Source organism: Nicotiana tomentosiformis, chromosome 12 (genome assembly GCF_000390325.3).
Source record: "Nicotiana tomentosiformis chromosome 12, ASM39032v3, whole genome shotgun sequence".
Lineage (NCBI taxonomy): Eukaryota > Viridiplantae > Streptophyta > Magnoliopsida > Solanales > Solanaceae > Nicotiana > Nicotiana tomentosiformis.
The window spans coordinates 96,648,105-96,720,193 of record NC_090823.1 but is presented as its reverse complement, the minus strand read 5'-3'; the positions used below and the strand labels follow the sequence as shown (position 1 = coordinate 96,720,193).

The 72,089-nt window shown below is 37.5% G+C and overlaps 1 protein-coding gene across 1 annotated transcript; it reads left to right on the top strand.

The window, feature by feature from the left end:
• The first annotated feature begins 40,585 nt into the window (after positions 1-40,585).
• Positions 40,586-69,308, top strand: LOC104110654 (MADS-box transcription factor 27-like). Its single transcript, XM_070191944.1, has 7 exons — positions 40,586-41,102; positions 57,014-57,089; positions 57,570-57,631; positions 68,415-68,657; positions 68,750-68,833; positions 68,901-68,976; positions 69,069-69,308. Exons 1-4 carry the CDS (start codon positions 40,921-40,923, stop codon positions 68,560-68,562), a joined length of 468 nt encoding a protein of 155 aa, XP_070048045.1. The 5' UTR covers positions 40,586-40,920; the 3' UTR covers positions 68,563-68,657; positions 68,750-68,833; positions 68,901-68,976; positions 69,069-69,308.
• The last annotated feature ends 2,781 nt before the right edge of the window (positions 69,309-72,089 follow it).

Genomic DNA, 72,089 nt, shown 5'->3' with positions numbered 1-72,089 from the left:
TTCTTTACAGTCATCGTCTGATACATCTTCATCAGTCCAGCAGCCAGAGTATTTGTTCAAATTATTTTCCAATATGGTCATAAAGTATAAATTTGCTATTTCTTTATGCTCTGAGCTGTCTTCATCACACCAACTTTCGAAGGATTTGTTCTTGGTAAATCCCCTGGACTTTCCTTTTTAGCTCTGGGCATTTCAGCTTGAATATGGCCATATCTTCCATATTCAAAGCATTTTCCATCATTTTTGTATTGTTCATTGAATAGTCTGGTACTTCTAGATGGTGTTCTTCCCTTTTTCATATTTTTGTATCTCCTCATTAGTCCATTCATATCTCTTGAAACCATGGCAATTGCGTCTCCCAGTGCCTCTGGATCATCATCATTGTCATTTTCGGATCCTTTAGTCGTGGTTTTGAAAGCAACAATTTTTTTCCTGACCACGTTTGTTGAGATGTGTCTTCTTAAAAGCTATAAGGTCTCCACACATTTAATTATAATATAGTTTGTCCAAATCTTGAGATTCAAGTGCAACTACCTTTGTCTGCCACATAGTGGGCACGCTTCTTAGGATTTTTTTGAATTTGTTCACCACTGGAACGTGGTCTACCAAAATCTTTCATATCTCCAATGATTTTACTGAATCGTGCGAACATTTCTTTGATGTATTCATCTTCTTTCATCTCAAAGAGCTCATATTCATGAACAAGCAAATTTATTCTTGTTTCTTTCACTTTGCTCGTTCCTTCATAGGTAACTTCTAGTTTGTCCCACAATTCCTTAGCTATATCACAACTTGAAATATTCTTGTATTTTTCTCCACTGATGGCATTATATAGTAGATTTCGTGCCTTAGAATTGACTTGAATTACAACCATTTGTTCATCAGAATAATCATCTATATCTTCTGGACCAGTGGATGTTTGTCATTCAGCTTTGTTGTCAGACTTTGCTGCTGGAGGGGGATAGTTTTCATTCTTGATCACGTGCCATATTTTGACATTGTAGGACTTTGCGTAAATTTTCGTACACACTTTTCAGTGGGAGAAGTGATGTCCATTAAAATATGGTGGCCTTACTTGATACGTCCCTTCTTGAAATAGTCCACCAACAGTTACTTGAGTTGACATGATCTTTTCTCACTTGCTGTTAAGCAAATATGTGAGACATGTTGTGATACCAATTGAAAGTGCAAGGGGGAGGGGCGAATTATAATTTTTCTTTTCTTTTGCAAGGTAGTTGACTAATTTTCTTTCTAATTTATGTCTAGTCTCCTTGGGTTGCAATGGTGTTCTCTTTCAAGTATTTGAAATCTATTGATACAGGTATGTCGGTGTTGTTATACACCAACAACTTCGTCACGATAATAGAACTTTTCTTGCTTCTTGATACAATGCCTCATCAGTGATTTTTCTCTCTTTCTTCTCCCTAGTTGCACAGTAAATCTAGAATAGACTACAATGCTTATTTAGAGTAGAACAAAAAGATTGATAGTGATTCGATCAAAGTATGTTATTACTTTGCATCTCTTGTTGTATATATATGATTTAAATGTCAATCTTTTAGGCGTGACAGATCCATAGATAGTGGGCAACCCAAGGGAATTGATCCTCAGAATCAATCAAGATTAATTTCTTCCAAGAATAAGATAGAACTTCCTTAACTTGGCATGTTGCTTTCGTGATTCACTTTCCTCTACAAGTCGTTTCTTCCTTGATAATGTGATTGATTATTCTCAATAAATATTCCATACATATTGATTGATAAGCCTTCCATAAATAGATGAAGTTAAATATTTTTTTTCAATGAAGCTCGCAATCACAACATAATTGATTCCTTGATTCTTGCTTCTAGATCTTCAGTAGAATCTTGACTTCTTCGTTATTGTCACCCTTCCATTTTTCCTTCTGGCTTCCTTCTTTGGAATTGTTCTCCTGCAAATAGAAGTGAGTTATTTTCTATCATTAAAATATATATCAAATAGTTTTGAGTATTTGCATTCAGTTTGGTGATTTGTGGTCATGAGTAGCTTCATACGGTATATTATGACTTACGTATATGGTCGGTTTTGGTTTTCGAGTTGTTCAGAATTGATTTGGAAGAATGGTTCTTATTTTAGAAGTTATAAGTTGGAAGAGTTGATCAAAATTAACTTTAGTGTATTTGACCTTAGATTGGAGTTTTGATGGTTCCGTTAGGTCCATATGATTATTTTGGATATGGACGTATGCCTTGATTTGCATTTGGATGTTTCTAGAACGTTTTAGCACTATTTGGCAAAAGTTGGCAACTTAAAGGTTTGGAATGTTCATGAGTTTGACCGGGAGTTGACTTTGAGGATATTGAGTTCGGTTTGTTGATCGGGGAGTTGTAAAAGGTTCATTATGTCATTTGGAATTTTGAGGTGATTCCGAGTTGTTTAGACGTGTTCGACGCAAGTTTGGAAGTTGGAAATTCAAAATTGTTTAATAAGCTTGATTTGGGGTGCGATTCGTGATTTTAATGTTATTATGTGTGATTTGAGGCCTCGAGTAGGTCCGTGTTATGTTTTAGGAATTGTTGGTATGTTCAGACGGGATCTCGAGAGGCTCGGGTGAGTTTTAGACGTGTTTCAGATTATTTTGGAACATGTTGGTTAATACTGATTTTTGGCAGGATCTGGTTTGGTCGCACCTGCAGAACTATTGGTGCAGGTATGGTGTCCACAGATGCGTACAAGTGGGCGCAGAGGTGAAATAAGTCTGGAAAAGGGTAGACCGCATAAGAGAAATGTTAGGCGCATCTGCGGGTCTGCGGGAGCAGATCTTGGATCGCAGAATCGGAATGGCAGATTGGAATGGAGTTTGTGCAGAAGCAAAGTTGCTCGCACCTGCGATGTCGTCGAAGCATAAAGGTGTTTGCAGTTACGGGAGGTCGAGGCTTCAGTGAATTTTGCATAAGCGGAGATCGTGTCGCATAAGCGGCTGATGGTACGCATATGCGAAAATGCTTGGGCAGAACATGATATATTTCAAGGGTTTTTTTATTTTATCACATTTGAAGATTTGGAGAGGATTTTTTCATCACATGGATTGGGGTAAGTATGTTTGATTCGGTTTTGATTATATTTCATGATTCTATCTTCGATTTTGGCATTTGATTGATGATTCCAAAAGAAAAATTGAGGGGTTTTGTCTAAAATCTTCTAAAGTGATTAATTGAGTTATGAACATCGATTCAGAGTCAGATTTGAGTGAAATTAGTATAGTTGGACTCGTATTCGAATGGATTGTCGGGATTTGTGATTTTTGTCGGGTTTTGTGGTGCGCCTGGGTTAATATTTTGGTTGACTTTGAGCATTTGATGTTTTTGAGTTGCTTTTGGGTCGTTCAAAGGTTGATTCGCTCGAGATGGAATTTCTACAGTATTCTTTGGCTTGCTTGGTATTTGATTTGGTTTGTTCGATGTAAGTAACATATCTAAACTTGAATATGTTGGTAGATACCCCTAAGAACTATGATATTTAAGATAGGTTGGAGGTGTTGCACGTGCTAGGTAACGGGTGCATGTGCATGTGCCGAGTTACAATCATGCTTATTTGATATCATGTTTTCTCCACTTGTATGACTACGTGAGTTATTATTCATGCTAGAAATCAAGCCTAGGCTATATGCTTCTTTGTTTGGGACATGATAGGGCTGTGTCGCCATGTTGAGCTATGCCTTAGCCATACTATACAGTCATGATAGTTATATATGCATGTTATATATCTGTCTCTGTGAACTTTTGATATGATCTCTCACTTGTTATTGGTGTTCTTGTACTTGATATAAGTTTGAGCTAAATTTGTGGCACATTGTGAAATGTTGTATAATTGGATTATGTTTCTGTGAGATGTGAGCCATTGAGACTTGAGTTGATTGATGACTGATGTAAACCATAGAGTTGTGTTGTGAGTTATATTGGATCGGGTTGCACACGCAACAGATTGATATTTGGATCGGGTTGCACGCCACAACATGCCATATTGGCTTTTGATTAGCACTTGGGTAAGATCCTCCCCTCCGAAGTCTGACATGCCAGTAGTAGGCAAAGGCACAGTGATTTATACTCATGCTTTGGTGAGGGGATTTTGATCCAGGCATCCATACAGTGCTGAGTGATTGTGTGTGTGATGAAGTGGGGCATTTGAGCCAGGCACCTTAAGTGTGCTGAGAGTGAGTGTACTTAATGATATTACGTGAAATTATTGACTTGACATGTATATTTGATATGTAGGCATAGAGATGTATTTTCCTCATGCTAGATGATAATATGACATTTGATGACTTGACATGTATATTTGACAAGTAGGCATAGCGATGTATTTTCCTCATGCTAGATGGTATATGGCATTTGATGACGTGATATGTGCATTGACATGTAGGCATATAGGTGTACTTTCCTCATGCTAATTGTTAAACGTAAAGTGTTATCTCATGTTGGAAATTGAAAAAATACAGTTCTTTTGATAAACTCATGTTTAATTAATTTTAGTGGTAAGTTTTGGACATGGACTATTATACTTGAAAAGCAATGTCTACTTTTCCGTAAATGTGAACGAGCTGAGCATAATATCTCTTAATTTATTTAATTTTACTATCTCTATTATGTTATTATGAATTGGTATTGGCTATTAGTGTTGGACTCTGACCATCTTCTAAGCTCATAACTACTTTCAATCTGATGTTAGGTTTGTTACTTATTGAGTACATGGGGTCGGTTGAATTCGCACTACACTTCTGCACCTTGAATGCAAATCGTGGAGCTAATACTGATGTGCATGGAGGGAGTTGGTATTGAAGATGTACCTTCTTTTCGGATATAACTGCCACTTTTCCTTGGTAGATTTAGATGTGAATTCTGTTTATGTACCAAACAAATATTGTACTTATGTTTCTTACTAGACTTGTAAATCTTGTCTTAGTAGCTCATGACTTGTACTACTAATCCTTGGATTTTGTATAGAAGTTGAGTTATTTTACTCATTGGCTCTTATTATTCTCATTTGAATTGTGTTGAATGCTATTTGGCTTACCTAGCGGGTTGGGTTAGGTGCCATCACGACTAGATGAATTTTGGGTCGGGACATGACACCAGTTTCTAGGTTATACTGGACAACGTGTATGAAGCTTATTATATATTTTTAAGATCTTCAGTGTTACCTTTATATTAATCTTCTCTTAAAATCTTTAAAATAAATATCTGAGTAGTTAATGTTGACATGCCAAGCAAACGGATGTTAGGCGCGATAATGGCCCCGTGGTTCAGATTTTGGGTCGTGACAGAGCCTTTATTCTCTTGTCTTTCTTTCCTCATTTATTTATTGAGAGTATTTTATGAGAAAGTTGAGTGTTGGGAAACACTTGTGTTAACCCTTTCTTTGGAGTGATCTTGTGAGCTTATTCTCTCGGGGGTATTTGGGATTGATTAGGGTATTTACTCTAGTTGTAAACTCTCTTTTGTACTCTTGTTGATATAGTGTCACGACCCAATTTTCACCATTGGCCATGATGGCGCCTAATGTTGCTGTTAGGCAAGTCAATAATTTAATCAACACGTTAATCAGCTGTTCCGAAATTGTTTTTAAATTAATAGTGAAATAATTAAGAGAAGCAAAATTGCTCTATTTTTATAAAAAAGACCAATATTTTCCTCAAAATCAGAATATGACAAATTTAATACCGAATGTCGTAGCAAAAATACATCCAAGATTAATAGTCAAAGTTCCCAAAACCCAGTGTCACAAGTACATGAGTGTGATGACCCAATATGTCATCTTTAATTTTAAACATTCATTTCTGTGTTCTAAGACCTCGAATAGCACCTTTCAGCATTCATGCACTTGCATGCGCAGTCCGTATATTTTTTCGGAAAGCTTTTATGTGAAAAATTGATAAAATGAGAAATAGTGCCTTAAAACTCACTTAAGTTGATTTCGGTCAACATTTTGAGCAAACGGACCCGGATCAGTATTTTGAGGTCCCAGTGGAACCCTAACGTAATTTAGGACCTCGGAGTATGCCCATAATTTAATTTGGAGGTCCCTAACTAGAGTTATCGCCAATTATAAAAAATTAGAAATTTGAAAGCTTAAAGATTCCAAACTTGACCGTAAATTTGACTTAATCGATAGCAGAGCCGTATTGAGATTTCAAGAGTTGGAATAGCTCCGTTATGTCATTTATGACTTGTGCGCCAAATTTAAAATCATTCCGGATTCATTTAATACGTTTCGGCACGGGTTTTATAAAGTAAAATGTTTGAAACTTATAAGAGTGAATCGATATGTAAATTGTAATTTTCACATTATTTGACGTGATTTGAGACCCCGAGTAAGTACGTATTATATTACGGGACTTGTTGGAATATTTGGACGAGGTCCCGAGAGGCTCGGCTGAGTTTCAGATCATTTTTGTTCAAGAACACGGGTTTGGTTCTGGTGTGTCGCGCCTGCGCAATTTTGGCCGCAGGTGCGTGATCGCTTCTGCGACTTTGAGACCAGGGAACGCAGGTGCGATGCCCGTTTCTGTGGTGCCATGATCAGATATGCAATCTTTCGCGCTTCTGCGGTTCCCTTCGCTCATCTGCTCAGTCGCTTCTGCGACGTGAAGGTTCGCAGATGCGGTCCTCTGCTTGGCTGCCATGTTTCGCAAATGCGAGCTTTGTCTCGCAAATGCGAGTCTATAGATGCGACACTTGTGTCTGCAGATGCAAAAATGCTGGACAGAATACATAAAATCGGGTGCTAGCCATTTTTTCTCATTTTTTAGTTTTAACTCTCGGATTTGGGCGATTTCCAAGGGATTTTTCACAAGTTCAAACTAGGTAAGTGTTCATTATCCTATATTCATTATATTTCATAAATCCATGTCTATATTCATCATTTATTTCGGATTTAAATGGAAGAAAATGGATTTTTTGTAAAACTTTCCAAAAACGAAACTTTAGGATTTGAAAGACAATTCGATGTCGGAATTCGATAATTTTAGTATGGTTGAACTCATATCGGAACGGGTGTCTAGATTACGTAATTTTTCATCGGGTTCCAAAATGTGGGTCCCATGCTAACTTTTGGTTGACATTTCCGAAAATGACTTAAATTAAGTCTCTTTTGAATTGTGAATAATTTCTAAAGCTCAAATTGAATTGTTGGTAAATAAATTGCTAGGTTTGGTTGGTTTCGAGTATAATTCGAAAGGAAAAGTTGTGGTCGAGTGATCACTTGAAATTTGCAAAACAAGGTAAATGTCGTGGTTAACCTTGACTTGAGGGAATAAAACCTTTGAATTATTTGTTACGTGAATTTCATGTGTAGCAACGTATAGGCGAGGTGACGAGTGCCTATATGTCGCCAAATTTATTGTTTGCATATTTATCTGAAAATCATAAATTATTTTATATCATGAATTAATTATTGTATTAATTATTTCTCTGATATTCCTTGCCCAATATTATGTCTTGAATTTATGCCATAATTACTACATGCTTATTTGACTTATGTGTCTTAATTGCTACTTGACATTTGGCATATTAAATATTAAATTGTCTATTTCTTCCTGATTTCTACAATTAATTGTTACTTGTCATTACTTGTCTCCTAAGTAAATCATAATTATTATATGCTTTGTTGCCACATGTTTACGTATTAATTGCTTAATTTATTGAAGTAATTTTACATGAGCGTTGTTAAATTATATTGGGTGAACGAGTTGCACGCCGCAACATAAATCATTTAAGTTTATATTGTTGGATTGGATTGTACGCCGCAATTGAATTTAATTGAAAGATTATATTGTTGGAGAGGGTTGCACGCCTCAACGAAAATTAATTAAAGTATTATATTGGGGGAACGGGTTGCACGCCGCAACAGAATGATTAAAGAAATAATTGGTTATGACTACTGAATTGACTTCAGTTATTGATATGACTTAACTGTCTTACCTCTATTCTTGTTATTATTATTATTATTATTATTATTATTATTATTATTATTATTATTATTATTATTATTATTATTATTATTATTATTATTATTATTATTAGTATTAGTATTATTATTAGTATTATTATTATTATTATTATTATTATTATTATTATTATTATTATTATTATTATTATTATTATTATTATTGCGTACAGGTTAATGTAAGTGACCTACCTTAGCCTCGTCACTATTTCATCGAGGTTAGGCTCGACACTTACAGAGTGCATGAGGTCGGTTGTACTCGTACTACACTCTGCACTTCTTGTGCAGATACCGGAGTTGGTTCCAGCGGTGTACTGTAGATTTGCTCTGATTCAGCTATCAGAGGAGACTTGAGGTATAGTTGCACGATATTCGCAGCTCTGAAGTCCCCTTCTACTTTATCTTAGATGTGTGCTTCCATTCAGACAACTTTATTTTTTATTCAGACCCTTGTTTGTATTATTCTAGAAGCTCGTGCACTTGTGACTCCAGTTCTGGGATGGTATTTAGACATCGTTATTATTTTGGTTTGTGCACTTTAATTCAGACATTATTCCAGTTTCTTGATTTCTTTACTATTTAATTAAAATTAATTATTAAATATGGTTTAAATTATTCTAACGTTGGCTTTCCTAGAAAGTGAAATGTTAGGCGCCATCACGGTCCCGAAGGTGGGAATTTCGGGTTGTGACAAGTTGGTATCGGAGCACTAGGTTACTTAGGTCTGACGAGTCATGATCAAGCTTAGTAGAGTTTGAAGGATCGGTACGGAGACATCTGTACTTATCTTCCATAGTCTATGAAGTTTAGGAACAATATCACTTCTTCTTATTTTGTCGTGCGAATTTTATTCAATCATTGATGATTGAACCATTCTGTTCTTGTTCTCTCGCAGATGGAGAGAACATGTACTGCATCTACCACCGGACAGAAGCCAGAGCCCCCAGTGGAAACTATGACCAGGGGTAGAGGCCGAGGTCGTGCCAGAGGCCGAGGTAGGGGCAGAGGTAGAGCTCAATCTAGAGCTCAAGTAGCAACACCTGTTGTAGAACCTCATGTGGATTTGGAAGCGGAGATTCCAGCTCAGACAGTACCTGTTGGACCAGTCCAGGTCCCGGAAGGATTCATAGCTACTCCAGTACTTCAGGATGCTCTAGTCCATTTAGTGAACCTAATGGAGGGTGTGGCCCAGAATGGTACATTTCCAATGGAACCAGCCATCTCACAGGATGGGGGAGGAGCACAAATTCCCACTACTCCTGCTCCGGAGGAGATAGCTCCCCAGTATCAGGTTCCAGCAGTCTCGACAGTTAGGGTAGTTCAGCCAGTTGTTGCGACACAGGCCGGTGATAGGCCCACCATGTCTTCTGAGGCCTTGTTGATATTGGACAAGTTTACTAAGCTCTTTCCTGTTCACTTCAGTAGTACACCTTCTGACGACCCACAAGATTATCTTGCCCGCTGCCATGAGGTGCTCCGGAATATGGGAATAGTTGAAAGCAACGGGGTCGATTTTGCCGTGTTTCAAATGACTGGTTCTGCCAATGGGTGGTAGAGAGATTATGTACTTGCTAGACCAGCGAATTCACCTGCACTTACCTGGGAGCAGTTCTCACAGCTATTTCTGGAGAAGTTTGTTCCTATTATACTGAGAGAGGAATACCGCAGGCAGTTTAAGCATCTCCAGTAGGGTAGTATGACTGGTACCCAGTATGAGACCCAATTTGTGGACTTAGCACGTGATGCCATCGTCTTACTTCATACTGAAAAGGTGAGAGTGAGGAGATTCATTGATGGACTCACTTATACTATAACGCTTCAGATGGCCAAGAAGAAGAGGAGTGATATTTCCTTCCAGACAGCTGTGAATATTTCTAGGTGAATCGAGTTAGTTCGTGCTTAGGAGAGAGGGCCAGTGTCATATTAGCGGCCCCGTCATTCTGGTAATTTCAGAGGCGCCTCATCTGGAGACATGTTACTTATGGTAGGGGTCATCTTCCTAGGCCATTTTTTCAGCACTTCAGGTATCTCATGGAGCTTCAGGGAGTCACAGTCCTATTATGTCGTACTCTGGGCAGCGAGCATTTAGTGCATATTCAGCTCCTATCAATGGACCACCACTCCAGAGTCACAACAACGGCTATCCGGCCCCTTCGGGTCGGCTTTATGATTCAGCAGGCACAACATCAGAATGGGTGTTATGAGTGTGGGAACATTGGTCACATCAGGAGGTATTGTCCTAGGTTGTCGAGCAACAGATTTCAACAGGACTCTCGTGCCATCATACTGGTACCGGTTACTCCACCGCCTGCGCAGCCAACTAGGGGCAGGGGTCAGACAGCTGGAGGTGGAGGTCAGGTTGTTAGAGGTGGAGGCTAGCCACCTAGGGGCCATCCTACAGATATATCACCGAGTGGTGGGGCCCAGCCCCAATTTTATGATTTTCCATCTAAGCGTGAGGCCGAGTCGTCCGATGCCGTGATCACATGTATTATTCTAGTTTTCCATAGAGATGCTTCAGTTCTATTTGAATGCTTCTATGCACATGTCCACGTTGGTGGGGGATTCTATCGATGTAGATCATGTCTATTGTTCGTGTGTGGTTACTATTGGGGGTCTTGAGACTAGCGTGGATCTTCTATTTCTTGATATGGTAGATTTTATTGTTATCTTTGGAATGGATTGACTGTCACTTTATCATGATGTATTAGACTGTCACGTAAAAACGGTGACCTTAGCCATGTCGGGGTTACCTTGAGTAGAGTGTAAAGGGACTCCTGGCCATTCTACCAGCAAGGTTATATCTTACATGAAAGCTCGACGTATGGTCGAGAAGGGGTGTTTATCTTATTTGGCTTATATCTGCGATCCCAGTGCGGATGTTCCTTCTATGGATTTAGTCCTAGTTGTCCGTGAGTTTCCAGATGTATTTCCTGCAGATTTGTCAGGGATGCCACTCGACATAGATATTAGTTTCTGTATTGATTTGGCTTTGGGCACCTAGCCAATTTCTGTTCCACCATACCATATGGCCCCGCCGGAGCTAAAGGAATTGAAGGAGCAGTTACAAAATTTGCTTGATCAAGGATTTATTAGACCTAGCGTCTCACCCTGGGGTGCACCAGTGTTATTTGTAAAGAAGAAAGATGGTTCAATGCGGATGTGTATAGATTATCGATAGTTGAACAAGGCCACTATCAAGAACAAGTATTCGTTTCCAAGAATCGATGACTTATTCGATAAGATTCAGGGTACTAAGGTGTTTTCAAAGATTGATTTGAGGTTTGGTTACCATCAATTGAAGATTAGGGCATCCGATGTACCTAAAACAGCTTTGCGGACTCGGTGTGGGCATTAAGATTTCCTAGTGATGTCATTTGGTCTGACAAATACCCCAACAACATTTATGAATTTGATGAACAAGGTATTCAAGACCTTTTTTTATTTTTTTAAAGAAAATATACTACTAGGTTATTCCCCTTGTAGCCGTTACATATAATAAATCCCAATTTGGGTAAAACTTACAAAATGTTTAAGTAACCTACAAACAAACAATACAATAAAGAATTGCAATGGCTATTGCTACCAAATACAATGTAGCAGTAGCGATTCAAGACCTATTTGAATTTTTTTGTGGTTGTATTTATTGATGATATCTTGATTTACTCCAGCAGTCGGGGAGCATGAGAAACATATTCAAATTATGCTTCAGACTTTGAAGAATAATCAGTTATATGCTAAATTTTCAAAATGCGAATTTTGGTTAGACTCAGTTGCCTTTTTTGGGGCATGTTGTATTGGCATAAGGCATAAAAATGGATCCTAAGAAGATTGAGGCAGTTTAGAATTGTCCTAGATCTACTTCAGCTACGGAGATCCGGAGTTTCCTGGGTTTGGAAGGTTATTATCGCCGATTCGTGGAGGGGTTTTCATCCATAGCAGCCCCACTGACCAAATTTACCCAGAAGGGTGCCCCATTCAGATGGTCAGACGAGTGTGAGTTGAGCTTTCAGAAGCTCAAGACTGATTTGACTACTACGCAGTGTTGGTATTGCCCATAGGTTCAAGATCTTATACGGTGTATTGTGATGCATCTCACATTAGGTTTGGTGTAATATTAATGCAAGATGGCTGAGTGATTGCATATGCGTCGCGACAGTTGAAGGTTCATAAAAAGAATTACTATGTTCATGGCTTAGAATTGGTAGGCATTGTTCATGTGCTAAAGATTTGGAGGCAGTGTCTCATGTGAGGTATTCACTGATCATTGTAATCTACAGTATCTGTTCAAACAAAAAAATCTCAATTTGAGGCAGAGAAGATGGTTGGAGTTGTTGAAAGACTATGATATCACCATTTTCTATCACCCCGGAAAGGCCAATGTGATGGCCGATGCTTTGAGTAGAAATGTTATGAGTGTGGGCAGCCTTGCGTATATTCCAGTTGGTGAGAGGCCATTATCTGTAGATGTTCAGACTTTGGCCAATAAGTTTGTGAAGTTAGATGTTTCAGAGTCTAGTCGAATTCTATCTTGCACAATCGCTCGGTCTTCCTTGTATGAGCATATCAGAGAGCGATAGTATGATGATCCTCATTTGCTTGTCCTTAAGGACACGGTGGTGCCAAGAAGGTTGTTTTGAGGGAGGATGGAGTTCTGCGAATGCATGGTCGTATTTGTGTGCCTAATATGGATGGGCTTCGGGAATTAATTCTTGAGAAGGCCCACAGTTCTCGGTATTCTATTCATCCGGGTACTGCCAAAATATATCAAGATTTGCGGCAACATTATTGGTGGAGAAGAATGAAAAAGGATATAGTTGCATATGTAGCTCGGTGTATAAATTGTCAACAAGTCAAGTACGAGCATCAAAGACCTGGTGGTTTGCTTCAGAAGTTAGAAATTCCTGAGTGGATGTGGGAGCGTATCACTATGGATTTTGTTGTTGGGTTTCCACGAACTCAGAGAAGGTTTGACGCAGTATGGGTCATTATGGACAGGTTGACCAAGTCAACACATTTCATTCCAGTAGCAGTTACCTATTCTTCAGAGCGGTTAGCGGAGGTTTGCATCCGCGAGATTGTCCGCCTTTACGGTGTGCCTGTGTCTATTATTTCAGATCGAGATACGCAGTTCACCTCGCACTTCTGGAAGGTTGTACAGTGTGAGTTAGGCACGTGGGTTGTGTTGAGTACAACATTTTATCCACAGACAGATGGATAGTTAGAGCGCACTATTCATATATTGAAAGATATGCTTCGCGCTTGTGTTATAGACTTTGGAGATTCTTGGGATTAGTTCTTGCCACTTGAGGAGTTTGCCTATAATAACAACTACCAGTCGAGCATTCAGATGTCTCCGTAGAAGCATTATACGGGAGGCGATGTCGTTCACCAGTTGGCTAGTTTGAACCAAGAGATGCTCGGTTGTTGTGTACCGATTTGGTACAGGATTCCTTGGATAAGGTCAAGATTATTCAAGATCGACTTCGCACAGATCAGTCTAGGAAAAAGAGTTATGCCAACCGCAAAGTTCGTGATGCTGCATTCATGGCAGGAGAAAGAGTATTGCTCCGGGTTTCACCTATGAAAGGTGTAATGATATTCGGAAAGAAGGACAAGTTAAGCCCTAGGTATATCGGGCCCTTTGAAATTCTTGAAAGGGTGGGTGAAGTAGCCTACAGGCTTGTACTACCACCTAGTTTATAAGAAGTTCATCCGGTGTTCCATGTGTCTATGCTCTGGAAATATCATGGTGATCCGTCCCATGTATTAGATTTCAACTCAGTGCAATTGGACAAAGATTTGACTTATGAAGAGGAGTCGGTAGCTATTCTAGCACAACAGGTCCGACAATTGAGGTCTAAGAGTTATCCTTCAGTTCGGGTGAAATGGAGAGTTCAGTCGATTGAAACAGCTACCTGGGAGTCAGAATCGGACATGCGAAATAGATATCCACACCTTTTTACCAGCTCGGGTATTTTTCTAATTCCGTTCGAGGACGAACATTTATTTTAGAGGTGGAGAATGTGATGACCCAATATGTCATATTTAATTTTAAACATTCATTTCTATGTTCTGAGACCTCTAATAGCACCTTTCAACATTCCTCGACTTGCGTGCACAGTCCGTATATGTTTTCAGAAATCTTTTATGAGAAAATTGATAAAAATGAGAAATAGTGCCTTAAAACTCACTTAAGTTGACTTCGGTCGACATTTTGAGCAAATGGACCCAAATTAGTATTTCGATGTCTCAATGGGTCCGTATCTTAATTTGGGACCTGGGCGTATGCCGTGAATATAATTTGGAGGTCCCTAGCTTGAGTTATCGCCAAATATTAAAAATTAGAAGTTTGAAAGCTTAAAAATTCCAAAGTTTGACCGTGAATTTGACTTTATCGATATCAGACCCGGATTGGGATTCCGAGAGATGAAATAGCTCTGTTATGTCATTTATGACTTGTGCGCCAAATTTCAAATCATTCCGGATTCATTTAATACGTTTCGACACAGGTTTTGTAAAGTGAAAAGTTTGAAACTCATAAGTTTAAATCGGTGTATAAATTTTAATTTCCACGTTATTTGGCATGATTTGAGACTCCGAGTAAGTCCGTATTATGTTATGGGACTCGTTGGAATATTCGGACGAGGTCCCGAGAGGCTCGGCTGAGTTTCAAACGAGTTTTGAACCATTTTTATTCAAGAACACAGGTCTGGTTCTGGTGTGTCGCACCTGCGCAATTTTGGACGCATGTGCGTGATCACTTCTGCGGAGGCAGTGTCGCTTCTGTGACTTTGTGTCCAGGGGAGAATCTTCACTTTTGCTAAGCTTGAGACGCAGGTGCGATGCCCGCTTCTGCGGTGCCATGATCGCAGATGCGATCTTTTGCGCTTCTTTGGTTCCCTTCGCGCATCTGCGCAGTAGCTTCAGTGACGTGAAGGTTCGCAGATGCGGTCCTCTGCTTGGCTGCCCTGTTCTGCAAATGCGAGCTTTGTCTCGGAAATGCGAGTCCGTAAATGCAGAACTTGTGTTCGCAGATGCGAAAATGCTAGACAGAATACATAAAATCTGGTGTTAGCCATATTTACTTATTTTTGAGTTTTAAGTCTTGGATTTGGGCGATTACAAAGGGAATTTTCACAAGTTCGAACTAGGTAAGTGTTCCTTATCCTATATTGATTATATTTCATAAATCCATGTCTATATTCATTGTTTATTTCGTATTTATATGGAAGAAATTGGATTTTTTGTAAAACTTTCCAAAAATGGAAATTTAGGATTTCAAAGACAATCTGATGTCGGAATTCGATAATATTAGTATGGTTGAACTCGTATCGGAACGGGTGTCCGGATTCCGTGATTTTTCATCGGGTTCCGAAAAGTGGGCCCCATGTTGACTTTTGGTTGACTTTTCCGAAAATGACTTAAATTAAGTCTCTTTGAATTGTGAATAATTTCTAAAGCTCAAATTGAATTGTTGGTAAATAAATTTCTAACTTTGGTTGGTTTGGAGAATAATTCGAAAGGAAAAGTTGCGGTTGAGTGATCACTTGAAATTTGCAAAACAAGGTAAGTGTCGTGGTTAATCTTGACTTAAGGGAATATAACCCTTGATTTATTTCTCACATGAATTTCATGTGTAGCGATATATAGGCGAGGTGACGAGTGCCTATACGTCGTCAAATTTATTATTTGCATATTTATCTGAAAATTATGAATTATTTTAAATCATGAACTAATTATTGTATTAATTATTTCTCTCGTATTCCTTGCCCAATATTATGTCTTGAATTTATGCCATAATTACTACATGCTAATTTGACTTATGTGTCTTAATAGCTACTTGACATTTAACATATTAAATATTAAATTGCCTATTTCTCCCTGATTTCTATAATTAATTGTTACCTATCATTACTTGTCTCCTAAATAAATCATAATTATTGTACGCTTTGTTGCCACATATTTACGTATTAATTGCTGAATTTATTGAAGAAATTTTACATGAGTGTTGTTAAATTATATTGGGGGAATGGGTTGCACGCCGCAACGAAAATCATTTAAGTTTATATTGTTGGAGCGAGTTGCACGCCGCAACGGAATTTAATTGAAAGATTATATTGTTGGAGCGGGTTACACGCCGCAACGAAAATTAATTGAAGGATTATATTGGGGGAACGGGTTGCACGCCGCGACAGAATGATAAAAGAAATAATTGGTTATGACTGCCGAATTGACTTCAGTTATTGATATGATTTAACTGTCATACCTATATTCCTGTTATTATTATTATTATTGCGTATAAGTTAATGTAAGCGACCTGCCTTAGCCTCGTCACTACTTCATCGAGGTTAGGCTCGACACTTACATAGTACATGGGGTCGATTGTACTCATACTACACTCTACACTTCTTGTGCAGATACCGGAGTTGGTCCCAACGGCGTACTATAGATTTGCTCAGATTCAGCTATCAGAGGAGACTTGAGGTATAGTTGCACGACGTTCGCAACTCTGAAATCCCCTTCTACTTTATCTTAGTTGTGTGCTTCCTTTCAGACAACTTTCTTTTTTATTCAGACTCTTGTTTGTATTATTCTAGAAGCTCGTGCACTTGTAACTCCAGTTTTGGGATGGTATTTAGACATCATTATTATTTTGGTTTGTTCACTTTAATTCAAACATTATTCCAGTTGCTTGGTTTCTTTACTATTTAATTAAAATGAATTATTAAAAATGGTTTAAATTATTCTAACGTTGGCATGCCTAGCAAGTGAAATGTTAGGCGCCATCACGGTCCCAGAGGTGGGAATTTCGGGTCGTGACAATGAGCCTCTACTAGAATATACAATACTACTGCAATAACTGTCCAGAAAAGAAGTTAGACAGAATGCAATAATGAATAAGAAGGGGACTCTGTGTGTAGATTGTAATATGGAATGCAGCTCACCACAAAGTCTCCTCAACAGTTGCGCCTACGCGCCTGTGTGACCACCAAATGTACCCATCTCAGCACCTGCACAATTAGGGCAGAAGTATAGTATGAGTACGTAAATCAACGCGTACCCAGTAAATATCTAGCCTAACCCCGAAGAAGTAGTGACGAGAGATCAGCATCGACACTTACTAGTGGTCCAATAATCAAGTATAATGAAAGTAGACAGGTATGAAGCATAGCAAGTAAAAACAACAAAGCAGATGTATGTGTATAACACGATCCTCACAGAAGAGTAAATACTAAGTCCTTAAATACTAGATACTACCTTGCATGTCTTACATAACAATGAATACCAAATAAAGTGTCACGTCCCAAGTCAGAAAGACTCATAAGTACGCTGACTCCTTATCAAATATTATGCACGATTCTGTCGAGGTTGTACGACCGGTCCCAAGTATAGTGTACACTGTGGAGGTCATATGCCCCATCCGTGGATGCATCGCATAATACTGTCGAGGTCGTACGACCCGATTCATAATAGTACTGCTGAGGCATTCAGTCTGATCCTATAGGAATAGTGAAAACTTTAACGGGTCACTGGCCCCACTCACGAATATATGTATGAGTTATGAAATTTAAAAAACTTTCGGAAAAATACGTACAATGTGGGAGAAATCCGTAAAAGTATAATTTCCACGACTAATCAAGTAGTGCGTCAAGTATCAAAAATAGAAGAGTTTGATATTCTACGGACACTCGTCACCTCATATATGCATACCTCCCATAACAAATATCATGTAACAAATATAACACATACGAGGTATTCCCTCTTACAAGGTTAGACATGAGACTTATATCACTCTGAAATTCGATAACCGGCTCCAACACCTCTCTAAAACCTCAGACCAATGCCAAAGATCTAAAATTAGTCAAAGAACGTGCAAACTAATCAAAATATACTCAAAGATAATTTAACAATTAGAAACAATTCCTAACTCCACACGAAGAGCTAACAAAGTCAATTCCCAGGCCCACTTGTCCAGATTCCAAAAATTCTCGAAGATAAATATTACAAATAGCACCACGAACTATAATATATAATTTATTCCCAATTCCATGTCCAATTTCGTGCTCAAAACTCAAAAATAACATTTTTAGGTTTTGTTCCAAAATTCCACAAATTTCACTAATTTTCACGTTTAAATCCATATTGTCACGACCTAAAATTCCACCTTAAGGATGATGGCACATAGTCTCAAAGACTAGGTAAGCCTAACACATGCTGAGAATTTAGCAGAATAACGACTAAGCTATTTTTTCAAACTGATAAATAACATTAGAAAGCCAAAATGGAACAATTGTTATACAAATCCCAAAAACTGGTAGTACATAGTCATAAGCTCTACTCAGTCACAAGCGCTACTGAGAGTAACTAATTAAAGTAAGCAGTAATGAAGTAAAGCTCCAGAAGGTGACTCCGAGGCTTACGAGCATAATGGCAGGTATACCTTGGAGTCTCCGTAGCAAACCTCCAACAGCTAGCTAACGGATGACATGTTCAGAGGTACCTGGATCTGCACAAAAATTTGCAGAAGCATTACTCAGTACGTATCAAGACTAACCTCAGTGGAGTAGTGACGAAGTTCAAGTTCAAGCATATAAATATAAAGCTAACAGTAGAAAGAACATCAATATAAGACTAATAACAGAAGGAATATTAATATAAAACTAACAACGGGATAACAGAAACAACAAGCGGCCACAAGAAGTAAACAGGTGATAAAGCAGCAAAATAATCACAACACGGTTAAAACATGAATGAAACCAATTAAGGAAAACAAATGACAATTCAATTAATCAGGTCGTTCCACCACATGATTTACAACAAGAAACTTTCCCGAGGCACCACACCTCATAATCACAAATCATAGCCACAATCATGTTTCTTACACACATGGCACCTCGTGCCCACATTACCATTCACCCTCGCACGGCAAAGTCCACGTGCCACCATGTACACCGAATCTGTGTCTATTACATATAAAATGTTTCAGAGATTTATTTAAATAAAATAAGGCATATTAATAATTTTGAATAAAGTGAAGCGTCAAATGAAATAATGAGTTTATATTAGGAATCAAAATAAAGTAAAATAGAATACAATTTATACAAAGTAGAGTATCAAACGGGAAAATGAGTTTAATTTAGAAATCAAATAAGGTAAGGTAAAATAATATTTTTAAATAAAGTAAAATATCGAATAAGTTAACGAATTAAATGTAGAATCATTTAAAGTAAAGCGTGATAACAATTTAAATATAGTAAAGCACCGAGTGAGATGACGAGTTTTATCTTAAGAATCACATAAAGTAAAGCATATTAACAATTTCTTTATTTAAAACCATTATACTACCAACAATTCAACAGAATATGAGATGATGACTTCACGCAAGTAAATTCCTCTTGACAATCAATTCACCCAGTAACAACAGAGGCACAAATTGACACATTAAAGTAACACAGTAAATCACGTAGAATGCATGACTCACACAAGAAGTCACAATCGTTCCAACACAAAGATAACAACAAATAACAAAATACAATCAAATACAAGTGAAATGATTTAAGGGAAAAACAATAACCATTCAAATCAACAAGCCGTTCCAACATAGAATGTACAACAAGAATCACACTGAGGTATCGCATCTCATATCACATTTCACAAGTCACGATCACAATCTTCCTTTTATCGCCGCGTGAGCCTTGCACTTATTTTTAAAAATATTTTTTTCGAAATAGATTCACGCGCTTTAGCCCATTTATCTTACCGCGTGGCTTCAAGTAATTCCCTTACTAGCAACACGCGTTTAAATCCTATCTCGTCGCATGCACATCAATATCACAATATAATAATCAACTCGCACCACATTTGCCCATATGCCACAATATTACCAAAATTAATAATACCAATGTCATCACAACACATAGCACATGGCTCAACCACAGTGTGTACAAGAATCACAATAACAACAAATGAATGATAAATAACTCAACAAGGAAAGGTATTCCAATAACCAACAATTTCAACCACAAACGTGTTAATAGATCTCAAAAACTACAATGTCAGTAACTCAACGATGAAGGTATTTCCATGAAATGGAAACTTCAAATTCTAATGCATAGCATAAGCCTAACAATGAAAGAGATAGCATGAAATAACAACTATGACTAAATGCATGAGAATAACTCAATAATAGAACATGTAACATCAACTACTAATAAATGCATAAAAGAGTGACCACGACAATAGGAACTAGAACATGTACTAACAACTTCAATTAAAGGATGTAAGAATAAACCTGACAAGGAACTATAGAAAAATTAGTAACAACTTCAATGAAATGCTTATAAGTAAACTAAGAGTCTAAACCAGTCAACTTTCATATATAAGCTCGTGTACACACTCATCACCTTATGTATACGTCTTCCCCATAGTTCAAATAGTACAATCAACCCAAATCCTAAGGGGTAGTTCTTCCACACAAAGTTAGGCTAGATACTTACCTCAATTAAGCCAAATCAACACTCAAAAAATAGCTTTTCTTTTTAATTCACCTTCGCACGGTCCAAATCTAACCAAAAATGACTTAATAATATTAAATAATGCAAGAGGAAACAATTTCAATAAATAAAGTCATGATCTTTAACTACAATAAAAAAGTTAACCCAAAAGTCAACCCCGGGCCTGCACCTCGGAATAAAAAAGTCATCCAATTCTGACCTCAAACCAGTGTTCAAATCATCATTTTATGTTTTAGGAAAGTTTTTACTAAAATCCCCAATTTCTCCAATTCAAATCATTAATCAAACATTAAAATCGAAGTTGGAATCATGAAATATAAAGAAATCCGAGTGAAAAATACTTACCCCAATCCATGTGGTAAAAATCCTCTCCAAAATCGCCCAAAACCGAGCTCTAGATCCCAAAATGTGATGAAATAATCAAACATTCGATATATATAAAATATGCCCAGGAAATCCGCATCTGGGGACAAATAGTCGCACTTGCAACATCGCACTTGCGTTCCCATTTCGTACCTGCGCACAAGCTGACTCATACCATATATCGCATCTGCGAATCCTTAGCCATATTTGTGGCACCGCAGGTGCGATCCACATCTCGCAGAAGCGCGCCCGCATCTACACCAATACCTCCGCAAAAGTGAAAATCCCTTGGACACCTCCTCTTCGCAGAATTGATCACTCCATTGCATAAGCGAGTCCGCACCTGCGGCCAAAACTGCACAGGTGCGAAGAACCAATACCAGAACTGCCCAACATGATAAAAATTATCCGAAACTCATTAGAAACACACCCCAGCCCCTCGGAACCCCGTACGAACATACCAACAAACCCTAAAACATAACACAAACCTACTCAAGGACTTAAATCACACATAACAACATCAAAACCACGAATCGTACCTCAAATCAAACGTAATGAAATTTTAAACTTTGACTTCCAAAACTCTTGCCGAACCACATCAAATCAACTCGGAATGACCTCGAATTTTGTACACAGGTTCAAAATGGAATAACGAACTTATTCCAACTCCCGGAACAATAATCCAAACTCGATATCATCAAATTCAACTCCAGGTCAGACTTATGAACCTTCCAAACCTTCAAATTTTTAACTTTCACCAATTATGGCCAAAACCTTCTAGAAGCATCCAAATAAAAATCCGGGCATACTCCCAAGTCCAAAATCATCATCCAGACCTAACATAACTATAAAGACACTGATCCGAGGTCAAATACATAAAAGTCAAACTTAGTCAACTCTTTCAACTTTAAGCTTCCAAAATTGGAATCATTCTTCCAAATAAATTCCGAACCAATTGAAAACCAAAACCAACGATAAGCCATAATATACCATATGAATCTACTAAAGACCTAAAACCACCGAACGAAGTGCTAATGTCCAAAACCGTTGGTTGGATTGTTATACATATATAATCTGTGTATTTAGCTCACGATGAGTAGAGATCACTTACATTGCAATAGATGATAAAAATGCCCTTCAAACTTTCCCCAAATCACCTCAACAAGAGAGAAATTGAATAAAATGAGATCAACCCCCGAGCTCACTATTATAAGATTCTGTATGCCCTTCATCGCGTTCGCAGGCCACTGGTCGCATTTGCGAAGGCCTACCTGCCCAACGCTTCACATTCGCGAGCTACCCCTGCGTTCGCGATGACCAAATTCCCTCATCCATGCCCTCCTTCGCGTTTGCGGTCGCCCTACCGTGTTCGTGAAAGGCAATTTGCCAGCCCCTATTCCTCGGGTTTACGTCTCCCATGTCATGTTCGCGTAGGGAAAAATCCCATGGCCCCGGTTCCTTCTCCCTATTCGTGGCTCCTCTATTGTGTTCGCTTAGCACAAACATCCAGTATCCAAATCATTCATCGCGAACGAGTGGTCCCTAGTGCGTTCGCGAAGAACAACATAAGAACCAACAACTAGCAGTATCAAAACACACCATCATGATCTGAAACCACCCCGAAACATACCCGAGGCCCGCGGGACCCCGTCCAATGATTCAAACCAGTCAAAATACCTTATCCAAACATATCCAAAGGCTCAAAAATCCACGAATAACATCAAAAGCAAGAATCGACGATCAAAATGCATCTCTTAACTTTTAAACTTTCAAACTTTACCGAACACGTTTGAATCACACTTAGACATTCCGGATTACAACCAAGCTTCACACACAATTTCCAATTAACTAAATAAACCTATCCAATGTCCTGGAACACAGCTGGGGTCTGATAACACAAAAGTCCACTCTAAGTCAAACTTAGCTAATTCCAAACCTTCAAAATGCAAGCTTCCAAAAATAAGTGTCGAATCACTCTTGGACCAACCGATGCTCAACCCGAATATACTCCCTAGTATGAAATCACCTTACGAACCTATAGGAAACTTCAAATCGCGATTCCAAGGTTGCTTACTCAAAAGTTAAACTTTGATCAACTCATTCAACTTAAGGGTTCCGAATTGAGAATTATTTTTCCAAATCAACTCTGAACTTCTCAAAAGTCAAGACCCACTAAACGTGCAACTCATAATAAATATAGTAAAGCTACTCAGGGTCTCAAACCGCCGAACGACATGATAGAGCTCGAAATGACCGATCAGGTCATTATATTCTCCCCACCTTAAATATATGTTTGTCCTCGAACGTGCCAAGAACCGTTCCAAAGTTGCCAAGATCACTGTATAACTCCTCGTGCACCTACCCGTGCCACTACAATCCATATGAGCATATTAGCTCAACTCACACTGAAGATCCTTCTTGCTACCTTAGCCCACAAGCCTTAGGACCAAATTCCAGCATCCCGAAATTTCCTATTAGGTCTGATTCTTGCATACATACAATGTATCAATCTCCATAAGATGTACCAAACATACATATACACCCAAGTCATAACCGCACGATGTACCACATCGCTCATATGCCCATAGTAATATCATCTAACCGCAATAGCTGTAAGTTTTTCCGATCCTGGTACCTGTAATATACCTCATGACACACAAAATTCTTTACCAAACCCCGCAATACTGAAATGATAAAAGAGATGTATAGAAACTCATAACCACTCATCAAACCAACAAATCATGGAGTTTCTCCGCTCGACAAGAACCATTGATGCATTCTAAACTGATTAGCAACATTCCCCCTCCAAACATACATTATATAATCCCAATAGCACTAATTCCAGGTTAAAAATCTCTTCTCACCCAGTACAACATGCTTGGTCGATAAGCCATATCACACACCATCTAAAATATCATATGACGCCATCCATGTGCCAACAAACCACAACTCAAATATGATCAATATGGAATGGAATCCCAAGTACTATAACTTCGCAGCACACGTAAAAGATAGAACAACCAAACAAATACAACAAATTTATCCCTCAGAGAAGAAAAAAAACACATAAAATAAGTGTAAGGAATCGTACTCATCATCTCGCCATTGCGGCGTGCAACCCAATCCACACATGATACCATTACGGCGTATAACTCTATCCAAACATAACAATTTGAATGAGAATACCCATCGAGCCAAAATGCTCATACTCACTATACACACGTATATCAACCACAAGCACGCCAATTGCATAAACATAACCTTGTGGAGATGGATAGAACTATGTGCTACAAGGGTCAAGCACGACTAAGATGCAATAAAATACCAGCATCTCGAGAGCCATCTCGCTCATATAACACCACTAACTTATGTAGGACCATAACACAAATGTGAATAATTAAGTCGCCTCACAACCCATATAGCATAAAAAGGTAACACATGGAATAGACAATGATAGTAATAGCATCCACCACGCCTGAAGACTCATCCATAGACAAATATTGTGCTAGTAAACTGTCACGACCCAAAACTAACCCCTGTTGTGATGGCGCCAATCGTGGAACTAGGCAAGCCGGCTCATTTCCAAAACAAACCGATATTTTCATTTTAAATATAATTTCAAGGTTATTTAACATAAAACCTCCATTAAAAGAGTTCAAATCAAAGAAAAACAGAAGTGCGAAAAAGAAAAGGCCGACATTGGGGTGTCACTAGTCATGAGCATCTACTACAATCTGTCTAACAATATCAAGGCTAACTCAGCCCGGAAAATAGCTAAATACAACTAGAGGAAGATAAGAGGGAGAAGAGCAGGGCTGCGATCGCCAAACATCTACCTTGCTATCTCCAAGAAAATCTGCAACCAGAACACTCAATAACCGCTACCGTGTCCAGCTACACCTGAATTTGCACACAAGGTGCAGGGAGTAACGTGAGTACGCCAACTCAGTAAGTAACAACAATAAATAAAGACTGAGCAGTAGTGACGAGAAATAAAGCATATAACGTTCATATCAGAAAATCTCAGTAAAATACCACATGCTCTTAAAATCAAGATTTGAATCAAACATCTCGTTTAAACCCAGTTCTAGTAAAAATCATTTAAAGACATTTTTCCAACAGTTTTTCAAACAAAGGCTCAATGCAAAGGTGAGCTAAAATGATGAAATAATAAACAACCCCTCGGGTAAAACATCACTCATATACAGCCCCTCGGGCAAACCTCACAGTCACTCGTGCCACTCGGGTATACCTCACAATCACTCTTGCCACTCGGGAATACCTCACAATCACTCATGCCTCCCAGTCACTCAACACTCGACACTCGGTACTCGGTACTCGCACTCAGTAGGTACCTGCGCTCACTAGGGGTGTGTACAGACTCCGGAGGGGCTCCTTCAGCCCAAGCGCTATAATCTGCACGGACAACTCACGTGCTATAATAATAAAGTATGCTGCAGGCGGGCAGCCCCGATCCACACTCATCCTCACAAATCAGGCCCTCGGCTCACTCAGTCATAAATATGCTACAGACGGGCAACCCCAATCCACACTCATCCTCACAAATCAGGCCCTCGGCCTCACTCAGTCATAAACCTCTCAAGCCACTTGCGCATTTCAGTAAAATAGGGCAATCGGCCCAAAACATTTATATGCATCAAAATCGAGTCATAAAACTGAGTTATGTGGTAACAAGTATTAACATGAATGAGTATAGATTTTCAATCAAAAACAATGAGAGGATGGTAAGAAACAGCCCCTAAGGGTCCAAACAACTTTGGCGCAAGGCCCAAACATGGCATTCAGCCCAATTTAAAGAAATTCTTTCTAGAACATATAAGTATCAAATGGTTTCAACAAAGTATGCAACTTTATAGTTGCTACGGGACGGACCAATTCACAAATCCCCAACAATGCACGCCCACACGCCCGTCACCTAGCATGTGCGTCACTTCAAAATAGTAGAATGATACGAAATCCAGGGTTTTATACCTTCAGGACTAGATTTACAATCGTTACTTACCTCAAACCGGTCAAATTTCTAACCCGCAATGCTCTTGCCTCTGGACTCGACTTCCAAATGCTCTGAATCTATTCGCAATCAGTACAATACCATCAATACGTGATAATGGAATGAATTCCACAAGAAAACTACAAAATTAGACCAAAACCCGAAATTGGCTCAAACCCGGCCCCCGGGCCCATGTCTCGAAATCCGACAAAATTTACAAAACTAGAAAGATCGCTCACTCACGAGTCTAACCATACCAAATTCATCAAAATCCGACATCGTTTGATCCTTCAAATCCTTAAATTACTCTCCAAATATTTCAAGCCCTAACCCCTCATTTTCACTAATTACCATGATTAAAACAACGAAAAATCACCATATATACAAGTATTAGGGATCAAGTAACTTACCTCAATGAAATCCCATTGATTCCCTCTTCAAATCTCTCCCAAAAGCTCCAAAAACCGAGTTGAAATTGTGAAGAATGACCAAAATTCGCGAAAGGTTCTATTTATGGTTTCTTCCCAGGTTTTTCGCACCTGCGGCCATTTTCTCACACCCACGCGACTCACTTAATCACCCAGATTCCGCACCTGCGGACCCCTTCCTCGCAGTGGACTCGCATCTGCGGTCCCAGGTGCGCATCTGCGAAACCAGTCCAAACTTCTCATCTCCGCATCTACGCTCAAGGCCTCGCACCTGCGAGCTCGCAGATGTGGCAAATTCTTTGCACCTGCGTTCCCAGCCTTGGCCCAGCATCTCCCGTACCTACGCATTCCCCATGCGCACCAGCGGCCTCGCACCTGCGACCCTTTTTTCCGCAGGTGCGGAAATAGCAGAAGCAGCAGCTCCAGCTACAATTTCCAACTTCAACAAATCCGTTAACCACCCGGAATCACCCCGAGGCCCTCGGGACCTCAACCAATAATACCAACAAGTCATATATCAACATACAAACTTAGTCGAACCTTCAAATCACTCAAAATAATATCAAAATACCAAATTACCCTCGGATTCAAGCCTAAGAACTTCTAAATTTCCAAGATGCCAAAACCAACCAAACTACGTCCGAATAACCTCAAATTTTGCACACACGTCACAAATGACACTACGAACCTACTCCAACTTCCAGAATTCCATTCCGACCCCGATATCAAATTTTTCACTGCCGACCGAAATCGCCAAATTTCCAATTTCGCCAATTCAAGCCTAATTCTACCACGGACCTCTAAATCACATTCTGGACGCACTCCTAAGTCCAAAATCACCTAATGGAGATAACGGAACCATAAGAATTCAAATCCGAGATCGTTTACACATAGGTCAACATCTGGTTGACTTTTCCAACTTAAGTTTCTACTTAAGAGACTAAATGTCTCAATTCACTCTGAAACCACTCCGGTCCCGAACTACTAACCCGATATAACATAATATAGCTGAATAACACAAAAAGAAGTAGAAATGGGGAAAACGGGGCTATAACTCTCGAAATGACCGTCCGGGTCGTTACATCCTCCCACTCTTAAACATATGTTTGTCCTCGAACAGGTCTAGAAACATACCTGGAGTATCGAATATGCGTGGATATCTGCTCCGCATCTCCCGCTCGGTCTCCCAGGTAGCCTTCTCTACAGGCTGACCTCTCTATTGCACCTTCACTGAAACTATATCCTTTGACCTCAACCTTCGAACCTGCCGATCCAAAATAGCCACCGGCTCCACATCATAAGTCATATCACCCTCCAACTGAACCGTGCTGAAGTACAAAATATGGGACGGATCTCCAATATACTTCCGGAGTATGCAAACATGAAATACTGGATGCACACTCGACAAGCTGGGTGGCCAGGCAAGCTTATAAGCCACCTCTTTTATCCTCTGAAGCACCTCAAAATGCCCAATGAACCGGGGACTCAACTTGCCCCTCTTCCCAAACCTCATAACACCCTTCATGGGTGATACCTTCAACAAAACCTTCTCCCCAACCATAAAATACACATCACAGACCTTCCTATCCGTGTAGCTCTTCTGCCTAGACTACGCCTTGTGAAGCCACTCCTAAATCAATTTCACCTTATCTAATGCATCCTGGACCAAGTCTGTACCTAAGAGCCTAGCCTCACCCGAATCAAACCATCTAACCGGAGATCTACATCTCTTCCCATAAAAAGCCTCGTACGGAACCATCTGAATGCTCAACTGATAACTGTTGTTATATGCAAACTCCGCGAGTGGAAGAAACTGGTCCCATGAACCCCCAAAGTCAATGATACAAGCACGCAACATGTCCTCTAATATCTAAATAGTGCACTCGGACTGCCCGTCTGTCTGAGGGTGAAAAGTTATGCTCAACTCAACCTGAGTACCAAACTCTCGCTGCACGGCCCTCCAAAACTGCGATGTGAACTGAGTACCCCTATCTGAAATGATGGAAATTGGGACACCATGCAGGCGAACGATCTCTTGGATGTAAATTTCAGCCAACCGCTCTGAAGAGTAAGTAGTACCAACTGGAATGAAGTATGCGGACTTGGTCAGTCGATCCACAATAACCCAAATAGCATTAACCCAACTACAAAGTCCATAGTGATCCGCTCCCACTTCCACTCTGGGATCTCCAATGTCTGAAGCAAGCCACCCGGTCTCTGATGCTCATACTTAACCTGCTGATAGTTTAGACATCGAGCCACAAACCCAACTATATCCTTCTTCATCCACCTCCACCAATAGTGCTGCCTCAAATCCTAGTACATCTTCGCGGCACCCGGATGGATGGAATACCGCGAGTTATGGCCCTCCTCGAGAATCAACTCTCAAAGCCCATCTACATTAGGCACACATATCCAGCCCTGTATTCTCAGCACACCGTCATCACCAATAGTCACATCCCTAGCATCACCTCTCCGAACCCTATCCTAAAGAACGAGCAAGTGGGGGTCATCATACTGACGCTCCCTGATACGGTCATAAAGAGAGGACCTGGAGATCACACAAGCCAATACCTGACTATGCTCCGAAATATCCAATCTGACAAGCTGGCCTGCTAAGGTTTGAACATCTAATGCCAAAGGTCTCTCTGCTGCTGGAAGATATGCTAAACTCCCCAAACTCTCTGCCCGGCAACTCAAAGCATTGGCCACCACATTGGCCTTCCTCGGATGGTACAAAATAGTGATATCATAGTCCTTAAGAAGCTCCAACCATCTCCGCTGACGCAAATTAAGATCCTTCTGCTTTAACAAATACTGCAGACTCCGGTGATCACTATAGATCTCACAATGAACCCCATACAAATAATGACGCCAAATCATCAAGGCGTGAACAATGGCTGCTAACTTAAGATCATGGACAGGATAGTTCTTCTCATGGGTCTTCAACTGGCGCGAGGCATAGGCAATCACCCTACCCTCCTGCATCAAAACACAACCAATGCCTATCCTCGAGGCATCACAATACACAGTGTAAGAACCTGAAGCTCATGGCAGAACCAACACTGGAGTTGTGGTCAAAGCAGTCTTGAGCTTCTGAAAGCTCTCCTCACATTCATCTGACCACCTGAATGGAGCTAATCATCCTCAGGCATGGCAGGAACCACATAATCCTGAGCAACAGCAACCGGCTAGGCTGGTGGTGCCTCCGGTGTCTGAAGTCCCTGAATAACCTGCTCGGGTGTGCGAGCGACGGGAGTCTGAGTGCCTCTCCTGGCCTGAGAAGTAGTTGCGGCCGTCGAAATAGAGACCGCCTGAGCAAGGCTAGTACACGCTGACAGAATCTAAGCTAGGGCCTCCTGAAGGCCTGGAATCACAATAGGCACAGGTGGTGCCTGAGCTGGTGCATCAACAACTGGAACTTGGTCCTGATTTGGGACAACCGGTGGATCTGTAGGTACTGCCCCAACTGTAGTACGGTCTGCACCTCTGCCCCTATCACGGCCTCTACCGCGGCCTCGGCCTCTCGCGGCCCTGGCTGGTGGTACTGGTGGCTGGCCTTCCTGACCGGTAGTACGAGTCCTCACCATCTGTGAGAGAAAGAAACAACAGATGTTTAGTTAATAGAATCAATAGATTCGCACGACAGGAATTCAAGAATGTGGAGTTTCCTAAAAGTTCTGCAGCCTCTTGAAGATATGTACAGACGTCTCCATACCGATCCGCAAGACTCTACTAAACCCGCTCATGACTCGTCAGACCTATGTAACCTAGGCTCTGATACCAATCTGTCACGACCCAAAACTAAACCCTGTCGTGATGGCGCCTATCGTGGAACTAGGCAAGCCGACTCATTTCCAAAACAAACCGATATTTTCATTTTAATGATAATTTCAAGGTTATTTAACATAAAACCTCCATTAAAAAGAGTTCAAATCAAAGAAAAGCAGAAGTGTGGAAAAGAAAAGCCCGACATCGGGGTGTCACTAGTCATGAGCATCTACTACAATCTGTCTAACAATATCAAGGCTAACTCAGCCCGAAAAATAGCTAAATACAACTAGAGGAAGATAAGAGGGAGAAGATCAGGGCTGCGATCGCCAAACAGCTACCTTGCTATCTCCAAGAAAATCTGCAACCAGAACACTCAATAACTACTACCGTGTCCAGCTACACCTGAATCTATACACAAGGTGCAGGGAGTAACATGAGTACGCCAACTCAGTAAGTAATAATAATAAATAAAGACTGAGCAGTAGTGAAGAGCAATAAAGCATATAACATTCATATCAGGAAATCTTAGTAAAATACCACATGCTCTTAAAAATCAGGATTTGAATCAAACTTCTCGTTTAAACCCAGTTCCAATAAAAATCATTTAAAGACATTTTTCCAACAATTTTTCAAACAAAGGCTCAATGCAAAGGTGAGCAAAAATGATGAAATCATAAACAGCCCCTCGGGCAAAACATCACTCATATACAGCCCCTCGGGTAAACCTCACAGTCACTCATGCCACTCGGGCATACCTCACAATCACTCTTACCACTCGAGCATACCTCACAATCACTCATGCCTCCCAGTCACTCAGCACTCGGCACTCGCACTCAGTAGGTTCCTACGCTCACTGGGGGTGTGTACAGACTCCGGAGGGGCTCCTTCAGCCCAAGCGCTATAATCTGCACGGACAACTCACGTGCTATAATAATAAAGTATGCTACAGGCGGGGCAGCCCCGATCCACACTCATCCTTACAAATCAGGCCCTCGGCCTCACTCAGTCATAAATATGCTGCAGACGGGCAACCCCGATCCACACTCATCCTCACAAATCAGGCCCTCGGCCTCACTCAGTCATAAACCTCTCAAGCCACTCGGACATTTCAGTAAAACAGGGTATTCGGCCCAAAATATTTATATGCATCAAAATCGAGTCATAAAACTGAGTTATGCGGTAACAAGTATAAACATGACTGAGTATAGATTTTCAATCGAAAACAATGAGAGGATGGTAAGAAACAGCCCCTAAGGGTCCAAACAGCTTTGGCGCAAGGTCCAAACATGGCATTCAACCCAATTTATAGAAATTCTTTCTAGAACATATAAGTATCAAATGGTTTCAACAAAGTATGCAACTTTACAGTTGCTACGGGACGGACCAAGTCATAAATCCCCAACAATGCACGCCCACACGCCCGTCACCTAGCATGTGCGTCACTTCAAAATAGTAGAATGATACGAAATCCAGGGTTTTATACCTTCAGGACTAGATTTACAATCGTTACTTACCTCAAACTGGTCAAATTTCTAACCCGCAATGCTCTTGCCTCTGGACTCGACGACCAAATGCTCCGAATCTATTCACAATCAGTACAATACCATCAATACGTGCTAATGGAATGAATTCCACAAGAAAACTACAAAATTAGACCAAAACCCGAAATTGGCTCAAACCCGGCCCCCGGGCCCACGTCTCAAAATTCGACAAAATTTACAAAACTAGAAACATAGTTCACTCACGAATCTAACCATACCAAATTCATCAAAATCCAACATCGTTTGGTCCTTCAAATCCTTAAATTACTCTCCAAATATTTCAAGCCCTAACCCCTCATTTTCACTAATTACCATGATTAAAACAACGGAAAATTACCATATATACAAGTATTAGGGATCAAGTAACTTACCTCAACGAAATCCCATTGATTCCCTCTTCAAATCTCTCCCAAAAGCTCCAAAAACCGAGTTGAAATTGGGAAGAATGACCAAAATTCGCGAAGGGTTCTATTTATGGTTTCTTCCCAGGTTTTTCGCACCTGCAGCCATTTTCTCGCACCCGCGCGACTCACTTTATCACCCAAATTCTGCACCTGCGGTCCCCTTCCTCGCACCTACGGACTCGCATCTGCGGTCCCAGGTGTGCATCTGCGAAACCAATCCAAACTTCTCATCTCCGCATCTGCGCTCAAGGCCTCGCACCTGCGAGCTCGCAGATGCGGCTAATTCTTTGCACCTGCGTTCCCAGCCTTGGCCCAGCGTCTCCCGTACCTGCGCATTCCCCACGCGCACCAGCGGCCTCGCACCTGCGACCCTTTTTTCCTCAGGTGCGGAAATAGCAGAAGCAGCAGCTCCAGCTACAATTTCCAACTTCAACAAATCCGTTAACCACCCGGAATCACCCCGAGGCCCTCGGGACCTCAACCAATAATACCAACAAGTCATATATCAACATAAAAACTTAGTCGAACCTTCGAATCACTCAAAACAACATCAAAATACCAAATTACCCTCGGATTCAAGCCTAAGAACTTCTAAATTTCTAAATTCGGCAACCGATGCCAAAACTAACCAAACCACGTCCGAATAACCTCAAATTTTGCGCACACATCACAAATGACACTACGAACCTACTCCAACTTACAGAATTCCATTTCGACCCCGATATCAAATTTTTCACTGCCGACTAAAATCGCCAAATTTCCAATTTCGCCAATTCAAGCCTAATTCTACCACGGACCTCTAAATCATATTCCAGACGCACTCCTAAGTCCAAAATCACCTAACGAAGCTAACAGAACCGTCAGAATTCAAATCCGAGATCGTTTACACATAGGTCAACATCCGATTGACTTTTCCAACTTAAGTTTCTACTTAAGAGACTAAGTATCTCAATTCACTCTGAAACCACTCCGGTCCCGAACCAACTAACCCGATATAACATAATATAGCTGAATAACTCAAAAAGAAGTAGAAATGGGGAAAATGGGGCTATAACTCTCGAAACGACCGTCTGGGTCGTTACATAAACATATTCGATCTGGTGTAAAATATACTTCACTGTTAAGCCCGCCAATGGACCTCTAAATTGGTTCTGAACATCTCCAAATAGGTAAGTATCCTTTCAAGATCCACAATGACCCTATTCATGACACATACAAATAATTGTCAAATCCTGAACAGACTCCCATTGTCCGCAACCATAGTAATAGTACATCTCTCAGACATAAACCCTCCAATCTGCGACAGTACCAGAATCTCCATACTTGACCTCAATCTCTACTACTTAAATGACTGACATGCCACACCTACATAATCATACTCACACAACCTTCCGTGCTACATAATAAAATCTAAACATCAAGCATCTGCAAATCAATACACAACGCCTCTTCCACAAGATACACCATTCCTAGGTGACACTAATGTAGTTCCAGTATACTTTGAACATCTGAAATCTCCCTCGCTCCTTTGAGATTGTGGCATTCCTATCAAAACTAAATAGCAACATTGACCCCTTTAATTCTAATTCTACACCACTCACTGCACATGCTATTACGCGAGAGTATAAGAATTTCATCATAACTCCTGAACCACCAGTAGAATTTCACTTCGTTGATTAGAAACATTTCACTTAACTCATTTTAGAAGAAAAATCACAACATGCAACCAAATTCCCAAAACCACAGAAGACATACACCTCAAGTCAAGGCCAAAACCGTCATAACTCTTGGGGACCCATTTGTAAATGACTGAACAATTAAAACTAAATCTTCTAAATCAAACGAATCACGTAGACTGCCAAGCCGACAAGTTCTTGCCACAACACCTACATAGCCTCAACATATCAAAGGAACCGATCAATTCATTTACCATGTTGATCCAAGCCACTACTAAACTGACCCAACTTCTTCAGATTTCCTCTTGACTTACCTTCAAAGTAACACCTCTATTTACTAGCACACTATGGATCCCAATTAACACTCATCCCGAGTGACCCTAAATCATAAGACCACATTGCCTCAATACCCATAAGTCATTTTATACTCTCCTCATGAACTCAATAGTATCTCCAACTGATACACCCGTTCTAAAGTATAAAATCTAAGTCATCCTATAAATTACACATGAATCGATAAGGCAAAATGTAGCCTACATCCATCAAATTCCTTACTCGAATTACCCATGTTGTTTTCTTCCTCAGTCATCACTAAGCAACTAATGTAACAAAATCCAGAAACTGCAAAGATATATGACCATGTGACCCAATCACCGACGGTAGGCTCCCCCACTTGACTTTTAGCCACAATCACATAAACTAAAAACCCACAATGACTTCTCCTTCTCAGTTACCACAGTCTCGAACTGTTACCCAGTTGAATTTCTCGTAAGCTCATATTGCACAAATCGTAGCACAACACGAATTATCAACCCTAATGCACACTCAACTTCATGACGGATGCGCCATCTTCCTTAGGAGATCCAGAACCATATCGCAGTACATGCCTCCCATTGGATAGAAAGTAGAACTCTTCGTAGAAACTTTATCCGAAATCATGCAACCTCTAACATTCTCACAGGAGATAGCCACACCTGTGTAACCTCATATCAACATCCCCCAACGATACTTCCATAATTATATCCACTATGAAATTAGTTAATTCTCCTGGGTCCCTACTCATCCGCTAGTCGTAAAGATCCGTTCATTCGATTAACATTAACTGAAGGTCTAGAAATACGTTCAAAGCTCGATACTATATTGCATCCCCAAATGATAATCAAACATTCACATTCCCTCTGCATTCCAAACAACTCCTTTCGTCACATTTGAACTTTCTAAGTACGGAAACCACTAACTCAATAAAATAAACAAACTTGGTTACTTGTCCACCATGACCTAGATCACACTAAGCTTTCTCAAATCATGTGGCTATCCTACCACAAAATCCATACGATATGATATCACTCCTACTTCGGTTTAGCTATCTTTCAAAGCAAACCATTTGATCCAACCCCCCATGTCCTTTCTTATCCTTCACCACCAATAATGCCACCCAAATCACGATCCATCTCTGTAGCACCTGAATAAATAGAACACTATAAACTCTAAGCCTCATCAAGGATCATCTCCCTCGAACCATCAACACTGAAAATACCGATTCGACCCTGAAGTCACAATATACCGTCATCTTTGATGACCGCTGCTTAGGTACCACTTCACAATGCCATGCCCCTAAAGGAAAATAAAGTAAGACCATCATATTGACGAGCCTTAATATATTCAAACAAGGACAAAGACACCACAACACAAACCAAAATTCCACCATGCTCGGAGATATCAAATCTTGCTACTCCATTAACCAAAGCTTGAACATCTATAACCCAATTGCCTCTCCTGCACAGAAATTAAATACTGAATCTTCCAATCATAGACCGAATAATCCTCATGCTAAAGCATTCATTTCCACAATATATAAGTAAACAACCTACCGTTCACACCAATACTGTGCGATAACAACGAGAGAAACATCATAATACACCGTGTATAGCACTGAACTCGCGGGAAATACCCACACTGGACTGAAATGACCAAACACCCCTCCATCAGGCGATGATAATAGTCGGCCCACATACGTAGGGAAAAACATCATGCACCACATCTATAGCATCTCCATAAATCATCGATGCTTAATTGATTTCAAATGCTTGACATCACGTTTGAATGAGTAGGAAGGAACTGAAGACATAAGCTTCAACAAAATCAAATCGCATGACAAGGAATCAAGAAAGGGAATATCCTCTTGATTATGGCGTATCTCCGTTGATTTCTTCGTGAACAGGGCTTGTGGACGATTTGCCCTAAATTCGATTCCAACTAGGGTTTGAGATTTTGACCTCCTTTACTGATTTAGGTTTGCATGAGATGTATTCATTCCTTTATTGTGTTTGATCGACTGTTTTCCATGTTTGTTGACCTTAATCATTATTATTCTCTCACTCTCACTTATTCTATACTATTCTGAAACTTAGGCTCTTGGCCAGCTGAAAGCCAAGGCCACCGGAATTCGATTGGTTGACCTTTTCTCAGTGCGAGCACTGCTCGGGGTTCATCTGAAACCCTTGGGAACTCTGACGCACTGAGTTCTTGGTGTATACTGCTCTCTTTGCCATTAAAGCACTACTGGGACTGTTCCTCTTGTTTTCTTGTTTGATTATTTATGACTGGTAAGTCCTTTTGACCACAATAATTTTATTCTCCATCGTTGTATTATGTGTTCTATGTATTTATGTCCCTGAAACTTCTATGAAGCACAACTCTACTATGACACTTGCTTGTAACTTTGTCTGCTCTAAGGTTTTCTTGTGTCTTGATATTGAACCTGCCTAAACTCGAAGTGTGAGATTATTTATCAGATGTGCTCGGAGAGATGATTCTTGATTCTTCTAAACTTGTTTGGGTCTGCTATTATGTTGATACTTGAGTCTAATCCTGAGTTTACCTCTCCGTCTTGTTATGGATTGTTGTGATAGCCTGGGAAGTATTCTTTTGTCCATTACAACCAATTCTCATGCAATTTATGTTTCCCTAATGTATTCATTTTATCAACTTTGTATTCTTCAATACTAGTTTAACCTTTAGCGTAAGATTTACAACTAGACTTTTCCCTATATGTGGTCAACTATTGATGGATTTGATGCTTGTTTGTCCCACTTCTGAAATTGAATTGTGACTAAACTCTAGCATGCTTCCCCTGTTAAGTATTTTCTTGACCATGAACTCTGGTATTGTTTTGAACCATCGTGATATGACCAATACCCAATGTATTAAGTCTCATGTTCAACTAAGTGATTGCTTGTCAACTATTGTAGACCATGTTACCTCTTTGTTATGGTGTTTGTGATCATATTTTCACTAGACTCTCATGCTAGAAACTCCTATGTGAAGATTGCCATTTCACTTGTCCATCTCTATGATTCTGTTTAGATTCTTATGTTGAAATCTCATATTTAAAATCCTTTAGGCTAATTCTAGGCTATACTTTGCGATGGAACTTTACTTGAAGTAGTTTATTACCCTATGATAGCTACTCATATTAGTTTAACTTTACCTCTGAAAATACAAGCATGAACCTATCTTGTGTATACCCTGTGAATGCCTTATGTGATCTTGTCTATATGCCTTGGTGAAAACTGTTGTTAGTTACAGTTTTAAGAATTAAAGTATGTAGACTTCAAGGTCATTTAATCAACTCCATGCGAAGTTTGTCACTTGTGTGGGTAAAACTTGGCATCATTTGGGTATGTTAGTCATCATTTTGGGCTTGGTGTTGGGCCATACATGTTGTTGGGCTTGAGCATTGAATATAGGCTACTCTAATGCCTTGGTGATCTTGGACTTTGGGTCTACTGTTGCATGAAGAGTAAAACTATTGAAGGCCTGGAATATCCCTGGGTTACTTTGTATTGGGCCTGTAAATGCTTTAGTGGGCTTTTATTTGTTTCAGACTGTAATTCTTCGTCTTTGAGTCCGTATTATTTCATTTTAGGCTTGTAATAACTTGTAAAACAAACAGTTGGGGGATTAGTGGAAATAGGGGAACTTGGAAATTTTATCTCTTGTATGAATGGGTAGAGAACATGCCTATAGGATCTAGATTGCTTTGTGTGCAACGCCTCATTCTTTGAAATTACCTGTGTACATGCTCTTCACTTAGAAAACATGACTTAGGGATAATATAATGACTTATAACATTAGAGAGCATGTCTATAAGATCTGAAATCAGACGTGTTGCACTTAGATGTTATGAATATAAGAGTTCAATACAAATAACTGAAAATGCATGCTTCAGATTACTTCTTTCAATTATGTGACTCACCTAGACGCCATAATTGTAGGCTCTCAACTTAAGTAATCAAAGTTGTTATTGCTGCTATTCTCTTCTTATAACACAGCCCGCCTAGAAAGTATGCCTATAGGGATAAATGAACAAATATGCGCTCTCAATGACTTCACCGCCAGATGCACATGGCTTAGAAATCATGTCTATAGTTACTCACTTAGAAAGCATGACTATAGGATCAGTTAATGGAACTATGTATTAAAAATAGCTACTTCGTCCAAGCTGATCTCCTAGAAATCCTGCCTATAGGACCTTGTGTTAACTGCTGAATTGTTTAATCACATAGAAACCATGCCTATAAGATTTGAACTACTTAGCACGTTACAATTCTAAGTCTGCCAATTATGGTTCCCGTCTACCAAATTTTGAACTCAGTCATAACTGTTCGCTTAATTGAGTGCATCTGAGTCTACATGAGGAGGTGAATTTGAGCCTTTTTTGTCTTGTCTATGTGAAGTCCTATTTGTTTTGATTGTGCGTCTAGTTTACTCATTTTTGAGCAGCTTAAGGAAGTCTAGAACTACCAAGATAGTACGTCCAAAAGCCTCCTGGACCATAGGCATGGGCAGCCTAAGGAAGTCTAGAACTACCAAGATAGTTGGTCCAAAAGCCTCTTGGACCATAGGCATAGGACGGGTAAAGCACGCATAGGACGCGGTTTAGAATTGAACTAGAACGCTCTTAGGTAAACAACTTTAAGATAGTAATTGGGTAGCAAGAGATGATAGTTTGTGCACGTCTGAAGCGTAAGTAGCTCACGAGAAACAGAACCAGGATAAAAAGTAGGGCGATCCATAATGATGTATGTAAATTGAGTAAAATTAATTAAAATATTGTTCTCTTTACTCGTTCACGTCTCGAAATATCTTGCGATATTTTTATATTATTATTTAATTCATAAGTTTTTATATTATTAATTAGTTTGATATAAAGTATTTATTTATATGTTAGTTTTTAGAATTTTACCACTCAAATTCCGTAGAGTCTTATTTGTACTGACAACTTTTTATCATTTTTATTCATCATAAAAATAATACTAAATATTTAATTTGTTTAACTTATCGAAATAATTTTAAATATTTTAATTAATTATTTTTATATAAAGTATTATTAATTATTTATTTCTTTCGTAACGATTCATATGTTAATTTGTTATCTTTTACGATAAAAATCCGGCATGGTCTCTTTTATACTGACAACTAATTATTTTATTCGCCAGTTAAAAAATATTAAATATTTAATTTATTTAACTTATCGTATTTTAATTGATTCTTATCAAATAATATTTTTACTATACGATTCTTAATTTATTAGCATATGATTCATAATTGATTACTCTAACCGACTACGTTAATGGTGGTATGTATTTATTGTTCTACGGTAAAGGAAAGTAAAGAACACTAAAGGCACATATTTATTATTCTACAATTGTAAAATACTCAACAACTAATATAAAATATAATGTTTTTATTGTTCTACACTAAAGGACACTAAAGGCACATATTTATTGTTCTACAATTATAAAAATATTCAGCAACTAACATAAAATGCTCAACAACTTTAAAACAATGGCATATTAAATAATTTTCAAAATAAATTGATACAAATAACATAAATTCGGCTAAAAAAAAGTAATAACACGCACAAAATCATGAAATAGATTTCTACGAACTAATTACACAAATATATATATATATATATATATATATACAAAACTTAAATGAAAAGGGTGTTTCAAAAAATAAGCCGCTTTTACAACCAAATTGAGCACAAATCGCGTTCAACTCCACGAGGCAGCCTTGAATCGCGTCTTTTATCAATAATATAATAACGACAAGAGATTTTGGGGATAAAAAATGGGCTCCAATGGAGGTTTTTAAAAAAAGAATTTGGGGGGGGGGGGGGGGGAGGGAAGGGACCAAAGATAAAGTGTTCCGTCGGGAAGAGGGGGATTATTTATATAAATATAACACATATATTACATACGCTATACCTTAATAGGATAACTGACCGTTAAGATATAGCGTATTTAAAACATGCGTTATACATTGAATTGTACTCAAAATATTTTTCCGCCTATTTCAATCCGTTGAGTTAAAAAGGGCAACCTTTTGATTCCGTACAGAGCTGAAATACCTATGCTTTTCTAATGGAATGAGGAAAGCCCTTTCCAAAACATGAAAAGTGGAGCCCAATACATGCTTACATATTGGTCAAAGAAAAGCATCCTCTGGTAGGAATAAGTAAACTTCTATATCAATAACCATTTTGGCTTAGTGATAAGACATATTGGTTATTGATATAGGTGGTTGCTTAGCTTGTTCCCAACCCCAAAGGCTGCTTTTGTTTATTAAAAATAATAAAATTTCCTTAGACGACTGAAATGTAATCACATGGTATGTCTCCTTTTAATTACAAGATTATCCTAAAAACATTTAATAATTAAATCGACGTACGCTAAGATCCAAAATGTAGTGAGGCGTGTTAGGTTCATGTGCGTTGCTACTTTTTCTGTTATGGAGAAAAAGTACGATTAGTAGATTATATTATATGATAGTGGCAGGCTGTTAAGCAACTCTCTTGTCTGTATCTTAGTTTATCCATGACCTCATCTCGCACGTACTCATAAACCACTTTTGAATTATAGGGTTTCATCAAAACAAGCTGTTTTTTCATCCTTGTATTGCTCGCTCTGACCATAAATTTCTAACCAAGCAAGGCCATCTTGTGCAGCGCATCTCAAACAGTAAGCACCGTACCCCTTTGATCATTTTCTCGTAATTATGCAATTTTTCCATTTAACCAATAAACAATTAGCAATTAGTTCAGTTATCTCTCGTAAACAGTTGACATTGAAGCATTCGAAGCCAAATTAGTTTGGTTCGTGTGCAGAAGCTGGAAGCTGTAAAGCTGTACGTAGTAGCAGTGAAGGGTTAAATTATGGCAAGAGGAAAAATCGCGATCAGAAGAATTGACAATCCAGCAAGCAGGCAAGTGACTTTCTCAAAACGGAAAAGCGGATTAATTAAGAAAGCCAAGGAACTAGCCATCCTTTGCGACGCTCAAGTTGGAGTAACCATCTTTTCCAGTACTGGTCGGCTCTATGAATACTCAAGCTCCAGGTTCTTATTCTTTCCTTCTTATTAAACAAATTTCATTCCAAATTAACCATACAAAATATTTGCAGGACTGATCATTTGAATCTTAGTTATAAATAACATGTTCTTTAATTTGAGTGACAGCTGAGACATTATATGCTCAGTTAGAACACAAGTAATTATATACTAAAAATTAGGAGAATTAAATTAATTAATTTAACTCATTATTCACGGAGCTAGGTGAAAATAATACCCGTCAATCTTAATTAAGCAGCTTTCTAATTGGTCCTTCGGCCTGCAGGGTACGTACTAGACGAATTAATATAAACGATGTATGAATTAGGATGAGGGGTTTTTTACTTTTTACCATAGGGTTAACCTTTGCTGGAATAGGTTATATTTCTTGAAATTTTGTATCGGGGACATGCCTTGATAAGATAAGATCTGCTAGCCTGCTAGTATGAGAATCAATATGAAAGTGTTGGAAATTTTGGGGAGACTTTATTAGAAGCACATTAAATCACTCAAATTCTCTAGAAGTGAAGGAAAGTGTTTTTACTTATTTTCTCAACTTGGCTTTAATAAAATGACCATTGGTACCTATTTACTTATCAACGCTGTACGTTCTAACGTGCACCTTTTTTTCCAAATATATACATGTATAGAATCATGTATGCATTCTTATATTAATATTCTAATACACGAACAAAGTAAATACAAATACTGGAAAGGAATCGAGGTAGTCATACCTTTTAAATAGCTTGGTGAAGATATACATAACTTGGCCTTATGACGTCACAAACTCGAGCTCAACTTCTTTCTTGAATCTTCCCTAACTCATCTTCTTTTTACATGGAAAATCTGTTACCTATCTACACAAGATTCCTCGTTGTACAGCTACTACATAAGCAGTGTTGAAACCTTTATTTGGCTTCTTGCCATCAATATAATCCTTCAAAAGCAGTTAACTTTTAAATTCTTGATAGCATTAATTACAGAAAATATGTTTCACATTCATTTCAATCTTAAGATTCATCTTTTTCAAATCTTCAAGAATTTCAGGTTTTCCATGGGGTTGGTCCCTCAAGACAATCAGCATTGATACTGTTATTTTGTGATTTGAATTATTTCATTGTATTTTTTATGAAACTCATAATCCCTATAGGTTTAGGAAAACTCGTTGTCCTAATAGATTTGAAAACGGAAAACCTATATAGGGGCGGCGCAATTACAATAGTGGCCTAAAGCCAAAAAATTTATGAGGCCCTTAAACCTTTTTTAATTAGATTTCATATATACTTTATCTGAAATATATTTTTCTTGCTTTTTGGGTCAAAATTCGAAATATCAAGAATATATTTTTCTTGGTTTTTGGGTCAAAATTCGAAATATCAAAAAACAAAATCTGATAATACTTTATTAATTGATAGTAAGGTTAATCCTTTTATATTTTTTTCTTTTTCTCCTTCTTGGATTCATTATCATTTAACTCAAATAAACAAGGACTTGTTCATTTTAAAAACACAGTCTATATTTTTTAATTTATTTTTTTATTGTTTGTTAAAAATTTACCAATAACACATTTGTGGTAATTAATCAAAGTTTCAATTTAATTATTTATTTTTGAGTTTTGAGGTGCACGTGATTCGGTTTTTCTTGTTCACATATTTAAATTCTACTTTATTATATAAAAGAGTAATATATACCTATGAAATATACATACAGAAAATAAAAACTATCACATCAAAAGATAATATATAATAATAAAATTTTATTCTATAAACTGATAACTTTGATAAATGATAACAAATTAAGTTAATTTTACTTTGTTTACTTTGATATGCTTGCAAACTTTCAAAAGAATGAAATAGAATTGCAATTCTTGTTATTCAACGTGCTTTAAGTTTTCTGTTTGACAAAATATATAGCTCATATGAAAAGAAGAGAAAAAGCATAATTACAAAGAGAAACTAAGGAAAATATGACCTTAAAAAGGAAAACGAAATGTCATATATCCGTATCTCCTTTTAAAACTTGTCCTTTTTGGCCACTTCTTTCCTTCTTATAAACATTTTGTACTTTTTTCACTACCAAATCCAATATTTCTATGAAAAGATTAAGCTAAAACATTAATTATTGGAGTATTTGCTTCGCACTTCAGCCGCTCTTGAACCTATAGTCCTTGTCAAATTGAAAAATCTTTCTTTTATAGGTTTGAGACTATTTGGGATCTATATATAGGGGTTGTAGTTGGGTATTTTATAGATTGTATTGTGCATTTCTTCTCATTCATAGTGAAAAACTCTCATTGCTTCTGCCTTGAGGATTAGGCTTAGCCGAACCTCGTTAAATCCCTGTGCTGATTTTTCTTCTCTATTTCCTTTGTGTGTGATTGTGTGTTAGTTAACTCACGATCTTCCGCAATAATTGGTATCAGAGCAAGGTTCGGGTTTCTACATATAATCTACAGTTAAGATGTCTTCATCATCTTCAACAAAGTACGAAGTAGAGAAATTTGACGGGAGTTCTAGTTTCAGTCTATGGAAGATTAGGATAAAATCGTCCCTGATGTTACAAGGGTTATGGAAGGCAATTGTTGAGGATTTTCCTGAAGAGATGACAAAGACAAAGAAGGCAGACCTGAAGGAGAGGGATTTGAGTGCGATTTTTATGAGCGTTACAGATAGCGTTCTTCGGAAAATTGCTGAAGAAAATTCTGCAACAACAACATGGAAGAAGCTGGAAGATATGTATTCTAAGAAATTGCTAACAAACCGCATCTACTTGAAAAAGAGGTTATACAATCTCCGTATGAACGGAGGTACACATGTTAAAACTCACCTTGATGAGTTTAATTAAATTATAATGAACCTGAAGAATGTGGATATCAAAATTGAAAGTAAGGATCAGGCCTTGATTGTGTTATGTTCTTTACCACCGTCTTATGTTACTTTTGCCGATACGCTGCTATATGGAAAAGATAACATTTCACTGGAAGATGTTAGTAATGCACTAAAATCTAAAGAGTTGAAAAACAGCTTTCTAGATAGCAGAATTGAGGGCGAGTCTTGTTATTAGAGGAAGGACACAACAAAAGGACTTTAACAGGAAAAAGTCAACTGCCAGATCAAAGTCTAGAGCAAGGAAGCAAAACTATTATGAGTGGTGGGGGGGAGGGGGGGAGGGGGCAAGGTCACTCTACAAAAGAGATTGTCCTAAGATGAAGGAGAAAAGAGGAAAGTAGAAAATAGATAATTCGGCAAATATTGTTGACACTGGCAATAATTCTGATGATAGTGACTATGTAGGGGAAGTCTGTGCTGTGAGTTCAAGTCATGGGAAGAATTCTTGAGTTCTTAATTCTGGTGCTACTTTCCATAGGTATACACACAAGAATTGGTTTACAACTTACAAGCAAATAAGTGGGACTGTCTATATGGAAGATGATAATCCATTACCAATAGAGGGGATTGGTAACATCAAATTGAGAATGTTCGATAGAATTATCATAAACATTGAGTGTTGGCATGTTCCTCACATAAAGAGAAATTTGATTTCTCTTTTGACTTTGGATGATCAAGAGTATAAATTTCACTCTGAGAATGGAATACTTAAAGTGTGTAAAGGCTCCATGGTACTCATGAAGGGTAAACTACATTCTAAATTGTATCATCTTCAGGCCAGTGTAGTTGAAGGGGAAGTTGTTGTAGCTTCTGAGAAAAGTGACCTTAATCAGTCTCAGTTATGGCACTTGCGACTTGGTCATATGAGTGATAAGGGATTGCCTTTGTTGAGTAAGCAGAATTTGCTAAATGGGAACAAAAATCAAGTTTTAAATTTTTGTGAGTATTATGTGTTTGGTAAAGAGACAAGGTAAATTTCAGCAAGAAGGCCAAGCACAAGAACAGAGATAAGTTAGATTATTTATATTCAGACTTGTGAGGTCCAAACAGAGTTCCCTCCAAGAGTGGTGTTAGGTATTTTATGACTTTGATTGATGATTACTCAAGGATGGTGTGGGTGTATTTTCTGAAAATAAAAGATGAGGCATTTCCGACATTTGTTAAATATAAGACGATGGTTGAGAGGCAAACGGAAAGAAAAGATAAGCGTCTTCGAACTAACAATGGGTTGAAATTTTGCAATTCTGAGTTCGATAATTTCTGCAGCAGAGAGGGCATAGTGAGACACCATACTTGTGTCGGAACACCACAACAAAATGGTATTGCAGAATGTATGAACATAACGCTTTGTGATAAGGAACGAAGAACACTTTCACACTCATGTGTTAGTAAGATTTTTTGGGCTGAAACAATCAATACAGCTTGTTATTTGATCAACAGATCTCTATCCACAGCTATTGAGTTCAAAAATCCCTTTGAGGTATGGTCTGCTTCGCCTACTAATTATTCAAATTTAAGAATATTTGGTTGTCCTGCTTATGCTCATGTGACGGATGGAAAACTTGAGCCGAGGGCAAAGAAGTGCATATTTCTAGGGTATGCAACTGGAGTGAAAGGTTATAGATTATGGTGCACAGATTAAAAGACTCCAGGGCTAATTATTAGTAGGGATGTAACATTCAATGAATCTGCCTCACTGGACAGTCAAGGGAGAAGGCAATAGCAGAAACAGACCGTGGTGTCAGTTATCGCATAGAGCTAGAAATTGAATCTCTACTAGCTCAACCCAGTAGTTTTAAATGAGAGGAAGTGGAGGAGGTGCAAAATATTGATCAAGATGATAATATTAATGTACCTGCGCAAGAAGAACCATATAGCATTGCAGCACAAAGAGAAGAGATTGACCAATCGACTACGAAAGTTTGCAAACGTAGTTAATGGGAATCTTCTTGGATATACTAATCCTATAAGATTTTTTTTGGCAGTTGCAGAGACCGTTGATGCATTTGAGTGTTATAGCTATCCAGAAGCTATTCCGACTACAGAACCAAATCGACGGATTAGTGCTATGGTTGAAGATATTGAGTCTCTTAACAAGTTTAGGCGTTGTCTAGACTTGGTTGATATGTGCGGCAATGGGTAGAGTCCTCGTGAGGGATAAGGGCAAGGTAGAAAGACATTGTTCCTATTAATGAAGAGAATTCAAGCCAATGGGAATATTTGTTATTTTGCGGCTTGAATTATTTTCTTGTATTTTTAGAAAACCTATAATCCTTATAGGTTTAGGAAAACTTATTATCCTAATAGATTTGGGAAAGAAAAACCTATAGTCCTTGTCAAATTGGGAAACCTTTCTCTTATAGGTTTGTGACTATTTGGGATTTATATATAGGGGTTGTAGTTGCGGATTCTATAGATTGTATTGTGTTTTTCTTCTTATTCACAGTGAAAAACTCTCTCTGCTTCTGCACCGAGGATTAGGCTTAGTCGAACCTCGTTAAATCCTTGTGTTGATTTTTTTTCTCTATTTATTTTGTATGTGATTGTGTGCTAGTTAACCCACGATCTTCCGCAATAGATAAAAATGATAGAAATTCGAAGAGGAGAAGTATTCCTAATCGGTCGTTTTCTTTTGATGAAAAGTGGAGGAAATGATATTTATTTACTTCTCTTAACTTGGCTAGAACAAAATAATCATAGCACCACGCATTTATAGGCATTCTTGTATCATGCACCTAATATACCTATATCATAATTTACTTCTTGACTTTTTAAATTCCAAAGTACATGTTCAAAACCATGCAAGTATCCTTTGGAAATTTATTTTCGAAGTAAATTCATATACTTGGGATGAATCTAATACATGAATTTACTTAGTTCGTGTAATTATAAAATTAATGTAACAATACATGTATGTACGTTTTGCACATGTATTTGGGAAAGGAAAAAAGTCTAGATAAAATAGGTGCACGTACTGGACTAGATATATGTTAGAACATTCCTATAATTAAGTACCTTTTAGCCATTTTATTTAAGGAAAGTTGAGAGAAGTAAGAAGAGTACATTCCTCCGCTTGTGTTGAAGAGAAACCATGATTGAGAATCCTATTCGTTTCCAAAATTGTCAACATTTGGCATCAAAGTTAATTGTCTTGAGAAATATGCGGATGAAGATTTGAAAATGAATGATCTTCAGATTGAAATGAATGTGAATGAGATTAGCTAGATGATGGGACGGGGACACGAGGCTGAAGACATTATATTTTTAGGTAGAACTATATGGAGTAGCTTTTGAAAGATTTGAGGATAAGGAGCCCACCGAGGTTTTTAATCCTGATAAAGCAGTTGCCTATATGGAGTAGGGATGGGCATTGGTCAGTTCGGTTCGGTTGTGAATATTATCGGTTCAACATATCGGTTATCGATTTATATAAATATGCTAAACCGATAACTGAACCAATAAGATATCGGTTATCGAACGTTATAGTTCAATTATCGATAAGATAACTCAATATATAAAGGTAAGAAGCATAATGCATAACGCACATGGACTGAACTTCAATCACTGAAGTTTGCATACATACATAGCCATTTCGCCATTCCATTTTTCTTGTAAAATACATACTTTTGTTTGAGATGTGAGAAGAGAAACGGTCGTAGGTATAGGCTACACGAAATAAGCTCACAAAATAAAAAATCATAAAACATGAGCACAAAATAAAGAATTGAAAACAATAAAACATCCCATATTTTCATGGTAAAATCTACTGTAAGGTAAGAGAAAGGAATGAAAATTTTATTTTTCAGTTTGGGTTATCAATTTTTGTAAAAGCAGTAGCTTTTATGAAAATCATTGATCTTATTGCTGCTTAGAGTCTGAACAATAAAAATTCATTAAAAAGGAAATCTGAAAAATAAAATCATATTATTTGATTAGATTCAACAAATCTGCTTCTATTTCGGCCAGTGAGTAAAAGAAGATTATTACTGAATGTTAAGGAGGTTATATCCTACATCAAATATACTCTGTCTGCTTCAGTTTTTGAAAGTACAACACACTTTTGCAATTTAAACTGCCATGATATAGCTCCCCTGAAAAAGTAAATAGATATCCAGTAGTGGATTTTCTATTATCAGTATCACCGGCCATTTCAGCATCCGTGTAGCCCTTCAAGATTGGATCAGATATTCCAAAACACAAGCAATATCCTATAGTACCTCTTAGGTACCTAAGTATCCACTTGACTCCTTCCCAATGTTCCTTTCCAGGATTTTCAAGAAATTTGCTAACAACACTAACTGCATAGGTAATATCAGGTCTGGTGTATATCATTGATAAACTTGTCCTAACTTTTGCAAGTCCATGAAAAACCGAAATAAGAATCAGCCAGACAAGCTTTGCAAGCAAATGCTTGTTAAAGGAGAAATATGAAACATTTGATTCTCATGAAATAGGTTGTGAACAAGGTAGCGAGGAAGATCCAAGAAAGAAGTTGAACTCAAGGTTGTAATTTCACAAGAATAAGTTATGGATATCTTTATCAAGCCATTAACGATGGATGTGTCCCAAAATGCTATTGTAACGAATCAATTATTTTAACGGAAGATGCGGGATAATTAAATCAGATTCATCCAAATTAAATTACGTAGTTCATGTTTTAAGAAATTGTTGTAACAATGATAGTTTTGTACGTACATGTATTTGAGAAAGGGAGAAGTCTAGAGTTAAATAAGGTACACATGGCAGATCCATGATTTTAAGGTCGCGGATGCTCACTTCCTTTAACGTAAATTTGCTACCAATCACATAGTATAGGTGCACAAATATTTGTGACAGTAAAAATAGTTAATGACAAAACTACGGCTAATATTATCGTTATGAAAAAAGACTTCTAGATACAATAAACTCCTAATAATAATATCATTATTAAAAAATATTCTAGTCACAGATCACAATTGAGCTCGATGACTTTTCATATATTGAAAACGATATATAATAGCATTATTTCTTATAATTACAAGAGCTTTTCGTTTTTCTATTTTCCACTTTTATAGTACGAAACTTTTCCTTTTGAGCCACAAAAATTATTAAGCGAGCCACAAAAAATATTAAGAGAGACACATTCTTTTCTTTTTCAATTTCTCTAGCTTTAATCAAATCTTAGGTCTTACTTTTTCACTTTTATGTGCCACAATGAGACAAATAAATGAAAAAGGAAACATCAACAATTGAAAGAATAAGACTATATTTGGAATTGGGGAAAGAAGAGAAAGTCAATGTGTTGTGGAAAAGTAGCGAATGCTTTGCTTAAGAATCGTACTCATCCAAACACCTCAAGCGTTAACTCTCGCCCTTGATCGAAAGCACCAAGGGATCTTTTTATTTACTTACTAGGAATTGACTATTCTATTTTAGTTCTCTTACTATTTTCTATATAACTACCAGAACTCACGTTGGGTTAATGGGTGTTTGAGTACAATAAATTCATACGTAGATCTACCCCTACTAGTCTAGGTACAAGATCGAAGAAATTTTATAAATATCAAGGCACTATATATAGACATTTTTATTTAAGCCAAACTGAGAGACTTGAACAAGAATATTTCCTTCACTTGTCTTCCAGCCCTATAATTTTTCATCTTCCGTTGGTTACTTGGTTAAGAGGAAGGAAAAATACAAAACATGATGTTGTTTGTGCTTTGAATACATCCATAGCACCAAGGGATCTTTTTAGTTACTTACTAGGTATTGACTATTCTATTTTAGTTCTCTTACTATTTTTTATATAACTACCAGAACTCACGTTGGGGTTAATAGGTGCTTGAGCACAATAAATTCATACGTAGATCTACCCCTGCTGGTCTCACGTTGGGGTTAATAGGTGCTTGAGCACAATAAATTCATACGTAGATCCACCCCTACTGGTCTAGGTACAAGATCAAAGAAATTTTATAAATATCAAGGCACTATATATAGACATTTTTGTTTAAGGCGGGTTGAGAGACTTGAAGAAGAATATTTCTTCCACTTGTCTTCCAGCCCTATAGTTTTTCATCTTTCGTTGGTTACTTGGTTAAGAGGAAGGAAAAATACAAAACATGATGTTGTTTGTACTTTGGTTGCATCCATAACACCAAGGGATCTTTTTATTTAATTACTAGATATTGACTATTCTATTTTAGTTCTCTTACTATTTTCTATATAACTACCAGAACTCACGTTGGGATTAATAGGTGCTTGAGCACAATAAATTCATACGTAGATCCACCCCTGCTGGTCTAGGTACAAGATCGAAGAAATTTTATAAATATCAAGGCACTATATATAGACATTTTTGTTTAAGGCGGTCTGAGAGACTTGAAAAAGAATATTTCCTCCACTTGTCTTCCAGCCCTATAATTTTTCATCTTTCATTGGTTACTTGGTTAAGAGGAAGAAAAAATACAAAACATGATGTTGTTTGTGCTTTGGTTGCATCCATAGCACCAAGGGATCTTTTTATTTAATTACTAGATATTGACTATTCTATTTTAGTTCTCTTACTATTTTCTATATAACTACCAGAACTCATGTTGGGATTAATAGGTGCTTGAGCACAATAAATTCATACGTAGATCTACCCCTGCTGGTCTAGGTACAAGATCGAAGAAATTTTATAAATAACAAGGCACTATATATAGACATTTTTGTTTAAGGCGGTCTGAGAGACTTGAAAAAGAATATTTTCTCCACTTGTCTTCCAGCCCTATAATTTTTCATCTTTCATTGGTTACTTGGTTAAGAGGAAGGAAAAATACAAAACATGATGTTGTTTGTGCTTTGGTTGCATCCATAGCACCAAGGGATCTTTTTATTTAATTACTAGATATTGACTATTCTATTTTAGTTCTCTTACTATTTTCTATATAATTACCAAAACTTACGTTGGGGTTAATAGGTGCTTGAGCACAATAAATTCATACGTAGATCCACCCTTGCTGGTCTAGGTACAAGATCGAAGAAATTTTATAAATATCAAGGCACTATATTTAAGGCAAGCTGAGAGACTTGAAGAAGAATATTTCCTCCACTTGTCATCTAGCCCTATAATTTTTCATCTTTCGTTGGTTAGTTGGTTAAGAGGAAGAAAAAATACAAAACATGATGTTGTTTGTTTTTTTGGTTGCATCATTACAAGTTAATAGCATGAACTCATGTAGGAATATCTTGACATTTTTATATCTCTTGATCGCCTTTCTTTCAGTTTTAGACTATTAAATATCCCATATGTATAAGATCTTCGTCTATCAGTGCAAAAGTATAGTAAATGTGGGGCTATCTGACGGGCAGTCACACTTAGGTCCACAACAAGAGTACAAAACTTAAGTGGCCCAGCACACTTATTTATATTGTGGCCAGCTATTACGCTAGGATACACTTTAATTTCTTTTGTAATTGTATAGTTAGCTATCTTTATAATTAGAACACTGGGGTATAAATATAAGTGGGGGCCAAATGTCTAAGTGGCTCGATTCATTTTATTCCCTTACTTCTCTCATGTCTCTGTGAAAGAACATTCCAGAACCATAAAACTTCATTGACGATTTCTTCAAATCGATCTCATTCATGGATGTTAACATGGTATAAGAGCTGAAAAAACACATCTCCTCTTCGTCCTCTATCGAGCGATACTAACCGTGTTCAGTTTTGTCCAGTTTTCGATATTCGACCAAAGTTTGCAATTTCGGTTTTTTTATGAAAGTAGTTGGAGCGTGTTTTTTTTTTTTTAACATTCATCGCTGGAATTGAAGATATTTTCTAGTTTGAGGTGTTTATCTGTCAAAGAAGTTGAAGATCTAGAATCATGTATCAAACCTAGGGTTTCTATCGTGACCTAAGATTTTTTCTTTGAGTTGATTTTGGGGATTTTGTTAGCTATCATCTTCTCAAGGCCTTTGCTTCTTCAGGTTGCGAAGAAGTTCGGTATTTCTTTTATCTTGCTAATTTTTATTTTAGAATATAGTATATCTGTGACTTTGTGTGAAGTTATCGTTGATATGGGTAGTTCTGAACCTAGTGCGTCTACTTCTATGTGTACTTCCATATTGATCCTTCTCCTCCCCTATTCCTCTCATCTTCTGATATTCCTGGTATTTCCTTCACTGTACCATTCTCGGGGGTTGGATTTGGAGAATGGAAACGTAATATGATAGTCTCTTTATCTGCTAGAAATAAAATAGGATTCATTAATAGGTCATGCATCGAACCTCTTGAAAACTCTCCTCAATATAGGTAATGGGATCGTTGTAATAATATGGTCATTTCATGGTTGACTCATTCTTTGTCAACTGATATTGCTGAAAGTGTACAGTACTCAGAAACAACTGAAAGTATATGGAAACAACTTAATAATAGATATAGGGTAGTAAATGGGACCAATGTCTTCGAATTAAAAAGGTAGCTTGCCTCCACTTACCAAGGATCTTTTGATATTGCCTCATGTTTCAATCTGGGATGAACTGGGGGGTATGTACACCACTCATGCAAATTCATGTGTTTGTGCTGCAAAAGAAGGCCTTCAAAGGGAGAAAGAGGAGGACAAAGTCCATCAATTTCTCATGGGACTGAATGAGGTGTATGTATGGTTTAGGAGCAATCTGTTGATGATGCAACCCCTGCCCTCTCTTGACAGTGTATATAATATTCTTCTACAAGATGAAAAGCAGAGACAAGTGAACCCAAATCCTTCTTTTCAATCTGAGTCAGCCTCCTTCAATGTGAATTCCTCCTTCAATAAATCCATTCAATCTCACTTTTAGCAAAAACAGTTCAATCCTCAAGCCCAAAAATAATTTCATCAAAGAGTGAATTTTGATCAGTCTAGAAATGTTGTTTTCTGCAAGTATTGCAAGAAACCTCGGCATATGGTTGAAAATTGTTACAAACTTATTGGGTTTCCCTCCAATTTCAAGTTCACAAAAGGAAGAAAGGGAGAAGCTAATATGGTTGAGAATTCTGATCTTCCTCATTCTGTATGTGTTCCTTTACTCAACCCACACAGCCTAGTGTTAGCCAACATGATTAGGGATCTAGGGTGCCTAGTCTGACCAAGCAACAATATGATCATCTCATCTCTTTACTTCAGCAAGCTCATACGTCTGATTCTGGATCTTCACTCAACATCATGGCTTCTGCTAACTTTGTTGGTATATACTTGCCTAAAAATGTAGCATATAATTTTAATTCTGCCTTGCTGACTTAATCTGATTCCTTAACTTGGATAATTGATTCTGGTGTTTCTGACCATATGAGATCAAATAAAAATTTCCTTATTAACATCATGCCACTACCAATTCCTTTTTTAGTTTCCCTTCCAAATAGTTATAAGGTCAAAGTTACTTGTACAGGGTCATTTGTACTAACTGATTCTATCATCTTACAGAATGTGTTATATCTTCCTTCTTTCAAACATAACCTATTTTTTGTGCACAGACTTACTGAATAATTTGATTGCATAGTTTAGTTTCCCACAATTTTATGTATTCAACAGGGCCCTTCTCTGAAGAAGCTTCTAGATCTTGGTAAACTGGACAGTGGTCTATACAAGTTCATTTGGGAAAAACCTTCTCAATCTCAAAGTATTTTGTCTTCTGCTTACACCAGTAGCTTATCACCTTTGTGCACTTCTAGTTCTCCTTTCTCTCTTGTACAAACTGTCTCTTCCACATGTAATAAAGCTACTATAAATGACATGGATTGTGTTTGGCATAACAGGCTTGCACATGTTCCTTTTACTAAAATAAAATGTATTTCTGAAATTTCACCTGTTATCTCATCTGTACAGTCTTTCCCTTGTGATATTTGTCCCATGGCAAGGCAGATTAGACTGTATTTTCCTTATAGCTCCATTTATACCTCTAAGCTTTTCCAATTGATTCATGTTGAAACTTGGGGACCTTATCACACTCTCACCTATTCTGATTCTAGATATTTCCTTAAAATTGTTGATAATTTCTCTAAGAGTACTTGGACTCATCTTATGGGATCCAAGAGTCATGCCTTTTCTCTTTTAAAGGCATTTGTTGCAATGGTTAAGACTCAATTTCATATAACTGTACAAAACATAAGATCTGATAATGCACTTAAACTAGAATCTAGTCATGTTGTCATTTCTTTCTTTTCAGAAAAGGGTATTACTCATCAAACTACTTGTCCACACACACCCCAACAAAATGGTATAGTGGAAAGAAAACATAGGACCCTACTTGAAGCATCTAGAGCTCTATTTTTTCAATCTAAACTACCTATTATGTTCTGGGGTGACTGCCTTCTAACAACCACATATATCATTAACAAACTCACTTCCAGATTACTGCACAACAAGTCACCCTATGAAATCCTTTATAACAAATCCCCACATTATTCATATCTAAGAACTTTTGGTTGTCTTTGTTATGCTACTGCCATAATACATCAAAGAGACAAACTTAAACTAAGGACATTACCTTGTGTATTTCTTGGTTACCCTTTTGCCAAAAAGGCTACAAATTATACAACTTACAATCCAAGCAATGTTTTATCTCAAGGGATGTCACATTTTATGAGAACTTGTTTTCTTTTGCTTCTGATTTTTTTCCCCTAACTCTGTTCATACCCAAATCCCCATCACTGCTGCTATTGTGGATGATGACTTTCTGCAAGCTTCCATTCCTCCTGTTGTTCCTCCTGCTCCTTCTCCTCATTCTTCTGTTGCTTCTCCTATTTCTTCTACTCCTTCTGTTTCTCCTCTCCTTACATCTCTTATGCCTTTCAATTCTAATGTCTTGCCCTCTACTCCTGTCATCTCTACTTTACCTATACCTAACCGTAGAAAGTCCATTAGGGTTCATAACCTTCCCTCTTACCTAAAAGATAATGTTCTGCAGTTTTCTCCTTCTTCTTTTTTATGTTCCAATGCTCAGCAGGTAGAATTTGAACCATATCACTACTCTCATGCTGCATCTGTTCTAGCATGGCAGGATGCCATAAGGAAAGAGTTTGAGGCCCTACAAGCAACTCATACCCGGGAAATTGTGGAATTACCTCAAGGTAAGAAACCCATAGGTTATAAGTGGGTGTATAAAATCAAGTATAAGGCTGATGGTAATGTTGAAAGATATAAAGCTAGGTTGGTAATCAGGTGTAATACACAAGTAGAAGGTGTGGATTTTAATAAAACCTTCTCCCGTGTGGTTAGAATGTCTATTGTCAAGTGTCTTATTGCTGTAGCTGTCAAAAGACATTGACCATTATTTCAACTTGATGTTAATAATGCATTCTTACATGGTGATTTGGATGAGGATGTTTATATGAAATTGTCTCCTGGTCTTATTGTTTCTTCTTCTTCTTCTTCTTCTTCTTCTTCTTCTTCTTCTTCTTCTTCTTCTTCTTCTTCTTCTTCTGTAAGCTCAATAAATCACTCTATGGGTTGAGACAAGCTTCTAGGCAATGGTATGCCAAGCTGTCTCAAGCTCTCTACTCTAAAGATTACTCTCATTCCACGAATGATTATTCGTTATTCGTCAAAGGCACTCCTGGTAATCTAGTGGTATTGGTAGTCTATGTGGATGACATAATCCTCACAGGTAATGCATTAGATGAGATAAATGGATTAAAGCAGTTCCTAGATAGTGAGTTCAAAATAAAAGACTTGGGGTCTCTTCACTATTTCCTGGGAATTGAAGTCACTTCCCATTCTACTGGTGTTCTATTAAATCAGAAGAAATTTATTCATGATTTGTTGCAAGAATACAACTGTTTGGATGCAACTTCTGTCATTTCTCCATTAGAGTTGAATCACAAATTGCAAGCCAGTGTTGGTGAATTGCTTCCCTAACCTGATAAGTTCAGAAGCCTTTTTGGGAAACTATTATTTTTAACCCACACTAGGCCTGACATTTGCTTTGGAGTACAGCACCTCAGTCAATTTTTGAAGGCTCCCAGAGTTCCTCTCATGCATGCTGCTCTTCATATGTTGAGGTATCTTAAGGGTAAACTCGATCTTGGGTTATTCTACTCTAGCTCTCCTGATTTCTCTGTCCAGGCCTACTCTGACAGTGATTGGGCTGCCTGCCCTGCGCACATAGATCAGTCATTGGTTTTTGTATATTCTTGGGGATAGCCTCATTGGGTGGAAATCAAAGAAGCAGCCAGTGGTTTCTCTGTCATCAACTGAGGCTGAATATCGAGCTTTGAGTAAAGTAGTCACTGAGTTAACTTGGGTATCCATGCTGCTTTATGATGTGTCTGTTCCTATTGTTTCTCCTATTTCTGTCTTTTGTGACAATGCAATTATTGTTCATATAGACAAGAACCCAATTTTCCATGAGCGCACGAAGCATATCGAGGTGAATTGTCATTTCATATGCACCTAGTTGCATGAAGGCTTAATTCAATTGTCTATCTACTTCAAACCAACTTGCTAACATTCTCACCAAGCCACTATATATGCAGTTTTTCATCATTCTTCTCTCCAAGTTGAAGGTGTTATCCCCCTTCAACTTGAAGGGGGGTACTGGGCTATCTGACGGGCAGTCACTCTTAGGCCTACAACAAGAGCATAAAACTTAAGTGGCCCAGCACACTTATTTATATTGTGGCCAGTTATTACACTAGGATATACTTTAATTTCTTTTGTAATTGTATAGTTAGCTATCTTTGTAATTAGAACACTGAGGTATAAATACAAGTGGGGGCCAAATGTTTAAGTGGCTTGATTCGTTTTATTCCCTTTCTTCTCTCATGTCTCTGAAAGAACATTCCAGAACCACGCTAAAACTTCATTGTTCAAATCGAACTCATTCATGGGGGTAAACAGTAAAAGAAAGGTTACTCTCATTTTTTCTTATAGGATTAGAGGAGGCAAAGCTCCTTGATTTCCTCGTGTGTGTAATCACACGTTCGCATGCTATAATATTCTTAATCTCCTCATCACCAAATAGCATAATTTCCACCTTTAATATCTTGGCAACGTAGACCTTCCAATTGACTAATATCTTAGCTTTTCCTTATCAGCATGAAATCAATATTTGACAGATATAATGAAGAGAAGGAACACCATCAATTGTTGACACCCTCTTCAGCGGCCAAGGTAATCTTCTACTCATTTTACAGATCCACGACTTCACTATCATTAATAATCGTCTAAACAGAATTCAATCTAAATTTTAATCTAGCCATGAATGTTCAGTTGCATCGGACCTTCTGAAAAAATAAAACTATTGGCAGAAACAACAAGGTTTCAGAGTTAGAATATGCCTTTTGCGTTTTAATTAAAGCCGCATTGTGGTGGCGGGGGGATTGACCACTACCTTGTATGTTGAGAACCAAAAAGTGAATACACTTTGAATCTGATTTTCCTCTTCAGTATGTGAAAATGCCTAGAATTAGCAAGAAGGGATATGTATCTTGCGAAAGATATCTGGTAAACGTAAATGAAGTCTTTCTAATCAACCAAAAAACTGTAATAGAAATAAAAAAATTTCAAAGACCAAGCAATGCTTCACTCAACAATATTATTGCTGGTTTCCTTTTTAACATTATTAAAACGGCTACGTTTCTTAACTGCCAGTTGTGGCGGACAGAGGCAGAAAGGCTGAGACAACAAATGGAAGATCTGCAAGAGAACTACAGGTTCACATATTACTTTTTCCAAGAGCATGCATAATATCCCCTCCGTCTATATAGCCGATGCATATATTTTGTACAATTAAGCAATGTCTAGTGAAGGTATTCTAATGTAGATGCACATTAGCTTAAAAATAGCCGATGCATACACAACAAAATGCATTCTTATAAGCATTTGTAGTTATTATAGCATGACATTCTGGCTATTCCTTATATATATCAACATTGATTGTGGTAACAAATGTCAAAAACACTCCAAAGTAGAGGTGTATTTTAGTGTGAAAGATCCTCTCTTACTGATGAAGGTTGTGTACTCTACTTGAACAGCTGTTGATGTTGAATCATATCGACCAAAACAAGAAGGCTACCTAAAGGGAAATAGAAAAGATAAAGCTATATATCTACCAGAGATTGAACTTCAATACAATGATTTTGTACTTTGCCTCAACTATAGACAAGGATTTGGTGAGATTCATTTGAAAATATAAGGCAGTTTGTAAATGTCAAAGTGTCCACATATATTTTGTAGGAGAGCTGAATAACTGTTGGGTTTTTTAAGCTTAAATGTAGCTTAAAAGAGGGTGAATGGGAAATGGAGGAAAATTAAAAATATTTGAGTTTTCCTCCTTGACAAAGGGATTGAAAATATTTGAGTTTCCCTCCTTGACAAAGGGATATTGTCCCATATTTGAGAAGGAAAAGATTTTGATGGGTATATATACAATTGCACTTCTTCTAGTTCTTAAAGAGTTAAGAAGAAGGCAAGCCTCGCGCCGTCGTCGTCGCTCGCTCGGCTCGGCCTCGGCCTCGGCCTCGGCTTCGGCTTCGGCTTCGGCTTCGGTCAAATGATCGATTGATTAATTGATTAATTTTTTGGACCAAATTTATTTGTTAATAGTAAATATTAACAGAATTGTTATTAAATATCCGATTTTTTGTAAACAAAATATTAATATTAAATCCAAACGTAATAGTATATGCTCTTCGCTTTTTGTAAAAGACATTTACAAAACAGTTTGCACCTCTTCAAATCTGAAGAGTTAAAGAACAGTTTGCACCTCTTCAGATTTGAAGAAACAGTTGGCACCTCTTCGGATTTGAAGAGTTGCACCTCTTCAGTTTGAGCTCAACATTGGCTATAAATACCAGTCCATTCTCTCAGATTTTTCATATGAATTTCTGACTTCTCCTCCTTTCTTCTGCATTTATGTTATTTTATCTTCTCCATAATTACTTTACAAATACAGGTAAACAACAAGTTTATAGTCAGGTACATGTGAAAAATATTGCCAAAGCATCAAAGAAAAATGGACTACAACAAGTTTACATACTCCAAGAAAGCATCAAAATGACGAATGACAACGGGAACCAGACTGTTCATATGGTAACTGCCAATGCATCGACAAGCCGAACAACACCGACATTGGCACCGGCAGAAAAACCCGAAAATTTTTTCGGGATTGACTTCAAGCACTGGCAGCAGAAGATGCTCTTCTACTTGACGACTTTAAGTCTGCAGAAGTTCATTAAGAAAGATGTTCTTGTTCTGCCCGACGAAACTCCAGAAAATGAGAGCTTTCTCGTGACTGAGTCGTAGAAGCATTCTGATTTTCTATGCAAGAATTACATTCTTAGTGGACTAGAGGACAATCTATATAACGTCTATAGTAATATGGAGACGTCAAAATAACTATGGATAGCGCTTGAAAGGAAATACAAAACGGAAGATGCCGAGTTAAAGAAATTCGTTGCCGCTAAATTTTTGGACTATAAAATGGTAGATAGCAAGCCTGTTATTACCCAAGTCCAAGAATTTCAAGTGATTATTCATGATCTCCTTGTTGAAGGTATAAGTTAAATTAATACTAATGTTGAAAGTATTAATTATATTATTTCTATTAACAGAATTTTCACTGAAGGTCTTGTCATCAATGAAGCGTTCCAAGTTACAGCAATGATTGAAAAGTTGCCTCCTTGGTGGAAGGACTTCAAAAATTACTTGAAACACAAACGAAAGGAGATGTCCCTTGAGAATCTAAGAGGACAATAAAGCTACTGAAAAGAAAGGACGTGGAAAATCAACAATAATGGGAGCAAACATTGTTGAGGATAGAAAGAGAAAGAAGGCTTATGGACCGAAAAGCAACCCAAGCAAGAAGTGATTCAACGAAAATTGCTACAATTGTGGAAAAGCTGGACACAGGTCTGCAGATTGTCGTGCTCCAAAGAAAGACAAGAAGAAGGTTCAAGCAAACATGGTTGAAAAGCACGAAGATATCGATGACTTATGTGCCATGCTTTCTGAATGCAACCTGGTAGGAAATCCTAAGGAGTGGTGGATTGATTCTGGAGCCACTCGCCATGTTTGTGCTGTTAGAGAAGCATTTGCTACATATGCTCTTGTTGGACCCGAAGAGACGCTTTCTATGGGAAATTCTGTAACGGCAAAAATTGAAGGATCTGGAAAGATATTTATGAAAATGACTTCTGGTAAGGTGGTGACCTTGAACAACGTCCTTCATGTTCCCGAGATTAGAAAGAACTTAGTCTCTGTTGGACTTCTTGTTAAGAATGGGTTTAAGTATGTCTTTGTATCCGATAAGGTTGTAATAAGTAAGAATGAAATATTTGTAGGAAAAGGTTACCTCACTGAGAGCCTTTTGAAGCTGAATATAATGGTTATTGAGAATAATAATAAAATTTCGGCTTCTTCTTACTTACTTGAGTCAAATGAATTATGGCATATACGTTTGGGTCATGTCAATTACAAAACCTTACGAAAAATGATTAATTTGGAAGTATTGCCCATGTTTGAATGCGACAAATCAAAATGTCAAATATGTGTGGAATTTAAGTATGTTAAACATCCTTATAAGTCAGTTGAAAGGAATTCAAATCCTTAAGACTTAATTCACACAGATATTTGCGACATGAAGTCAATGCCATCTCGCGGTGGAAAAAAGTATTTCATAATTTTTATTGACGACAATACTCGATATTGCTATGTTTACTTACTTAATAGTAAAGATGAAGCAATAGATGCATTCAGGCAATACAAAAATGAAGTTGAAACGCAACTTAACAAGAAAATTAAAATGATAAGAAGTGATAGGGGTGGCGAATATGAATCTCCTTTTGAAGAAATATATCTAGAATATGGAATAATTCATCAAACAATTGTCCCTTACATGCCCCAATCCAATGGGATTGCGAAAAGAAAGAATCGTTCATTAAAGGAGATGATGAATGCATTGTTAATAAGTTCTGGTTTGCCACAAAACTTGTGGGGGAAAGCCGTTCTTATGGCTAACCGGACACTAAATCGAGTACCCCATAGCAAAACACAATCCATTCCATATGAAAAATGGAAAGGAAGGAAATCCAACTTGAATTATTTTAAAGTATGGGGGTGTTTGGCAAAAGTGCAAATTCCTAAACCCAAAAGAGTAAAAATAGGACCGAAAACCATCGATTGTGTTTTCATAGGACATGCGACCAATAGTAAAGCATATCGATTTCTGGTTCATAAATCAGAAAATCCCGACATTCATAATAATATGGTTATAGAATCAGATAATGCTGAATTCTTTAAAAATATATACACATATAACAAGGAATGTGAGTCGATTGGTGAAGGATCTAAACGACCTCGGGAAGAAACAAAAGAAAGTATATTTAATCAGGAGGATCCAAGACGTAGTAAACGTCAAAGAACGTCTACTTTATTTGGACCAGATTTTGTGACTTTCTTATTGGAAAATGAGCCTCGAACATTTAAAGAAGCTATGTCTTCTTCCGAATCATTATTTTGGAAAGAGGCAGTCAATAGTGAAATAGAATCCATATTGAATAACCATACATGGGAATTGGTTGATCTTCCTCCTGGAAATAAACCTTTGGGTTCTAAATGGATTTTTAAGAGGAAAATGAAAGATGATGGCACTATTGATAAATATAAGGCAAGACTTGTAGTCAAAGGGTATAGACAGCGAGAAGGTCTTGATTATTTTGATACATACTCTCCGGTTACAAGAATTACGTCCATACGAATGTTAGTAGTATTAGCTGTAGTTTATGGTCTTGAAATTCATCAAATGGACGTTAAGACGGCCTTCTTAAATGGAGACTTGGAGGAAGAAATCTACATGGAACAATCTGAAGGGTTTGTGGTTCCTGGTAAAGAAAAGAAGCTATGTAGACTTGTTAAGTCTCTTTACGGATTAAAACAAGCACCCAAACAATGGCATGCGAAATTTGACCAAACAATGTTGTCAAATGGTTTTAAGATAAATGAATGTGATAAATGTGTGTACATTAAAAATGTTCCAAATCACATAGTCATTGTTTGCTTATATGTGGATGATATGCTGATAATAAGTAATGACATTGCCAACATAAATGCGACTAAGCGTATGCTAACTAGCAAGTTTGATATGAAGGACTTGGGAGTTGCTGATTTAATTCTGGGGATTAAGATCAATAAGATTTCTCAAGGTCTGGCATTGTCACAATCTCATTATATTAAGACAGTACTTGGAAAATTCAAGCACTTAGGGTTTAAAGTTGCAAAGACTCCAATTAACGTGAATCTTGCATTAGCAAATAACAAAGGCCAAAGCATATCACAATTGGATTATGCTCGTGTGTTGGGATACTATCATGAATTGTACACGACCAGATATAGCTTGTGCTATAAGCAAATTGAGTCGATACACGAGCAATCCAGGTCAATCTCATTGGATGGCAATGAAACGAGTTTTGGGATATTTAGAACATACCCAGGACTTTGCTTTGCACTACAGTAAATATCCTGCGGTGATTGAGGGATATTGTGATGCAAATTGGATCACCGGTTCAACTGATTCTAAGTCCACAAGTGGATATGTATTCACTATTGGTGGAGGAGCGGTATCTTGGAAGTCGTCCAAGCAAACTTGTATTGCCCACTCTACAATGGAAGCTAAATTCATAGCCTTAGATAAAGCCGGTGAAGAAGCTGAATGGCTCCGAAATTTCTTGGAAGACATTCCATTTTGGCCCAAACCGTTGGCACCAATATGCATACATTGCGATAGTCATGCTGCAATTGGAAGGGCTGGGAGCATGATGTATAACGGTAAATCTGGTCATATACGACGAAGACATAAAACCGTTAGGCAATTACTCTCTAGAGGAATTATCACGATTGACTATGTAAAGTCAAGCGATAATGTATCGGATCCACTTACAAAAGGCCTAACTAGAGAGGTAGTTGAGAAATCATCGAGGGGAATGGGACTATGGCCGAGAATAAGCCATTGTGGAGGTAACTCTACCTAGAAGACTGGAGATCCCAAGATCTAGGTTCAAGGAGATCAAACAAAGTCATCAATGACGGTTCAACATTGTCAACTAAAAGTTTGGTCCATTCTCGTGATGAGATAATGTTCAGTACCAAGGATAAAGCATTAAGGCTTTTTAATGATTTCTAAATTTGATACGCGGTATATCAAATAGTGTATCTATGGTATGACACGTTTAGGAATCACCTATGTAAGTGTGAAGTGTTAGCCGCTTCAAGGAGAATTTTGTAAGGCCAATTCTCTACGCACTTATTAAACCAGGCGGTGTTCATGGCTGAAACGAACACAACAATGAGAGCCAAAGACGGTTAAGGGTTGGTTGTGTGACTTATGGTTCTCTAGGTATACACCAAAGTTCGACTGTTCAAAGATATTAAATCTACCGATTGACCGAGTATATCTGACATAAGTTCACTACGGAAAGTTCAAAGGGAAACCTACTTATCCTAATACAATTAATCCTTGCTTGCGAATCACACAGTTTTTCATGCATATTTCCGTGATATAGCCATTCCCCATTCATGTGGGCGATTGTTGGGTTTTTTAAGCTTAAATGTAGCTTAAAAGAGGGTGAATGGGAAATGAAGGGAAATTGAAAATATTTGAGTTTTCCTCCTTGACAAAGGGATATTGTCCCATATTGGAAGAGGAAAAGATTTTGATGGGTATATATACAATCGCACTTCTTCTAGCTCTTAAAGAGTTAAGAAGAAGGCAAGCCTCGCGCCGTCGTCGTCGCTCGCTCGGCTCGGCTCTGCTACGGCTTCGGCTTCGGCTTCGAATTCGGATTCAGATTTGGATTGATTGATTAATTTTTTGGACCAAATTTATTTGTTAATAGTAAATATTAATAGAATTGTTATTAAATATCCAATTTTTTGTAAACGGAATATTAATATTAAATCCAAACGTAATAGTATATGCCCTTCGCTTTTTGTAAAAGACATTTACAAAACAGTTTGCACCTCTTCAGATTTGAAGAACAGTTTGCACCTCTTCAAATCTGAAGAGTTGAAGAATAGTTTGCACCTCTTCAGATTTGAAGAAATAGTTGGCACCTCTTCAGATTTAAAGAGTTGCACCTCTTCTGTTTGAGCTCAACATTGGCTATAAATACCAGTCCATTCTCTTAGATTTTCCATACGAATTTCTGACTTCTCCTCCTTTCTTCTGCATTGTTTTAACTACAAACAAAACATCAGTAAGTGTGATTTACTACCGATCTTTGTGTTCCCTGAAAAATTGGTGTTTGAAGTATCGCTACACCAGTGTGTTATTCGTTCTATCCTGGGAGGAAATAATCCACAACCTTGGGTACTAGGAGGGGATTAAATTCCTTAAGGAAACACTGTGAATTCAGTGGGCTCGGATTAAATTCTGTTTCTTTTACATTTATGTTATTTTATCTTCTCTATAATTATTTTACAAATACAGCTAAACAACAAGCTTCTTAACTCTTTAAGAGCTAGAATAAGTGCAATTGAATATATACCCATCAAAATCTTTTCCTCTTCTAATATAGAACAATATCCCTTTGTCAAGGAGGGAAACTCAAATATTTTCAATCCCTTTGTCAAGGAGGGAAACTCAAATATTTTCAATTTCCTTCCATTTTCCATTCACCCTCTTTTAAGCTATATTTAAGCTTAAAAAACCCAATAATTCAATATGGATTCTATTTCACTATTGACTGCCTCTTTCCAAAACAATGATTCCGAAGAAGACAAAGCTTCTTTAAATGTTCGAGGCTCATTTTCCAATAAGAAAGTCACAAAATCTGGTCCAAATGAAGTAGACGTTCTTTGACGTTTACTACGTCTTGGATCCTCCTGATTAAATATACTTTCTTTTGTTTCTTCCCGAGGTCGTTTAGATCCTTCACCAATCGACTCACATTCCTTGTTATACGGGTATATATTTTCAAAGAATTCAGCATTATCTGATTCTATAACCGTATTATTATGAATATTGGGATTTTCTGATTTATGAACCAGAAATCGATATGCTTTACTATTGGTCGCATATCCTATAAAAATACAATCAACTATTTTCAGTCCTATTTTTACTCTTTTGGGTTTAGGAATTTGTACTTTTTCCAAACACCCCCACACTTTAAAATAATTCAAGTTGGGTTTCCTTCCTTTCCATTTTTCATATGGAATGGATTGTGTTTTGCTATGGGGTACTCGATTTAGTGTCCGGTTAGCCGTAAGAACGGCTTCCCCCTACAAGTTCTGTGGAAAACCAGAACTTATCAACAATGTGTTCATCATCTCCTTTAATGAACGATTCTTTCTTTCCGCAATCCCATTGGATTGGGGAGCATAAGGGGCAGTTGTTTGATGAATTATTCTATATTCTAGACATATTTCTTCAAAAGGAGAATCATATTCGCCACCCCTATCACTTCTTATCATTTTAATTTTCTTGTTAAGTTGCGTTTCAACTTTATTTTTGTATTACCTGAATGCATCTATTGCTTCATCTTTACTATTAAGTAAGTAAACATAGCAATATCGAGTATTGTCGTCAATAAAAGTTATGAAATACTTCTTTCCACCGCGAGATGGTATTGACTTCATGTCGCAAATATCTGTGTGAATTAAGTCTAAAGGATTTGAATTCCTTTCAATGACTTATAGGGATGTTTAACATACTTAGATTCCACACATATTTGATATTTTGATTTGTCGCATTCAAATATAGGCAATACTTCCATATTAATCATTTTTCGCAAGGTTTTATAATTGACATGACCCAAACGTATATGCCATAATTTATTTGACTCCAGTAAGTAAGAAGAAGCTGAAATTTTATTATTATTCTCAATAACCATTACATTCAGCTTGAAAAGGCCCTCAGTGAGGTAACCTTTTCCTACAAACATTTCATTCTTACTTATTACAACCTTATTGGATACAAAGACACACTCAAACCTATTCTTAACAAGAAGTCCAGTAGAGACTAAGTTCTTTCTAATCTCAGGAACATGAAGGGCGTTGTTCAAGGTCACCACCTTACCAGAAGTCATTTTCATAAATATCTTTCCAGATCGTTCAATTTTTGCCGTTGCAGAATTTTCTATAGAAAGCGTCTCTTCGGCTCCAACAAGAGCATATGTAGCAAATGCTTCTCTAACAGCACAAACATGGCGAGTGGCTCCAGAATCAATCCACCACTCTTTAGGATTTCCTACCAGGTTGCATTCAGAAAGCATGGCACACAAGTCATCGATATCTTCGTGCTTTTCAACCATGTTTGCTTGACCCTTCTTCTTGTCTTTCTTTGGAGTACGACAATCTGCAGATCTGTGTCCAGCTTTTCCACAGTTATAGCAATTTCCGTTGAACCGCTTCTTGCTTGGGTTGCTTTTCGGTCCATAAGCCTTTTTTCTCTTTCTATCCTCAATAATGTTTGCTCCCATTATTGTTGAGTTTCCACGTCCTTTCTTTTCAGCAGCTTTATTGTCCTCTTCGATTCTCAACCGAATAATGAGATCTTCAAGGGACATCTCCTTTCATTTGTGTTTCAAGTAGTTTTTGAAGTCCTTCCACAAAGGAGGCAACTTTTCAATCATTCCTGCAACTTGGAACGCTTCATTGATGACAAGACCTTCAATGAAAATTTTGTTAATAGAAATAATATAATTAATACTTTCAACATTAGTATTAATTTGACTTATACCTTTAGCAAGGAGATCGTGAATAATCACTTGCAATTCTTGGACTTGGGTAATAACAGACTTGCTATCTACCATTTTATAGTCCAAAAATTTAGCGGCAACGAATTTCTTTAAGCCGACATCTTCCGTTTTGTATTTCCTTTCAAGCGCTATCCACAGTTGTTTTGACGTCTCCATATTACTATAGACGTTATACAGATTATTCTCTAGTCCACTAAGAATGTAATTCTTGTATAAAAAATCAGAATGCTTCCACGACTCAGTCACGAGAAAGCGTTCATTTTCTGGAGTTTCGTCGGGCAGAACAGGAACATCTTCCTTAATGAACTTCTGCAGACTTAAAGTCGTCAAGTAGAAGAAAATCTTCTGCTGCCAGCGCTTGAAGTCAATCCCGAAAAATTTTCCGGGTTTTTCTGTCGGTGCCAATGCCGGTGTTGTTCGGCTTGTCGATGCATTGGCAGTTACCATAGGAACAGTCTTGTTCCCGTTGTCATTCGTCATTTCTGTAAAAGAATGACACAAACAAATGTTAAAATCACGTAGATTTTAATCTCCACTGGAGTAGAAAACCACACAGGTTTTAGTCTCCAGAAACAGTGAATATAACACAAATACAGAAAATATTAAATTTCTTAAGCTTGTTGTTTAGCTGTATTTGTAAAATAATTATGGAGAAGATAAAATAACATAAATGTAAAAGAAACAGAATTTAATCCGAGCCCACTGAATTCACAGTGTTTCCTTAAGAAATTTAATCCCCTCCTAGTACCCAAGGTTGTGGATTATTTCCTCCCAGGATAGAACCTACACACTGGTGTAGCGATACTTCAAACACCAATGTTTCAGCGAACACAAAGATCGGTAGCAAATCAAACTTACTGATGTTTTGTTTGTAGTTAAAATAATGCAGAAGAAAGGAGGAGAAGTCAGAAATTCGTATGGAAAATCTGAGAGAATAGACTGGTATTTATAGCCAATGTTGAGCTCAAACTGAAGAGGTGCAACTCTTCAAATCCGAAGAGGTGCCAACTGTTTCTTCAAATCTAAAGAGGTACAGACTGTTCTTCAACTCTTCAGATTTGAAGAGGTGCAAACTGTTCTTCAAATCTGAAGAGGTGCAAACTGTTTTGTAAATGTCTTTTACAAAAAGCGAAGGGCATATACTATTACGTTTGGATTTAATATTAATACCGTTTACAAAAAATCGGATATTTAATAACAATTCTGTTAATATTTACTATTAACAAATAAATTTGGTCCAAAAAATTAATCAATCGATCGATCATTTGACAAAATCCAAATCCAAATCTGAAGCCGAAGCCGAAGCCGTAGCCGAAGCCGAGTCGAGCGAGCGAGCGACGACGACGGCGCGATTCCAAGAAAGCATCAATATCCGGTTATTTTATAATGGTTTATAGTCCATTGTAACCGGAGATTATGTAAATGCCAAAATGTCCACATATATTTTGTAGTAGAGAGCTGAATAACTACATATGAAATTGTTTAATATAAATTTCCACGCTTATGCTTGATCTAAATCTGGACCGAGGATGCATGATCTTATTCTAATCACGTTTAAGAATGAAAAATTTATATCAAATATATCTACTATCATCAATTACTTACTAGGAAAACAAAAGCAAGACCAATCTGACAGGTATTATGCTGATGTCTTTGATTATCAGCAAAGTTATACTCACAGATATAGAATGTCACCAACTATCTATCAAAGTTTATAGTCAGGTACATGTGAAAAATATTGCAGGAGACTTAAGGGTGAAGAACTTTCAGGTATGAGAATCAGCGATCTCCACGCTCTGGAAAACCAACTGGAAATGAGATTGAACAATATCCGCACAAAAAAGGCAAGAAAATCTCTTCCTTATCCAATTTTTATATGGCATAACATATAATTTAACTAATGACATCAGTGTTCAATATTTCACGAGCTTTCACGTTTCTGCAGGAAAAAATGCTAACTGACGAGATAGAAGAATTAAATCAAAAGGTTTTTTAATCACAGTATATAAATTTGACTCTAATTAGGAGCTGATTTGCACTTGTTCTAATTACCTACCACCTCTAATTAATATCCTGCAGAGAGCTCTTATTCATCATGAAAATATAGAACTGTCTAAGAAGGTCACTCTCGTCCAACATGAAAATAGACAACTTCATAAGAAGGTACAGATTTCTGTTATAAACTCAGAAAACAGAGATAAATACTGAGTAGTTTTTTTTCTTTTCTCAGGGTTATGGAGCAATTGACATTAGAAAAGAAGAGGGAAGTTTCAGTGGACAAGCGAAATACACGAAATTAGATTGGGGTAATATTCTTTGAGATTCTTCAACTTGTACAGAAACCTTTGATATAGCAATCTCACAGAATAATTTAAATTTGTTGATTGAAACTTATCAGGTTACAACTGCAATAATTCTGATCAAGTCTAGCAGAAAGCATGGCCAAAGTTAAGGCCTTGCAAATACCACACTAGCGAGAGTAAGGATAGTTTAGTATCCAAAAAGTCGTGTAGCAGTTTCACCTCCATTTTGTCGCGTGAAAGCAAAGTGAAAATGTAAATTAGCTTATACGTGGCTTTTTGTTTCAGCAACTAATTCTCACATGCTTATATACAATGGCGTGTATTTTTTTTCTTTTTTTTTTTGGGGCTAAATACGTAAGTTACCCTTTAACTATGAACCAAATCTATGTTACTCACTTTTTGCGGACGAAAATTACCTTGCACGCTTAACCTTTTCAGAGTGTGCATAAGACACGCAACCTTTTTCTTGATCAATTTTTAAATAAAGTTGTGATACGTGTCATTATTTTTATTGAAAAATAAACCACTATAAATTACAATTATACCCTTTAACTATCCTCTCCATTTCATCTCTTTCTCTTCTTTGCAAATTACCCCCTTTCATCTCATCTTCCCAAACACCTTATGAAACTACATATCTTCTCTCTCACCCTTCTCCATTTTCATCTATCTTCCATGTCCAACAAGCAGCGCATGATATAAATTTGATACATCTACAACAACATATAAACTAAAAACATATTTTATACAACTAATTATGTAGTATACAACTTATTTATAACTTATCTACAACTTTCATACATTATTTTTACTTAGTTAAATATAACTACAACATCATACATATTTTATATAATATGTATTTTGTATATATTTTGTATATAATTTGTATATGATTTGTATATATTTTGTATGTGTTGTGTTCCTCCTTCTCTCTAAAATTTCAATCAAAACTTCTTATCTTAATACAATTTGATACATATCAACAACTTTATATAAAAAGATAGTATTTATAACTTAAATACAAATTTTATACAACGATTCATATATTATATAACTATTTTTTAACTTTTATACAACATTCAAATAAAAAAAGTATAACTATAACAGAATACAATTTATATACAACTATAATACAACTTTAATATAATTTTAATACAATTTTGTATGATATTATATGTCATGTGTTCTTCTTCTTGGAATTTCAATCTGAAATCCAGTCAAAATCAACTCTAAGATCTTCAGTAAACACCCTCAAAATTGAGATATAAACTCCAATGAATAATCACAATTGTTTGCAACAACACTCAATCTAAATAAATAATATTTTATGAAAATCCAAATTCGAATTCAAAGTTTTAAAGCTTTTTTATGGCTGTCAATGGTGAAGAGTCAAACACCTTTAAAATTTATTGATTGATAATTTCAATTCGAATACCAATTATGCAACATGAAAGAAAACTGCTAAGTTAAAACTCTATAGTAAAACGATTAAAATCCAAGGATGAATTCCCTGAAAAAATAAGGACAAAGTAGATGAGAGAAGAGAGAAAAACAGAGAAAATTAAAGGAAAAAAATAAGGTTGGAGAAAGAACAGACAAGGTGTGTGTGTGTGTGAGAGAGAGAGAGAGAGATCGAAGAGAAAAAGAGAGCAAAGATAGAATAACTGATATTCTCTATTCAATTTCTATTATAAAGGGATACTCATTTAATACTAATTTGTATATAATTGGTAAATTGTATATCAACTTGTAATTAAGTTAAAACTTCAATAGTAAGGGTATGTAAGTTTCAAAAGTAATATATATAGATAAAATTCTCTTTATACATCTTCAAAAGTTAATCTTACTTCATTATCAATGAACAATTTTATTGACCAATTCCGCTGATAACTTAAAAATAAAATTCATTTCACAAATCAAATTACATGCTAATTGTATTAACAGAAATTTTAGTCATTGTTCATTACTTTGAGTATTCTGTTTAAACTTAGTTTTACTAATGAGCGTTCATAAATATTTGCTCTATTTGGTAATTTGACTTATAAGAAGTGCTAAGGGCGAATCAAGTCTAATTTAAGGACTTGATGTAACGATCCGACCGGTCGTTTTGTGTATTGTAGTCCCGTTTTCCTATTTGATGCTTCCCGTATATATATTTTGGTCGTGCGATGTAACGACCCAGCCGGTCGTTTTGAGCACTTGCATTCCATTCAGCTACTTGAAGTCTTGAGCAATATCGTATGATGTATTATGACTTGTGTGAATCGTCGATTTTGATTTTCATATTTTCGGAAGTGATTTGGAAGAATGAATTTCATTTTTGAAGCTTTAAGTTGGAAAAGGTTTACCGGATGTTGACTTGTGTGTAAATGGCCTCGGATTGAAGTTTTGATGGTTCCGTTGGGTCCGGATGGTGATTTTAGACTCGGGCATATGCCCGAATTTGCATTTGGCTATTTCTAGAAGGATTCGACCCTAATTGGCGACAAGTTGGAAATTTGAAGGTTTGGAAAGTTCATAAGTTTGACAGGAAGTTGACTTTGAGGATATCAAATTCGGATTTTAGTTCTGGGAGTTGGAGTAGTTTCGTTATATCATCTGGAACTTGTGCGTAAAATTTGAGAATATTTCGAGTTGATTCGATATGTTTCGGCTCGCGTTTTGGAAGTTGAAAGTTCAAAGTTCATTAATTTTGATTAAAGGTGTGATTTGTAGTTTCGATGTTGTTATGTGTGATTTTAGGCGGAAGAATGGACGCAGATGCGAGTCCGCAGATACTGACAATTGGGTCGCAGAAGCGCAAACATACTTGGCTGGAGAGCATCGAGGATGCGGAGGAATAGGCGCACATGCGTGTGCGCAGAAGCAAAATCCTTGGGCGCAAGAGCGGTCCTATGCGCAGATACGCGTTCTGCGGTCGCACATGCGATTTCGCAGGAGCGGATGTTTTCCGCAGGTTCGAAGAGTCATTTTTCCAGCTTATACCATAGAAGCGGGCTTCACGTCGCAGAAGCGACGCCGCGGAAGTGCGTCATTGTTCGCAAAAGCGAATAGGACTAGGTAGAAGCTTAAGTTCGAGGGTTTGGTCATTTTTACATATTTGGAGCTATGGAGCT

What these genes read in the sequence shown, in the direction of transcription:
- LOC104110654 (XM_070191944.1), top strand. Translation starts at nt 40,921, where the DNA reads ATGGCAAGAGGAAAAATCGCGATCAGAAGAATTGACAATCCAGCAAGC. An exon ending in TATGAATACTCAAGCTCCAG is followed by an intron (nt 41,103 to 57,013) that starts GTTCTTATTCTT and finishes TTTCCTTATCAG; the next exon opens with CATGAAATCAATATTTGACA. An exon ending in GATCTGCAAGAGAACTACAG is followed by an intron (nt 57,632 to 68,414) that starts GTTCACATATTA and finishes AAAATATTGCAG; the next exon opens with GAGACTTAAGGGTGAAGAAC.